A 72089-nucleotide genomic window follows, 5' to 3' on the forward strand; every position below is an offset into this window, starting at 1 on the left:
GAGTCATTTTTCTTTTCTTTTGGTCATTGATAAGTTGTCTATGTTACAGTGGATGATCCCACACCCATATACACATGGGCAGCACTGATTGGACTTAATGAGATATAAGTTAATTGGGAGGGTGACTATGGTGGTTTGAAAGAAAATGGCCCAGATAGGCTCACAGGGAGTGGCACTATTAGGAGGAGTGGCCTTGCTGGAGTAGGTGTGGCTTTGTTCGAAGAAGTTTGTCACTGGAGTGGTCTTTGAGGTCTCAGATGTTCAAGCAAGGGCAGTGGCTCACGGTTTCTCCCTGCTGCCTGTGGGTCCAGATGTAGAACTCTCAGCTACCTCTCCAGGGCCATGTCTGCTTCCATGCCACCATGCTTCCTGCCAAGACAAAAATGGATTAAACCTCTGAAACTATAAGCCAGCACCAACTAAATACTTTCCTTTATAAGAGTTGCTGTGGCCATGTTGCTTCTTCATAGCAAGAGAAACCCAAACTAAGACACATTGGGGGAGGATCCATGGAAAGTTGGAAGGAGAAAATGAGACGGAGGTATACAATCAAAATATATAATGCACATGTAGGAGATTTTCAAAGAAATTAGAATTTAATCTCTTAAATGTATAAAAATCTCTCATGCTTTGATTAAGGTGAAAAGGGCTGGTATACTGAGACGATTTCAGACTTGGTGTCTTTCATACTTAGCATCAGGTCAGGTAGGTGATGTGTAGACGGCTCAAGTTTATCATCAATGATCATTTTGGGTCTGTTTCCTCTGTGTTAGCAACATGGACCAGGTAACGAGGGCCCTGCCGCAGCTTAGGGCAGCTTGGAAAACCTAGGGCATGAGACTTTTCTAATTGAAGTAATTCAAACAGTAGCATGGCAGTTGTGGCAAGTGTTACATCAGCCCACTACTCTGAGAGGATGTCACTCAAAACAGACGAACTTGGGAGGTATGCGCATGTGTTTCTTGGACTAGCCTGTGTGACTGAGTCCCTCAGAATATTCCCACCAGGCAGCAGTGACCTGGAAGAGAGTTTGACCTGAACCCCAAAGGTTTTCATAATATTTATGCTTTATATCCTTTTCCCTTTACAGCAGTTAATATTCAAAGGGTTAGTGCGACACTCTCCTGCATCCTTCCTTTCCCTGCACTGTGTGTGTGTGTGTGTGTGTGTGTATGTGAGTGTGTGTGTCTGTGCATATGCATGTGTGAATATGGATAGTGTGTATGTGTGTGGTGTATGTGTGTGTGCGCATGTGTGTGTGAGTGTGTGAGTAGTGTATGTGTGATGTGCATGTATGTGTGTTAGACAGCATATTGCAGGAACCCTCTGAAGTGAGAATTCAAAGGAACCTGTCATGTCTAATTCCTGTTTTCCTCTGTCCCCACAGATCAACTTCACACTGAAAATATAGCAAGCCATTCATTTGGACATATATGTAGTAGGGTACTTGGACACTTCAGCTAGGAGGGACACAAAGATGACAATATCAGATGAAAGTATAACTTCTGTTATTTAAGCCATTTGGAACATTTTACATTATCCAATTATCAAACATGAGGATAAAAATCTCATTAAACAAATAGCAGAATATTTTAAAAAATCTTTTGGTAGTCTTTCAAAAATATCTCTGAGGTAGATATTGAAACATGAAGCAAATAATTATATATTAGTTTGTAGCACATCTCTACTTACTTTATATATAATATTTATATATAATATTACATAAAAACAACCTATTAATTTACAATCCCCTCTGCCTTACATTTCATGCTTTTTTAAATTGCCTTTTCACATCTCCCAGTGTCCTTACTGGCGTCCATCTGAACCACACAGGGTTTGGAGGATGCTCCTTGTGCAATTCTGTTTGAACAGCATAAGTACCTGTTTCTGTACCACTACAGGGATATGACCCACCCCCTCCCCATTTGCGATGGCCTAGAACATTTATTAGTATACAGTTACATCCCAGGGATAATGGTTACAGCTTTCCAAGTTCTCTACTTTGTGTTTCACGGGTTTTATTAGATGACCTCTTCATGCACCCTTAAGCAACTAGTGAATCTGATTCAGGTTAGCATGGTAACCTGAATCACAAATGGTAAGAAAATGCTTCACAGCAGGAAAGAGTCACATATACAACTACTCTTCCTTTTTGTGAGAAGTAACTTTAGGGAAAACACTTTTTATATTCAGTCACACACTCCATAGAAAATTTTGACAGAATCTGATGTAAAAAGAAAAAATGTAATGGATGCACACTGTTCTTGGAGTTTAGCACTTTCTTCATGGAACACGTGCAGATTGTATTTCCAACCATGGTGGCACAAAAACAATCTGTCTCACCTGCTTCTCTTAGGATAGCGTGATGACATGTCTTCCCTGGAAATGGGCAGTGGCTGTTGTTTAGGCGAGTCCCCTAAAGTTCCATCCACTGAAGCTTAATCCTTACCATGTGTTTTTAAGAGAATCAAAACTTAATCTAACTATGCTGTTTAGAAGGGGGACCTTGGGAGATGGCTATCATTAGATAGTATAACAAAGATGGAGTCCCCGGGATTAGACCTTCTGGCTTTGTAGGAAGATAGACATAGACAAGACATACATCTGTGCTTCCTTTCTCTTGTCATCTACCTTCCTGTGTCAGATTGGAATTCTGCCAATGAGAAGTTCACCATCAGATGCAACACCTGACCTTGGATCCGAACTATAAGCCAAAATGTATCCCTTTTCTTTCAGTGCACAAGTCCATAGTGGTTTTGTTATTAGCCACAGAAAACAGGCTCATGCAGTATCGTATTTTTTAGAGTTTTTACTGTTGTGACAAAACACCATGACCAAAAGCAGCTTGGGGAGGAAAAATGTTTATTTCATTTTATGGCTTGTCCGCCATCCAGGGGCATCAGGGCAGGAATTCAAGACAAGAACTTGGAGGCAGGAAGGAATGCAGAGGACATGGAGGAGTGCTGCTTACTATCTTGCTCCCATGCCTTGCTCAGCCTGTCTTCTTATATCACGCCAGGGCCATGTGGCAAGGGGTGGTATTACCCACAATGGGCTGGGCCCTCCCATGTCAATCATTAATTGAGAAAGTTCCCTAGAAGCTTATAGGGGCATTTGCTCAATTGAAGTTTTGTTCTTAGTTTTCTATTCCCAAATGACTCAAGTCTGTGTCAAGATGGCATAAAAATGAGCAACATGAGGAATTTAATATTCCTTTCTTTGAATCAGGTAGGACTGTGATTCCAGAAGAACTTGTAAGGCTGAATCTTAGAGGTGACAGAATTGCCTGGGACACTGTGATCATTTGGCAAGCACACAGTGGAGTCACATTCCGTTGTTATCTGACAGCCCCAGCTGAGGCTGTTCATAGCCAACATCAGCCTCTCGCACAGGGCCTGTGAGCCTGAGGGTGATTCAGTTCCTACTCTTTTGGCTGTTCTGTGTACTGACTGAGCAAAGATAATCTTTCATCACCAAGTCCTGCCTATACTGCAGGTTCATGAGCAAAAGAAACATGTTCTTTAGTCTCTAAGTTTTGAGGTAAATTGTTATGCAATAATCCTGAAAATATCAGGGGTATTCCGCAACCTGCATATACAAATATTAATTTCATAATTTTGAAAACAAGGTCTTTTACTTACTGGTGTTCTCTGGTTTATGTGTAGATATATCTTGATCATTAATTTAAGAAGACTCAGAATCACCCAGTGAACATACTTCTGGTCATGCCTATGAGGGTAATTACATGGATGTTTAACTGAGGTAGGAAGACACACCCTGAACTTGAGCTGCATTTTCTCATGGGCTACGGTGCTAGGCTGAATAAAAAGGAGAGTGTAAGTAGAGCATTAGTGATTCTCTCTCTCTCTCCCTCTCCCTCTCCCTCCCTCTTTCTCTCTCTCTCTCTGCTTCCAATTGTGATATACTATAGCTAGCAGGCATCCCTGCTACCAAGCCTTCCCTGCGATGATGGATTAGATCCTCAAATCATGTGCCAAGACAAACCCTTTCTTCCTTAAATTGTCAGCCATTTTGTGACATTAATAAGTAAAGTAACTAAGGTAAACGTACAATAGAGTTGTATCTTACAAACTCATGGTACATTGGAAAATATGCTGATTCAAAAATGCATTTGACCACACCTAATTGGCTGAACAGAGTAATGCAGTAGATATTGTATTGTCTCTCTTGTAACAGTGAGGCGAGACTTACTGGGAGCTGTGACTCTTGCTACCATCCAGCAACACAAGAGCCCTATATTGAGGGCTAGGGAAAACATTCTGACTTGGTTTCTGTTGAATCTACCTCACTTTCATACTATCATGAAATTGGAAACCAAATCATTGTAGGTCAGAGATGGTCCATACTCCTGTTAGTCACCATCCAAGCAGTTTTAAGATGAAGTTGATGAAATTTGGTGGAATTCTTGTCCTGTCCTATCTTTTCTTTGTTTTTGTTTCCTATAGATGTTTCATATTTATAAGGCATGCTGGACGATCATACTATATGTATTGGTTACCTTTCTGTTGTTGGGATAGGACATTAGGACCACCGTATCGTATAGAAGAAAGAGTTTATTGGGTTTATGGGTTCCAGGGGGATAATAATGGAGCTTGGTTGGGAAGCACGGTTGCACATGCAGGAATGCTGAGACCTCAATGTTCTTCACTGCATGCATGAAGCAGAGAGAGGGAACTAGAAGCAATGAAGGCTTTTTACTCTCAAATCCCGGACCTACCCCCAGAGATGCCTTTCCTCCCTCAAGGCTGAACCACCTAAGCCTCCCCAAACACCACCAACAACTGGGAACCCAGTGCTTGCATGCCTGAGATGATAGCAACCATTTCTCAGTCAGATCACCACACCATAATAACAGAAGTATAAACTAGGGTATTCCTTCTAGAAGGCAATTCATGCCTTCCTCAGAAGGGACAACACATAGCAAGACATGTGTTTCCCATGCCCGATGCATTCCATTAGGGATTTCTATAATGTAAGTAATAGCTATGTATCAAATTACTGGTACATCTGAAATATTGAAGACAATTTTAAGTATCAAAATTGGATAATCAATTACAGAATATTATTTAGTCATAAAAGATGTAGGGTATACAGATTTACTAACACTGATGTAGGTTGAAAATAGGTGGGGAAAAAACTATTTTCAAGTGTGAATCAGAGTCCCATTATACAATAGTAAATACATATGCAAAGGATTCACACAGACAGAGCTTGAGAAGGTACCACCCCAAAGTTCTTAAGGGAGTTAACTACAGTTGATGGGATTATTAAATTTGATATTTTCTTCCTTTTTTTTTTTTTGCTTTCTTCATGAAATCTTTCTGCCTCCCTCCCTTTCTTTTTTCACTCATCATTAGTTTTTATACAGCTCCAAAAGTTACATAGCTTTTTAACTGAAAGGGCAATGAAAATAACTGTAGTTGAAACCGCTTTATAATTGTGCATCAGTGAAATCCTCTAGGCAGACAGGGCCGGGAGGATGGGAACTTATACCTTCCTAGAGGCAGTAAGAGATGATGAGAAATTGTCTCAGCAAGCATGGAAGTTGACAAGTGGGCTAGGTAAATGGGTGGACTTCCCATACAAACGCTACAGGAAAAGTGGGAACCTCTCCTTAAAGAAATCAGGCTAGAGGATCTCCCTTACTTGGGGGTACATGTTTAATCAAATGTCCAGGCACCAGGGGCTTAGTTGTTATGTAAATTAACCACCAGAAAGAAGGAAATGGCTATAAGGTGGAGTTGGGAAAATATGGGAAACTCAAAAAGTAAAGAGGGCTCTCTGTAGACCTGTCTTTCTGGGTCCCTTAACTCATTTGTCCAGTGAAACTTTTCATTCATTCTCCTGCTCAGCCCTGTACACGGTACACGTTAGCAATAAGCAAAGGCAGGCAAAGTCTATTTTCTCCTCTGTCTTGACCATATTCACAATGCACACATGCGACCTGGACCTCACAGCTTCCGAGACAGTGCCTGACTTGGAAGCATCACCAAGCATCACCGCATCTAGGGCATTTCTGCAGCTCTGGATGCCGACTTCGACCATCACTTAGGATCCCATCGAACCAGTTCACTTACTGTGGTTCACCTGTTTTTTGAGCAGCCCCAGCCAGCGAGCAGGACTCAGCTTGGAGCTGAGCTTACTGAAGTGATGAATAGGAAGAGAATATGGTTTTATTCAAGTCACTGATAAAAATGTTCAGCCAGGCAGAGAGACGCATTACACCTCGTGGCACCTCAGAAAACACTTCCCTCCAATTGAACAACTATCCTTTTCATCAGCTCCCTTTGAGTAAGATTGTCCAGTTAGATAATGGACTAGATTTCAGAGTCTTAAAGTGTAAAATTGCAGACCGTTGTCGTCATCGAGCTGCCGATGTGCACTGAACCGCAGGGTCACAACTGATTAACAGGTTGTGACACAGATAGCATGGATTGTGTGTAACCTAAAAAAATATGGTACTCGAGGTGGGCTCTCTTTCTCTGAGGAGAAGGGGAGGGGACAATAAAGAGAGGGACTTGGAGGAGAGGAAGGAGGGGGCTGTGATCAGGATGTAAAGTGAATAAGAAAATAAATTATTGGAAAAAAAGAATAAAAACATGAATAGAAAATATCAGAGGGCTTCTCTGATTATGCCCTAAGTAATTACAGGTGATATTTTAGGAATCTTATTTTAGGAATGTGTGTGTGTGTGTGTGTGTGTGTGTGTGTGTGTGTGTGTGTGTGTATTCTGGGATGCAGGGTACAACATACTTCTGACTGTGGTTGTAATCAAAATATTTGGCTATTACTAATATAGCCTATACTTTTGAAAGAGACATATTTCTTGAATTAAGATAAACTAGGGCCAGCTTTCTACATCTGAGACCTGTTTAATTCATCAGGGCATTGTACTCAGGAGAGCCACATATGGTCCAAAGGTCTATTGTCACTCCAGTAGCTTTCTATTCGAGGAGTCACCTGAGTGACCAGAAAAGATTTACTGACCTGTATGAAAATCCACAGCATTCTGACCCAGAAGCAGCAGTTCTGGTCATAGAAAGCTGCTCCACTAGCAGTTGGCCTGTCACCTAGCACATGTGGGCAGCTTTCTCATGGTGAGGGGTGCAGGGAACCAGTACCCTGAGGGCTCTGCTGGGGACAATCTGGGCTCAGATGTGTGTTGACGATAGCAGCAGTGGCCACCTGGAAGAGGAGGTATTCTATGTGGATGCAAAGCTAAGGCCAGCAGTGGGAGGCCAGCTTACCTTCTGTCCTCAGTCTGGCTCAGCAGTGTCTGCACAAAAGATCTCCTCCACCACAGCTCTGAAGCAGGAACTTCCAGTGCTCATGCCACAAGCTTCGCATGAGTAAGTTATCACGAGACAAAGAGGTGGTAGGCACCGCATGATGAAGTATTAGCTTTTAGAATCTGTAGTAGTTTTGTTTTCAATCACCAAACTCAAGGCCTTCTACATAGTCCGTAAGCCCCTGTTCTCTAAGCTACATCTGTAGCCCTCAGTTTTCTGAGTCAGGGTCTCAGGCAGCCAGGCCCGGCCTCAAGCTCACAGTCCTCCTAACTGTGCCTCCTCATTGCTTGAATCATGGGGCTGCACTATCACACCCAGCAGAATCTCGACTTTTGCGATTTGCTGTAATGTTTCTAATATATACAGGGTTGGAAATATGACAGGGATGCTGCAATAGTGAATGGAAAACAGGCATCTCCCAATATTTTCATAGGTGTTTCAAATGGAATGATTATTAATGAAGAACATAATTCTAACTTTCACTTTTCCACATAACTGGAGCCATGAGGGCAGGTTGCATGGATACATGTTTGGACTCATACAAACGCTCCAATGTCACATTGATTTTCTTGTATGGCCTGTATACTATTATATGAAATATCAAAGAAATATTAAGAGTTTATTGTGTAAATATACATAGTAGCTAAACTCAGATTTACACAAAATTTATTTGAATGAAAAGTTAAATCTTTTAGAAAAACTGTCCCAAATATCTTTAGTTCTAGATATAATAGGAAATTATATTTTGAAATTATCAAAAATGTATCCTAATGCAATCATAGACTGTAAAATACTCTTAAGTGTAGAAAAGTTGTATTAACAGATTTCTCTTAAAATTTAAAATTATTTTCAACCCGGAATGTATCATAACTAATATTATTTTGAATATATTTAAAAATGAAGTTGTTAAAAGTATAAATTTAGTGGCTAAATGAATTTGCAAGAAATTGAGGCAGAATATATCTTGTTAGCAATCAGATATTAACTTGTTTTTTTGTGTTAATTGCATAAAATTGTAGGACCAACCTTGTTTCCTCATTGTAAGTATGTTATTCCCCATTCACCACTATTAATCCTGTTTATGTTTTGTAAGTAATAAGGTATCCCTGAAATAGTGCTCTTCTCTTGCTCTTTGAATATAGATGCTACATGTTTATCTTGTACTGAGCTTTGCAAATGATATCGCTAGTCTTGGCTATGATAAGAATTGCTCATCTTACCAAACAACATGAGGGTTAGGAAGGTTAGAGGGCCACCTTCAGTGGGCTTACATTCCAGCATTCCAAGTTAAATTATAGTAGAATCTAAGGAGCATACACTATAGAGATTAATCCTTTGATTTATGACCCCACAAGGTGGTCTCAGAGCTCTAGGGGAAATTCAAATATTTCTAACGTAACTTCTCACTTCCTTAGGAGGCTGTGACTTGGGTATCATTTCAATTATTACCATTCACAATTTGTCATCACATAGCTGCTTGTGTCTGAGGGAACAAGGCCTCACGGAGCCTTCTTCCATTATTGGTAGAATGAAGGTGAATTGTAAAATATATCCAGAGTTGGCTTACTCTATGTGACCAGACAGGAGTGACAGATATGTGGTCCTGCTTATATCCGTGTCCTCCATCTGGCTCACCATCACCCACCTCCATCCAGTTGTCTCAGTTTGGGCCTTAAATGGAGGAAGAGCATGAGCCTCTGCAGCCTTGGTCACCACTGTAGACAAAACAAAGAGGAGTCCATGGTGATACAGGAAGCCAGAAAGGTTCAGAGGTCAAGCTCTTTTATAAAGACCCAGTCTCACAGGAACTAATTCACTTCAGGAGCCCAAGTGTTAACTCCTTTTGAGGGCAGCATCCCTACTGACTTAGTTCCATGTGCAAGTGCCACCTCTTAAAGGACCCACCACTTCTTAGCATCACCATTCTGGGGACCAAGCTTTCAAACATGGATGCTTGTGGGGCACAGACAAACCCTACAGACTCACCATGCAAATACACAGATACGAGCTTTGAAAATGACTGGAAATGATTCAGATTGTGGTTAACTTTTTCTGAACCTGAGCTATTATCAGTTCCTTACAGTCTGTTACCATTCTATGTTACAATACAGATGTTGCTCCTGTTTCTCTCTTCTACTTTGACTTCTCTTTCCCCCAATGTATGCACATCCCTGTTACTTCAACAGACACACTGACAAACTCCTTTTAGCCACAAGTCTCTAGTTATATATCAGTTGGGAACTTTTTTTGTGCTGTAGGGAGGTATATGTGCCTGGAGATATACCTGCCTGCAAAAACACATGAAGACCAGAGGAAGACATTGAATGTCTTATATCACTCTCTGACTTATTCTTTTGAGGTAGGGTCTCTCCTCAACCTGGGAGTGTTTTTTTCAGCCAGGTTGGTGGCCAGCAAGCCCTAGGGGCCTTCTTGTCTTTCCCCCACACAGTACTAGAGTTATAAGCATACAAGAGACTATATCCAGTTTTTTATGTATATGCTGTCTTTTGAAACATGGACCCATCACTCTAGCCCTTCATTTGGGAACTCCTTCCTAATTTTCAACAAATTTCAATTATGCATCCTTTGCTCTCTCAACCCCTGACAACCACTGACTTTTTAAATCATCTCCATGGTTTTGCTGTGCCCAGAATGTCACAGAACAGGACTCACACAGTCTGTAGACTTTGCAGATTGGCTCATTTCACTTAGAAATATGCAGTAAGATAGCTCTATGGCTCTTATTTTCATGGATGGATGAAATACATCTATGCAGTGCTGAAAACTCTCCGTTGTCTCCGGGTAAAGCACAGGTTATCCATTCACCTATTATCAAAGAGCATCTTGGTTCCTCCAGGTTTTGACAAAGACAAGTAAAACTGCTATAACTACTCCCGTGTATAGTTTTTGTGTGGCTATGAATTACCAAGAAGTATAACCTTTATATCATCTGGGAAAGGTAAGGGTTTAAAGATACTGTCAAACTACCTTCTGAAGTGACTACCATTGTGAGTTCCTTTCAACAGATATTCTTGCTTCTCCACATCTAGATAATGCCTAGTGCTGTCTGTGGTTTAGTTCCTGAAAATTCTCATAAATATGTTTTGATTTTCCCCCATAATAATTCCTGGTGAACATTCATATTTTCATAGATGACCAATTTTGCAACAGAACGGCTTATTTAGCTGCACAGAAATAGAACGAACATATCATAAATACTCTATAAGTCTACAAGTCAATGTTTAACAGATCACACGCCAGTTCTTTAATAAATAATGGAAGGCAGCACAGGCTGAGAGCTCAGGGACTGTTTCCAAAGTATCTCATTAAATATAAGTATGAATAGACACTTGTGTAGCAACACAAGGATGGACTCACTCCATGACAAAGTAGAGTCTGGTGTCACTTAGGCACTGTGGTCTTCTCTCCAGTATATTTTAAGGAATGTTTCATTTAAGATGTTTCTATCACCTGTGAGTGATACTAGAGACTAAATTCAGCCATAGAAAGTACTTACAGACCCTGTGTATTTGATCCCAGGAGCCAGTTACCAATAGAAGTTATAGCCTAAAAGCTATCTTCAAATCCCACCATCTGAAACTCAGGGTGACATATGAATATTTGCATAAGATTTTCCTCTTCTACACCAAGCTCTTATCTTTGGGTTACCTAAAAATGTCTCCCTTCTATCAATAATTCTCTCTAAGATGTTCCTAAAACGTAACAGCATCAGTACACTCTGATGTCATAAAAATAATCATCACAGTGTATCTTGGAATTCTTGTCATCCTACGTTTTGGCTGGAATTGGGGCATACCTATCATCATTTTCTTCCCATCAGAACACAGAAAAACAGAAAGTTTCCATAATGATGTAAAAGATTATTTAATGTGCTCCAAGAAGAGTCCCCCCCAATTATGCTTATTTGTATAAAACTGATTATTTTATTCTCTTGCTTAAATCTTCCAATTTTTAAATCTTATCCTGAAAGCTCCCATCCATTTTACCCTTTCCTTCTTTCTCAGTGGTGGCCATTCACAGTCTTTCTAGTTTCTTACACATCTTCAGCATGGCCAAACCTCAGGGTCTTTGTATCATCTGTCCTTTTCCTGTATGGGTTAGCTCCTTCAGTTGATTTAGGTTTGAGTTCAAGTAAGTCCCCATTACCAGTAAGGTCTCTTGTGGCTTCCCACTGAAGTAGTGGACACCTCATTTCCCTCTCAGTCACTCTAGCGGAATCCCTGCTGGTTAAAAAACACCATATATCACTGTCTGAATGGATCTTTGTGTACCTAATTGTTTATTAGTTATTCTCCATTGTATACACAGGTGGAAATGGTGATCTGTATGAATGGAAGTCATGGGTCATTTCCGTAAAAGTCAGAACATGGTCTCTTTCCTTCACATTTCCAGAACCTAGAATCCAGCTAAGAACAGAGGAAGAACAGATGACTCAATTAATTGTCTTCCATCTTTGTGGTCCTCTATGTTTTCACCATAACAGGGGGAAATGTAGCTTCTATGGGCCTCTGGTTTACTTTAGCAAAGGGACATCTCACCCATACTTCCAAGGGAGCTGCTATACTTTAAGGCATTCCTATTATCTATGGGTACTAAAAATACCTAGAGACTGACAATATAAAAAGCTCGCTGTAAAAGTTCTTCAATGCACTGGGAAGTCTCATTGATTGGATTTGGAAACTCTTCCTGGAAACCTTACATAGGACCCTGATTCAGAACACTCATCAACTCAATAAGCAGGTTGTGCTATTGGCCATCAATGTAGGAGAGATCAAGAAATATATCTAAGAAGGAGTATGTCTCCAAAGGGGAGTTAGCTATTCATATTAGGATGGAGTATCAGAAGGAAGGAGGTGATATTAATGATCAAAACCAACTTATTTGTGACTTATATTACATGTAAAAAGCATAATCTGTTCCACTTGGTGGAGAAAGTCTGCATAGACTCAATTCAAACCCCAGTATCTCAATTAGGATGGTCTACAGGAGCCCAGTTCTCTGTATCACAAAACCCCCAGATGAGGTGCTTACAGTAGAATAAACTCAATGGAGAGACTGGACCCAAGCAGTTCTACTACTGACTCTTTACTTCTAGACTGAACCCAATACATGCTGCACTGGTAATGTTTCAGAAGTTCCATTGCTTTTCTGTTTATCACCATGTTGTTTAGCAGGATTTGGGCTTAAGCCTGATAAAGTTTTCAAAGCACCACAAAGATTTTACTGTTATCCATTGGTACTACCTTGATTATATGAAACCCGATTTGAGCCTCTCCTAATTTATGTTACTTTTAGTTCAGCTCATAAAAGTTTATGCATCTATCAGTGTGCCTGGGTTTGCTATAAATCACTTTAGAGTTATTGTCCCATGAAGCCAAATATGAAGAAATAAATGACACAATTAATACTTAGTTGCAGTGAATTACTAAAACAGATACAAATTCTTTGCTTCCTCATATGCATGGCCTTTGCCATGGTGCATCTCAGCTCTTCTCAGTAAGAGCTGTAGTCCACCTAGTACTCCTCCATGTCTGGGTGGGCCTTGTGACCTCCTGTGGGCAGAAAGCAACTATGCTAGTTCTGAGTCCAGGCCTCAAAGGCTTGTTTGTCTTCCTTCCTTCCTTCCTTCCTTCCTTCCTTCCTTCCTTCCTTCCTTCCTTCCTTCCTTCCTTCCTTCCTCCCTCCCTCCCTCCCTCCCTCCCTCCCTCCTTCCCTCCCTCCCTCTCCCTCTCCCTTCCTCCTTCCCTCCTTCCTTCATCCCTTCCTCCCTCCTTCTTTTCTTCTTTCCTCCCTCCCTCCCTCCTTACCTCCCTCCCTCCTTCCTCCCTTTTCTGTCTCTCTGACTCTGTTTCCCTCGCGCCTCACTTTTGTACTCTTAAAACTACCATGTGATTAAGACCATTCAGCTGATTGGTGGACAAGAGACACATGAGCAACCATAGCAATGTTGTACTACTTGTTACTCACTGCAGGTTCACGAGGGAGCCCAACTAAAGCCAGAAGAACCACTCAGCGGAGCCCAGCCTAAATTAGCAAAAGAAATAATTTCCTTGTTCTCCCTCCAAACCCTCCCATATACCCTTCCGTTCTCTTTCAAATTCATGGCCTCCTTTTACATGAGCTGTTATTTTATATGTGTGTGTGTGTGTGTGTGTGTGTGTGTGTGTGTGTATGCATTCCTAAATGCAACCTGTTCAGTCTGTATGTTACATGTTATATGTATATGTGTTTTCAGGATGAGTTTTGATGGTACCAGAAGGTACCACATACACTTCCAAATGAGGGAGGCACCTAATGTCCTACCTAACCATGATGGACCACAACAGCCATCAGGTTCTAACCCTGTGGCTGAGATTGGCAGTGTAGTTACTTCACAATGTGGCCCAGGTTGTCCTTAACCTCACAGTAATCCTCCTGCCTCAGCCTCCCAAATGTGAGGGTTACAGACATGAGCTATTATGCTTGCCTTCACATTTTTATTTAAAATGTGACCCAGGACCAAATAAAGGAAGACCCTAAGATCAAAGAAAGGAAGTGAAGTTACACAGCTGAGGCAGATTCTGAGGGAGAGGGTAGCCCCTGTCCTGAGTCCAGCGAGCTAGGTAACCTTTGAAGAATCCAGCCTGCCCTTGGTTGTCTTAACATCCCAGAAGGCCACACTCAGCCGATCCCTTCTCACATGGCCTTTGGGAACACACACTGCTCACTTCCAGATTTATTTGACGACGTCTTGAGAATATCTTTGAAGGTACACAGAAGAACATTCTGTTTTCCTCACCACAAAACTCAAGCAGTCGTGAGCAGTATATCATTTATTCCGCTGGCCTTTTGTCAACTAAGCATCCCTCCCAAATGGCCTGATATGAACCTTTCCTTCCCAGGGTTAAACTGTAATAATTTCACAGCATGAGGTCTTGGGGGTATCAGTGCCTTTTCATGTTGGCTCTGCTACCCTACAGGTTCCTCCCCAGAGGAAGGGACAGCTCACGCATTTCATTCCAGTGGTGAGCTGAAGACTAACTTACATAAAGATATACACACGAGGAGAAAGAAGGGGAAGCTGATTACCAGCCATGTGTGTGCTTGGGAGAAACACAAATTCCCAACTACAAACCAGTCATTTAAAAAAAGGACTTTACTCCATTCTACAGAGAATAATTATTCTGGTTTTTTGTTTGTTTGTTTGTTTGTTTTTTGTGGTTTGCTTTGCTTCTTGTTCTTAGTGAGAATTTTATTCCATTTGTAAATGCCTTACTTCCTGGAGAACGCTGTGTGGAAGTATATACATATGGGGAAATGTTCTTTGGGACAGTAGAACAGGGATAGACATATCCAAAAAAGTAAAGGGAGTTTAAGTAGTTGGTAGCAAATAGATACACACATGCACTCATGCACGCACATACAAATGGTTATTCTCAAATTGAATTTGAGAGCTTTAGACTCATTGATTCATATTAAATTTGATTATTATTAGTTTTCAAAGGAATACTTATACCTCAATTGCTACAGTGATAATCCCAACTCAATCTATTAGTGAATAGCTTTGTAGAACTGGTTCTCTCCATCTTGGTCCTTGCTTTCTGATGTTGAGTATAAGTGCATATTTAAAACATAACTTACTGTCCTAGTTTGATTTCTGTCACTATGATAAGACATCCTGACAAAAAGCAACTGAAGGAAGAAAGTGCTTGCTTGTCTTATAATTACCAATTACAGTCCATCTTTTCAGGGAAGTCAAGGCAGGAAGCCATATTACATCCACAGTCAAGAACAGAGAGAGAATAAGCAGATCCCATTTTTTTGTTGTTCACTAGCTTCCTCCCCTCTTAAATTTGTTCTGAGGCTCCTGACTAGGGAATGATGCTGCCCATCATAGACGTGGTATTTCCACATTTCCAACAGATATGGCAATATCTAGGAGTTTTTCATTAAGAATCTCCTTCCATGTGATTCTAGGTTGTGTCAAGCTGACAAACCAGCCAGTGTGCCTTCTGATGTTTTAGTGATGTTCAGAGAAGAGTCTGCATACCCAGCAGGAAGACTGGCTGAGTTGAACGAGGTTCAGGTTGGTTGAAGTCAACTGAAGGGCTCCAGAAACTGGGAAGGGGACAATAGGAACTGAAAATTCAGGTGAAAAAATGATACTAAAATGTGAACATGTACACTGAAAATGACTCTGCATTTTGTAAACTCGCTGCCTAGTCCCATTTTAAAGAAAAACTTTATAAATTTTCAGTGTTGAAAAATATTTTCTCATTTTACTTAAACCAGTACATACATGCACTTGTGATATATCTATAAATTTCAAAGAAATGCAAACGTTATAAAAATTAAATGGGAAACATCTTTGTCAACTACCCATCAGACAGGAGATTAGTATCTAGAATAGATTAAGAGGTGCAAAAGTTAAGTATCAATCCTTCAGGTCATCTAATCAAGAAACAGGCCAACAAACTGAATAGTTATCTAAAGAAGAAATACAAATGCTGATAAATTTAGCATCTTTAGCCATTAGGAAAATATAAATTAAAATTGCCTTGAGATCCCTTATTGCTTTGATATTTCTTCTTACCCCAGTCAGAAGGTTATAGTCAAGAAAATAAATGACAGCAAATGCTGGTGGGGAAGTAGAGAAGTGAACTCACTGGGTGTGAGTATAAGCTTATGCAGTCACTATGGTAATCATTACATGTGTTAGGTTATACCTGAGAACACTAAGTAAGCATATTACAGAGATGCTTACAGGTTTTTGTTTAAAGTTACAGCATTCACCATATCCAGGAAATGAAACCATACTAGATACCATCAACAGATTCATGGATAAAGAAAACTTCTGAAACAGAGTCTCATTGTATGGCCCTGGCTAGCCTGGAACCCACTATGTAGATTGGGCTGGCCTTGAACTCCCAGAGATATGTCTGCCTCTGCATCCTAAGTGGTAGAATAAATGGTATGTACCACCGTGTTTGACTATAATGGGCTTTTATTTTGCAGACATAAAGAAAAAATGAAATCACTAGGCAAATGAGTAGAATTGGAAATCATTATATTAAGTGAAATATCCCAGAGTCAGGAAGAAAATACTGCATGCTTTTTCTTTTTCTATTTTCTTTTCTTTTTCTCTTTCTTTCTTTCTTTCTTTCTTTCTTTCTTTCTTTCTTTCTTTCTTTCTTTCTTTCTTTCTTTCTTTCTTTCTTTCTTTCTTTCTTTCTTTCTTTCTTTCTTTCTTTCTCTCTTTTTTTGAGACAAGGCTTCTCTGTGGAGTCCTGGCTGTCCTGGAACTCACTCTGTAGACCAGGCTGGCCTCGAACTCAGAAATCCGCCTGCCTCTGCCTCCCAAGTGCTGGGACTAAAGGCGTGCGCCACCACTGCCCAGCTACATGCTTTTTCTTATGTGTAGAGTCTAGATTTTAAATTGTGCATGGAAGTGGGTGTCATGAAACTGTAACAGGAATTATGGGAGGGGAAGAAGAGATCTTCAGAGACATAGGAAGAAGGATAATGGAGAAAGAACATAGAATAAGGAAGCAAAATATATTAATGGGGAGAAGGAGAGGCACGAGCCAGAGTGGGTAAGGACCTGGGGGAGATCAGTGGCAGTGGAGGGCAACAAATAACAAAGTATAATGACATATACTTATGAAAATGCCACAGCAAAACCTATTACTTTGCACAGCAAGGTGAAAAACAACTAAAGGTAAAAAGTCTTTAGTGTATGGGGCTATAGAAAGTTATTCATGGAACTAAGACCCAATACTTGAGGGCGTCTGCAAACACCAAAGGTTGCACCATGGGACTCTATGGCTGTTACCATGCCAAAGACATATCCAGTTGTATCATAAACACTATGGATATTGTTTGGATAACTGTGAGAAAAAGAAAACACCAGAGAGGTTCAAGAACATTGAAAGAAGGTATAGAAAACACAAAGCTGTGCATTAATACTAAATGCTGCCATAAACAGTCCCTTGCAAGCGAAAAGAGCTACCAAGATGCATGAAAAGACACCAAACAAGGATGGGAAGACTCCAGAGCAATCAGTACCTGCCTGGCTGCTGGATGGAGAAGGGTAGTTCTGAGTAAAAGCGCTTTCCAACATGATTAAGCAAAAACAGGAAGTTGAGGTAGGAAAATAAAATGTTCTTCTCCAAAAGTCTATGCCCAGGAAAAAGCAGAAATATGAGAGATTATTCAGACAGGAGAAGAAAAAGAAAAGGATAGAAGAGTATGCCTGTAGAAGAAAATCACCTTAAAATGAAAAAAGATTCATTGGGCTAACATTTCAGCAGCAACCACACAGTACATCCTGAGCTCAGAGTCACCTTTGCCTGATGACACGTGTCCCTGCTATGCTCAGCTCTGAGTGTCATTGTTAAATGTACAGAAACTGAAGTAAAGGTGAGGGGGCTGGGCACTGTGACATGAGGAAGCAAAGTTGCATGATCAAAGTATGACCAGGTTGTCAACAATCCTAAACATGACAGATCCATAAATGTAATCATGGTGGCTTGACAATGGCTTCCTACACATAATTGTGGATCATCACTGAAGACGACAAACTAGTGAAGAGAGCTACCATGCTTCAATATTACCTCATATCTTTTGTCACCAAGAGAAAAACAAGATATGGGAAAACTTAATAAAATATATTAATTCAAGTTTTTAAGAATAATTTGATAAAATGATTCTGTTTTACCTAAAACTGGATCATTGTATTTAGTGATAGAAAACTGTACTTACATGATTAGAAGAGCTCTGTGCATTTTCTTTTAATAATGTATTATTGAAACTGTCATAGTTTTTTCTTATAATTTTGGTTGCAAGCCCAACCTTTAAACAACTGAACCACCTCTCCAGCCCATAGTTTTGCTTTTCATTTTTCCTTCTACTCCTCCTCCTTTTTCTTTTTTCTTCTTTTTCTTCTTCTTTGATTTATTTATTATATGTAAGTACACTGTAGCTCTCTTCAGACACACCAGAAGATCCCATTGGAAGAGCAGTCAGTGCTCTTAACCGCTGAGCCATCTCTCAAGGCCCCAGTTTTGGTTTTCTAAAAAACGAACCATTTTATTGCTTTTTTTGGGGGGGGGGGGCACTTAAGACTTGCATCAAAATGCAATCCTAGGAAAATAAATTGTTGTATTTTCATAATTCAAAATTATGATTTCTTGCACCTCTTTATGAACTGCCCCAGGTATATGGTATCCAATACCATGCTTGCATGGTGCCCAGTGCCATGGTCAAGGTCTTTTGAGCTAGGGAGGCCTGGGCTGCCACATGCTTTCTTCTACATATCTCCCATTTGAACTATAGATGCTTCTTTCACATTTGTTATGATAGATTTTGTTCTTCAGTAGTGCTAAAAGGATAAAAAAGTATAAAATTAGACAGGTCTGGGTCTAATTTTTCTAATTAGGGTGGGTCTTCAATGACTAGACACTTATTTAATATCTAAAATGGCTTCTAATTCATACATGAAAACAAATTCTGTATCTTAGAGAAGATATCTGTGTTTATGCAACATCTTCCTACTTTTTTTTGCTTAAGTTTATGTGTCCTTCCTAATAATTTCCCTGTCTAAGAATTGTTTGTGAAAATAATGCTAAAGTATTTAGAAGTGCCACACAGAAAACTTACTTTAACAAGAAGACCAGGGGAGATAGGACCAAAATAAAGCATCATGAATAATTGAAGATAAAGGGATTTTTGGCAAAAGAGTCTTTTTGATTTTTATTTCATTTTATGCTTTAGATAATAAAATTAGAATTTTAAATTTACATTTTACCTTGTGTGTTCAGGTATTGTCTGCATGTAAGTCTGTGCACCACGTGCATGTCCGATGCCCAAGGAGGCAGAAAAGGGAGCTGGTTCCCTGGAATGCAGTTATAAGCAGTTGGTGAGCCATCATGTAGATACTGGGAACTGAACCCTGGGTCCCTAGAAGAGCAGCAAATCCTTTTCACCACTGAGTCGTCTCTTCAGTCCCCAATTTAAAATGTTTTAAATGTATTAACTTTTGAAATAATATTTTTTTTAGCTAGCATATCTTCAAATCCCCATTAATAGACTGCTTCCTAACAAAAGAAAATCTGGGGGAATCAGTATCCCTGACCTCAAGCAATACTACAGAGCAATAGTGTTAAAAACTGCATGGTATTGGTACAGTGACAGGCAGGAGGATCAATGGAACAGGACTGAAGATCCAGAAATGAACCCACACACCTATGGTCACTTGATCCTCGACAAAGAGGCTGAAAACATCCAATGGAAAAAAGATAGCCTTTTCAACAAATGGTGCTGGTTCAACTGGAGGACAGCATGCAGAAGAATGAGAATTGATCCATCCTTGTCTCCTTGTACTAAGCTCAAATCCAAATGGATCAAGGACCTCCACATAAAGCCAGACACTCTGAAGCTAACAGAAAAGAAACTGGGGAAGACCCTTGAGGACATCGGTACAGGGAGAAAGTTTCTGAACAGAACACCAATAGCGTATACTCTAAGAGCAAGATTTGACAAATGGGACCTCATAAAATTACAAAGTTTCTGTAAGTCAAAGGACACCATCAAGAGGACAAATCGGCAACCAACAAATTGGGAAAAGATCTTCACCAATCCTACATCAGATAGAGGGCTAATATCCAATATATATAAAGAACTCAAGAAGTTAGACTACAGAAAACCGAACAACCCTATTAAAAAATGGGGTACAGAGTTAAACAAAGAATTCTCACCTGAAGAACTTCGGATGGCGGAGAAGCATCTTAAAAAATGCTCAACTTCATTAGTCATTAGGGAAATGCAAATCAAAACAACCCTGAGATTTCATCTTACACCAGTCAGAATGGCTAAGATTAAAAATTCAGGAGACAGCAGGTGTTGGAGAGGGTGTGGAGAAAGAGGAACACTCCTCCACTGCTGGTGGGGTTGCAAATTGGTACAACCACTCTGGAAATCAGTCTGGCGGTTCCTCAGAAAACTGGGCACCTCACTTCCAGAAGATCCTGCTATACCACTCCTGGGCATATACCCAGAGGATTCCCCACCATGTAATAAGGATACATGCTCTACTATGTTCATAGCAGCCCTATTTATAATTGCCAGATGCTGGAAAGAACCCAGGTATCCCTCAACAGAAGAGTGGATGCAAAAAATGTGGTATATCTACACAATGGAGTACTATTCAGCCATTAGAAACAATGAATTCATGAAATTCTTAGGCAAATGGATGGAGCTAGAGAACATCATACTCAGTGAGGTAACCCAGACTCAAAAGGTGAATCATGGCATGCACTCACTAATAAGTGGATATTAACCTAGAAAACTGGAATACCCAAAACATAATCCACACATCAAATGAGGTACAAGAAGAAAGGAGGAGTGGCCCCTGGTTCTGGAAAGACTCAGTGAAGCAGTATTCGACAAAACCAGAACGGGGAAGTGGGAAGGGGTGGGTGGGAGGACAGGGGAAGAGAAGGGGGCTTACGGGACTTTCAGGGAGTGGGGGGCTAGAAAAGGGGAAATCATTTGAAATGTAAATAAATTATATCGAATAAAAAAAATTAAAAAAAAATAGACTGCTTCCTTGTTCATGTATTGCTGATCAAGCCAAAGGCTATATACATGGTGATACTTCAGTTACTTCGGGGGAAACAAATTGTACTATTTTCTTCAAGATGATGTATTTGTACATAATGAAGAATAAAATTTATAATGTATTATATTTCATTTTACAAGTTACCCTAAACATCTAAAAGCAGACTTTGCTTTCTGTTGTGTGGAGACAGAAATCCTTCAAGAGACAGATGGCCTATGAGGGTGCTCCAAAGTTTTCTCCATGGCTCTTACTTCATTTGCTGTTTCATTTCCAGTGTCTGTGGCTAGATCTCCGACCGGCACCTGTCTGTGCCTCTGTGCTCCTAAGCACACACACCAAGCTTGCAGCTTGCTGTGACTTCAGTGTCCAGCTATGTAGCCTACTTTGCTGTAAAAAGGATCTAGAGACTTGGTCGCCCATGGGGCACTGTTTCCTAGCAGTACGATGAAATTGTTCTGGCAACTGGTGCTCTAGAGACTGCAGTGATTTCAACATCAGAGTTTCTGGTTGAGCAGCTCAAGGTCGCTGACCAAATTAACAGCTCCGAGGATTACAGCAATCTTGAGTGAAACATTCCAGAACAAGTCATACTATTTACAGAAAGAGCTTTCAAAATTTCCCAACACATTCCTTACTTTGCACAGTTGACTTAACATATAATGATATTAGTTACTATTGACATGTATAAATTTGTCTTTGCTTATGTGTGTATATGTGTGTGTGTGTGTGTGTGTGTGTGTGTGTGTGTGTGTGTGTGTGATTCGTACTTTTAGAATAGCTTTTAGTTTGCACATCTGGAACATCCATTCTTTGTTCTATTAGATGCTTCCCCAAATCTGCTTCTATAAAAAATGTTTGACGGTGCTCCTGGCAGTCTTCTATTGTCTATCTCCTTCTATTCTAGAAACCTGACTTTAAATTGGCTCACATAAGAAAGGTCACATTACTGCTATCTGCCCAGCTTTGCAGCTTAGTACAATAAGCTAGGGCCAGGTTTTGGCCATTATGCAGCAAGTATGATTTTAAAGAATCATTCTCCAGAGCACATGGGAACTCATGGGGACACTGACAGCATGCAGGAGGCCTGCTTAAGTTCTGCAGCACTGGGCATATCAGAGCATTAGACAGCAAGCCCCAGGCTCAGGAGTGCCTGGCCAACACAGATGGGAGTCCATGTTTATTTGTGGTTATGCCTGTATGTTTGTTTCATTTGGCTTTTTACATTAAAATAAAAAACATCAAGTTGGCTGAGCAGGGAGGGAGGGTGATCTGGGAGATGTTGGGGGAGAAGAAAAAAAACGGTCAAAATATGTTATATGAAATTCTCAAAGAAGGAATACAAATGTTAAAAATACTATAAAGCAGCTTTTCCTGTACTGGTTCATAGGAAATTTCCTTTTCCTTAAAAGCTTTTAAGTTTTTCTAACCGTAGCTCTTGCTGTTTCTTGCATGCAAACATAAATTACAACTCCAATTGCAATTATCATCAAATAGTATTGATACAGATGATCACACAATGATACAAAAATATACAAAAGAACCAGATGGTGGTGGCACGCAACTTTAATCCCAGCACTCTGGAGGCAGAGACAGGTGTATGACTGTGAATATGAGGCCAGCCTAGTCTAAAATGTGAGTTTCAGGACAGTTAGGCTGTTACACAAAGAAACCCTGTCTTAAAAAAATATCAACCAACCAACCAATCAAACAAACTCTAACAAAACAAACCCAAAAGAGGTATCATATCTACCTATGAACAAAGGGTTACAATAACTACATACTAAGGTTTGATTTCTCATTTAGAAGAGCAGAGAATGGAAGTACATCCACAGCCTACATAACATAACATAACATAACATATGTATGTATATATATATATATATATATATACATACATAACATAGATTAGAGGAAGGTCATTAGCTCAGAAACATTAATTTTTAAGGTTTATTTTTATAATTTTTTATTATGTGTTCGTATACATGTGACTATGTGCACTTGATTGTAGGTGCTCCTGTGAGGGAGGGGCTTTGGGATCCTCCTGGAGCTGGGCAAGGATACCCATCCGATGTATGTTCTAGGAACTGGACTCGCATCCTCTGGAAGAGCAGTAAAACCTCTTAACTACCAAATCATCTCTCTGGCCCCTCAAACGCACTCTTGGAAATCGAATAGACAGCATTCTTTGAACAGCTTGGAGATTGACAGTGTGGTAACCCATACCCATAGCCTCTTGGGAATTAGAGGTTGAAAAAGAAGACAAGAAAGGGACTTGGAGAGAGTCTGTGGGCCAGGCTCATGGACACGGCGCTCCCTTCGCAGGGAGCAGACTCAGCTAACCTAGCTCCTCCTTGACCTCTGACCTCCTGTACAGTCCCATATGGAGGAAAGCCCTGGACAACTGCACTTGTTGTTTCTTTAATGCCCCTACTTCGAAAATAACCCCCAGCTGCTCCAGAAAGGCTGTGAGCCTGACCCCACACTCTGAGTTCTGAGAGGGAAGAGCAACCCACTCACAAAAACATCTGAGGCCCCAGGGTTTTCTTCCTTCTCTGGGCACAGCAGCTGCAATGCGAAAGCAAGCAGATTAACATAATACTTGGTAGGCATTCAGGAATGGCAGCAGAGGAGGTAGCCATTCCTGGGTCCTGGGATCCATGAGGGAGGGTGTGAAAATGGCAGGGTCGCTGAGCTAAAAGAGCCAGGGAAAGCCCCGCCTATGGAAAAGGTGGGGCGAAGCTAGAGCAGCCTCCTGTCTCTCCCACCGGGTCTGCACCAGGAAGAGACAGCTGGTATGGCCGGCGGCCCAATGATAAGAAACGAAGTCCAAACAAAAGACACCGGAACTGGAGGCTAGCAGTGTCTAATACACGTGGCAAAAGTCTCATAGTCACTGGGGTGACCTGTGTGGGAAGCAGTAGGGACTAAGCAGTGATCTACAAAAAATAGACAAAAGTACAGATGCTGAGAGTTTTGGACTGTTCTAGTGTAAAGAAAGAATTGCTTTTTTTTTTTTTTTTTTAAAAAAAAACAAACCATCTGATTCAAGTCTCTTATTGTCTGAAAGGCTTGGATGTGTTCTTCTTTAGAGGGATGATACCGGGTGTTACAGAACTTGTAACATATGTGAAAACCCTCCTTCCGTGTTATGAAGGCAATGCTTCCCTACCCACATAAACAGTCCTTTATATTCAACCATCTACCCGTGCATTGCCCATGTAGAAGCGAGCAGAGAATCTGAGCTTGGCTGTCAAAGATTAACGGGAAACAAGAAGGGCCGGACGCGAAGCCACCCACACAGCAAGATGTCAGCAGTTTCTGACTCAGGGTGGCTGGGTCAGCTTGATAAGCCCTCCAAGGCAGCAGACTCTCCCTGATGGACAGGGCTGCAGGTGGCAAAGGTGGGAATGTGTCCATGCCTTAGCCACCCCTACTCCATGTCTAGACCAACTTGTTTGAGTATCTGGGGACCTGCTCCCACTCTTCCTCTCCCCCTCTTTGCTTTGCTTGGCTCCCAGTGTTTCATGACAGTCACTTGAAAATATTCTCTCCGACAAAGGCATCGCAGGAACCTGACATAGAAGTACAGGATAGAATCCCAGCCCTCAGGAGGCTGAGGCCGAAGGATCATTGTAAGTCTGAGGCTAGCCTGGGATACATGACAACATCTGTCTTATTCCTCCCTCCAAATAAAAGCATGGAAGGCATCCTCCAGCCGAGGCCATAAATAACAGATGTTTTTCCATGATCTTCATGATCTGTGCTTATTTTTCCAAACTAAACTCTCAAATTTTCTGAAATTAAATTAATAAATAGAAGATCTATCATCTATTTATCTATCTATCTATCTATCTATCTATCTATCTATCTATCTATCTATCTATCTATCTATCATAGGCACCGTGTGTCGCCCCTGAGATAGCTTCACAGCTACTCCAAAGCTCTGACTCTTTTTGGGAAGGACACATGCCTATGTGTCTACACATGCCTTTGTGACATGCACATGTTATTGTCCAACGAGATACCATCCCAGTTTAGTTTGTTGATTTTCCTAAATGATTGCACAAATATGGTTATATTGTTCAGGAGAGGGAGAAATCAAATATAACCATGACTAGCTGCTGGTATGGGTTGAAGTGTGCCCCTCCCAACTTCACATATTGAATCCCTGACTCTCAACAGCTCAGAGTGAGATCTTATATAAAGATGCTATCTTTTCAAAAACGCACAAGTTAAAATGAGTCTATCAAGGTTGGCCCTGACTCCGACTTACAATGTATCCTTAAAGAAGGGAAATTTGTTGACAGACAAAAGAAATGTTATCTGAAGGCCTATGGAAGTCAACAGGCAACTGAAAGCCAAGGAGTGATTCTGTGGACAGATCATATTGTTTCCCCACAGGCCTCAAAGGAAGCCAGCTCTGTTGACACCTGGATTTCAGGTGGCAAGCCATTTCTGTTGTTATGGTTACCCTCTAGGGTACTGGGGTATTGCAGCCAGGGAAAACTAAGGAGACCTGTTCAAGGGTAAGAGGCCAGTAAGCACAGCAGGGTGAGGAAGGCCTCATGTGACTAAAACAGCACCAAGCAAAGAAGCCAATCACAGTACCAGGCATGTTCTAAGAAAATCAACACACAGAAACGAGACAGATATGCAGATGACCAGGTGGCCCCACTTGATAGGCTAGGAGTCCTCATATCTGTGTGCACAGGACTTGTCCTGAAAAGAGGGGGGGGGGCATTTGTGGAGTTTCACCAGGAGCTCATTGTAACAGTTACTATGTTAAAAAAGATGTCAAACAGAGTGAACTGGAGCCAAGAGATCTGAAGAGGTTCACTCTGTTATGAACTTCCCTTAGACGGAGTTTCCTAGCAGACTGGACTGGTAACAGCCATAGGAATGGATATTGGAGGCTTAAACCCGAGAGCCAGTGATGCTCTGAATGACACAGGAGAAGTAGCAAATGTTCTTTAGACTACTGAGTTGGAGAAATCATCCTGAATTTTCCAGGGAGGCTCCAAATGAAATCTAAATGTGCCTGAAAGGAGAGAGAGAGAGAGAGAGAGAGAGAGAGAGAGAGAGAGAGAGAGAGAGAGAGAGAGAGAGAGAGAGAGAGAGAGAGAGAAGGGGATTGAGAGAGAAGGTGTACAGGAAAGAGAAAGAGGAGGGAGGGAAGAAGAGAGAGAGACAGAGACAGAGAAAGACAGAGACAGACAGAGAGACAAAGAGAGACAGAGAGAATGACGTGACCAGATAAAAGGTGGGGTGACATGCCAAAAACGGATCAGGAGGAACAGGGCAGCTCTCCAAATAAAAAAGGCCAACAGATGGGTCTCCACGATAGCCGCCAGGAGGAGTGGCATCTACAGTTAAGCCCAGTGAGCTCCATTTAATAATTCTGGCCTACAAACTCTAAGACGATACATTTGTGTTCATTCAGGCCACCACGTTGGTATAAATTTATAAGTGCAACCACAAAAAACTACCACTCTGGGGTCCTATCCTAGAATGAGTGGGCCTGTTTTATGGTAGGACCCAGACCTCTGTAACAACTCCCAGGTGTGCCACAAAGATGTTGTGGGAATCCTGAGTAGAGATAACGCTGAATCTGGAACCATGAATGAGATTCTGAAAGGAGTTTTGAAATGAAGAAATAGGACTGAGGAAAAACAGAACCCAGACACACTCTACAATCGTCAGGCATGATGTAAGCAGGGGAGGTGGGGTGGAGTCCAGCGGTAGAGCCATCCTAGTATGCAAAGGGTCCAGGGTTCAATCTTCAGAAACACACGCACACACATATACACTCACACACATACACACACACACATATACACATACACACTGCACATACATGTATACACACACATGTATACCCACAAAATGCACACACATATGCACATACACACATATATATACACATACACTCACACACACATGTACACACATACATATTCACACAGATATACACACACCTACACACACACCCCACATACATATATACATACACACTCACATGCTCATACATATGTATGCACATTCATACACACATACACATGTATACAGATACACACATACACACAAGCACACACACATATATGTAGACAGAAAAACATACACACATGCACACACACATGCATTCATACATATACACATATACAACCCCCCACATACACACACACACACACATACACACACACATACACACACACACACACACACACACACACACACACGAATAAGTAGATAAGGAAACAGCAAAAATAGAGACAGAAAAAGGGGGATCAGTTTTTCAACATAAAAGCCCATATGTAGAGGTAGCAGAGAAGACACCCAAGTCTCTCCTGTGCTGAAGGAGAGGGAGAGAGAGTGATGACTAAGAAATGGCAAAGCTCAGAGGCCCCGGTGACCTTTGAGAAAGTAATTTCTATGGCATCAGAGAGACGAGGGACAGACGTCACATGACCGATCTGGGTGATAGAGTGGGTGGGTGTGGAAGCAACAGCAAAGGCTTTGGGGGCTCTAGCCATGAAACATGAGCAAGATCAAGATAATAACAAGGTGGATTCTGGGATCAGACCCAGCCTACCCCCACAACTGCTCCAGTGTCTGTTGGACCTTGAACAGTCTAACCTTGCATAGACTCAACTATGACGTTTATATGATGGACAGAGTGATGCCCACACACAGGTTGGGGAGGGGTTATGGAATTAACTAGGCATCATGTTGATTCCAGAGCCGGGCACATGGGAAGTGCTGACCACTGATATAAGGATGGAAGGATGGATATAGAGATGGGGAAGTGCTTTGGAATCCCACTTTTCAATAAAACAAGTTTCAGGGCAAAAACTAGGACTCAGGTATTTTTCACATCAAAATAGAAGCAATTCTCATTAAGCATACATTCCAAATACCTTATGGCCACATTTATACTAAAATCATCAGCTGTTGGCTATCTATTGTTCCTGGGGCAAGCCATCATGCATTTAGTGGGTTGTAACAATGTTACCTCCCAGGTCTGCTGTTTAGAACTGTGACAGGGATCTTAGTGGGGTGATCCCAGTGTTGCTGGGGCTACACTCAATTTTGGAGGCTATGGGAGAAAACTCCTTTTCTTTTCTTTTCTTTTCTTTTCTTTTCTCTTCTCTTCTCTTCTCTTCTCTTCTCTTCTCTTCTTTTCTTTTCTTTCTTTTTTTCTTTTCTTTTCTTTTACAGAGTCTAAGGCCACCTATACCCTTGCCTCATGGACTCTTCCTCTACCTCCTAGCTCAGCCACCTTTCCTTCTGACAACAGTTGGCAAAAGTTCCTCATTCCTAAGGACTTGGTTGTACACATAGCGCTGGCTCCCTGTATACTACAGAATACCCTCTCTCAATGTAGACCCTTTATCACATAAGAGTTCCATTTGCCAAGTAAGGTAATATATTTGCAGGCTTCAAATATTAGGACATGAACATCTTTTCTGGACCATTCCTCTATCTGTAATATTTTAATTTATCTGTAGCTCATATTTAACACTAAGTACTCTCTTGTTTGTTTCCTGAGACTAGTGAGTCTACCTATAAACTTTTCTTTGGCTAGTACTAAATTCCATTGATCCTAGGACCTTGACTGTATTTCTCACTTCTTCCTTATCATCTCTTTCCACTCTGTGATTCCACATCGGCTTCTATGCTGTATCCCATGCATTTTTGTTCCAAATTTTAGGGAAAAGGTTCCCAGCTGTTTATAAAAATGAATGAATGAATGACACAGACATATACATGTAACAAAATACTACTTCATTATCTGTCAGCATCTCATTCAGACTTCATGTACAGTGCTACAAAAACCCAGAAGCCACACAGTGCAGTTCAGTTAGGAAAGAATTTAATATAAGGAACTGGGCCCATCTAAAACTTGCAGGAGAGGTCAGGGAAGGGAGGTGAGGGGACCACAAGATTTCACATTTGCTGTTTGCTCTCGGATTTCTGAAAAGGCTGAGAGACCTCAGGAAGCTGCTGCTGCTGCTGCCTACATCTGCTTCTTACACTGGTGCACATGATTCACAGCGAGACATCTGGAAGTCAGTGCAAAACCTGCTAACTGCTGGAACCCACCCTTCTGCCCTTCCGAGCAGATGAGCAGCACTTCAGCTCGTCCAGAGGTGGACCCTCCGATCTCACAGGCAACCACATTTGCGTGTCAGCCGTCTGCACGACCTCTGCCGATGAGAATGTTAGGAAACACAGTTTCTGGGCTTCTAGGTCCAATGAAAAGAGAGATGAACATCCCAGACAAGCTGGCACACCGAGCCAAAGAAACAACTTCAAGAGCTAGAAAGAAGAAAGCTGCCGGCGCAGGAAGCAAAACAACCACAGTGCTTGTGTTGTAAAGTTCCCAGATCCCTACGTGTACAGTATGCATTGGGGATTTGTTTTTAATGATAACACTTTAACAACTGACTGTCCCAGCATCCTCTGGTCTCAGGGTTTCACCAACTATGTACTTCTGTTCATCAGAGTCTTGTTTTCCTGTCTAAGGCAGCAATGTGTAGAAAAGAAGAATTTTGATAAGTGATGGCTGTTTCCGGGGCTGGTTCCTGAACTGTAAGATATTATCTATTATCTGTTCCTGTCAAGTGAACGGCCTACAGTAATGTTCAAAGGAACAACTCACTATTTACCATAAATATGGGTTTGTTCGTCCAGGCAGGGTACAACTCGGCCCTTCTACACCTCACCGAGTCTCTCATTCAGTTGCACTGCTGGCAGAACAAGGCCAACTTGTGTCTGGCTTTGCTCTCCTACCACACAGCTTCTTTCTGTGTAGGCAAATGACTCTCCTAGACATCACAATCTCAAGCAACTAGGCCTCTTTGGACTATGCTTTAGATTCACATCTTATTGTGTTCATTTGTCCCTGCCAATGTCAATCAAATATCATTAAAATTTAGTGTCTTAACAATTTTTTCATACACGTAAAGGCAAACCTAATGATATCACACATTATTCAATCACCTGCCGATATCTGTCTCATCATTGCTTACTGAGTTTTCCCATTAACTCCATAGCCACCTCCCTTCCACCTTTCTACACATTGATAACAAGACCTTGTCTCCTTTGAGTCCTTTGAATCTTCCTGCTGTTGACAGTGTATAACAAACACACAACAGTACTCAGTCTTGGTCCACACATCACAGTGGAGCTCTGGGAAAGATTTATATTAAACATGCTCAAGGCTGAGCATTGTGAGACCCTTGGACCCACCACTGAATAAACAGAGCAGTTATCCTTGTCTCTGCATGCTGACAGCTACCGCTTTCTGCTCCTGGATGTGTCTAGATGCAGAAAGCTAATCGGACACTTCCACTCTTCTGAAAACGTCAGGGAATGAAATACGAATTAGACTGGTGTTTTATCATGAAGTGAAAGTTTGAAAGAAGTTAAAACTTAGAGGTGGTAGGGATGTGCCTTGACTGAAGAACAGGGGGCCGTTCATAAGAATTGCAATACTCAGGGTCATCTCTTCCCATTTAACTAAATATGTATTGTCTGTATGAGTTCTGAAGCTGAAATCTACAACTTGCTTTGCAAGTACTTCGTAAGAAATTCTGAGGCATACCATACTTATTACTTTGTTGTTTTTTTTTTTTTAATGATACAAAAGTCAAACTCAAGCCACCCCAGTCAATAAGAGAAAGTAAAGCAAAAAGAAAATGAACTTGACATTACACTTATAAATCTTCTAGCTTGTTCATTTAGCACAACATTAATTTCCTTCCGGTTATTAGAGAATGAATGTGTGTGTGAAAAGCAGAAGGGGGCACTTGAGAAAGTAGGCCAGGACAGAGGGATTATATGGGATCTGCAGTCACCTGCCAGGAAGCTCTTGCCCACACAGGCACCAGAAGCAAAGGTGAAGGGGGGGCCAGTTGCCCTTTCCATCTCAGCGTAGCTGCTGTGAGTGCAGCCCTGGGCCTGGGCTGCCCAGGGTTGCCTGTGGCCTCTGATAGCTTAGGCTGAAGCCAGGGAGAAGCTGATAATGAAGGCAGTAGCCTTGGGAAGGCTGTAGGTTGCCCAGGGCCTCCCTTCTGGGCAAGTCTTATGCCAGATGTGAAGACATCCCTCAGGGCTGCCAAGGACAGCCTCTCCTTTTCTCTAGCTTGTCAAATTCGACACCATTTCTGTCTGGCCTCCCTCGGGTTTCAAAAGAGAGAGTAAAGTGTTGGCCTCAGTGACAAGAGTCCCACAGAACTTTCTCAGCCAGGGTTTTGAAATAAGTACCAGAGGCAGTAGGCAGGAGAATACCAAGAAGCCTAGAATCTTGCTGTGTGGGTGGGGACCTGGAGGGAACCTGGGCTCCAACTGGATGCGATTTGTTCCTTTTCTTTTCAGGCTGCTGTTCATATGTATTTTTAAGACTGAGACAATTTCTCCCCAATTGTACAAGGCTCCAAATGTGAAGCCACTCATTTCTGCTCCCTTACACCCTGAAGCTGCCTGTCGGTGGGCTCTTTATCTACTTTCCCTTTCGCCTACTAAGCATCCCCTAAAGGCAAGGCCTGTTCTGTGCCTATTCTGGGGCAGTAGCTTGAAGGGTTCTAGCACATGGATACTGACTCATGCTGGGACTTGGAAGGAGAAGTCTGGACCCCATTAAGTAGAGGCAAACCCACCTATCGGTTCTTGGCAGAGGTAACTATTCTTGAGATTTTCTGAAGTTCACTAAGCCATGACCTGCTTCCACACAGAACCTCAGCTTCAGGTCTCTAAGTACAAAGGCCAACGAGCAGGGTCTTCCATGCTTGGTGTAGTCCAGTCCTGTGTCTTGCATGGTCTAATGGCCAGGGCTGAGGCCAACAGAGGCCAGTGAAACCAACAGAAGGAAAAAGTTCCAGACTTGTTTTTTCCTACCTTGGAAGATCTTTTCTGGCACTGAAATATACATATGCTAAGTAAGAACTGACCTAAAGGGACCCACAAGTCTCTCCTGCCTCTTGGAATACATAAAATAGCTCTGTTCCCCCTTTCTGAAGGTACACAGCACTGCTTCCTAACTTGTATCCTATAATCCTGCACCCCACCCCATCCCTGATCCCACCGGACTTGTTTTTCCTTTATATCTGCTAGCTAGTATTTTGGCCAGCTGTGGGAGTAAGGCTTGCAGATCTTTGTGCACTGGCTGCAGATCCTCTTAGCTGGAAGGGTCAGGAATAAAAACACAGAGAACCTACCCGACTTTACAGGAACCAAGGAAATGTCATTCTTTGTGCCACTTGCACTCTGTGTAGGTAAGCTAGGCACTATTGTCCCCATTTAACATTGCACAGTGGTAGTGCAAACTCTCCAGGCCACAAATAGGCAGAATGGACACTGTAAGCCACATCTCCTGTTTCCTAGTGTTCTGCTCCTACCAATGATCAAAGTTTGGAGGAAATGACTGCCCCTGCGTCCCCCCTTCATTCTAGCATCAAAAGAGCAGAAGAGTGGGTGTTAGGAGGGAGTCACCTTTCAAATCCATTTGACTCATGCTTTACAATGATCAAAAATCCCTTCCAATTCCAAGGTTTGCCCAGAAGCCCATATATTCAAATCTTATGTGTAAGCATTTCTCTTATCATGTGTAACCATTCAACACTGCATGAACAGGACCATCTATCTCTGGGGTCAGCTGTGCACTGTCAGCAGTAAAGCCATCAGTGATCATTCTGCAGAGTGGTACTGCTCTCCAACATCTGGCTAGCCACTGCCCTTGGCCTTCAGAAGCTGTGGGCATGTTGAAGCTCTTGCTGTTGACAGTACTGTTTCATGTTGGATGTGAAACAGAGAGAAACTACAAAACTTTAACTTACTGGAACATGAGTTTGGAAACTAGCAAGATACCATCAGTTAAGGTTCATTACTGCATGACTAGAAACATGTTCCACTCTGACACAGCACAACTGACTGGTGATTCTATGGCGAGAAACCCATCTTGACTTATTCCAAAATTCAGTTACTGTATTGCTGATCCAGTTTATTTGGAATTCGTGTTCTGGTTTTCTCCATACTTTTGCTGAGGGCGTGGGGAAATCCATGAATGCCCAACAGATAATGAAGTAGGCTAGATCTGTAAAATAGGCAGATGATGGTTATTTGTTTAAAAACAAGTTGGACTGGAAAGGTCCAGATTTCTCTTCAAGTATTCTAAATCATGTCCTCTAGAGCTCTTCTTACTCTGAACACATATCTTTATTCTTCAAGAACTTCTGACCTAACATGAACATTGAACTATGACAGCAGTATTCTACAGTTCTAGGTTGTGGATGGATTGATTGGGGAGGGTTACAGAAAATGTCACACTGAGAATCACATCTGAATGGTGGGAGAGAGTGTGGGCAAAGCAGGGCCTAAAGCTTGGAGATGCAGAAGGCAGAAGAGCAGAAGACAAAGCAGGCCACTTGTATGGTGGCCTACCCTTCCTGCAACGGCCACTATGACACGCTCACCCATTATGCCCCTTAGCTAAAAGTTGTGTGGTGGTTTTGAGTTTTGTGTTTCTGGTGTTTGAGGCATCTCTCATCTCTGCTTCATTGAGCAGCTCTAGTCCAGCATTTCCAACCTCAAAATGTTCAACAGACACCTTAAAAACCAATTCTCTCTCCCCAACCTCTCTCTGTGATGTTCCCATTCTTTATGGTGTTCACCCATGTAAATCTCTTCCCCTTGATATCATACAACAGTCTCTCTATTTTGTTTAAAAGCTGTTAAAGGAATGGCTGGCGGAGGTTGCTTATCACTGCCTACTAAAGTAGTAGGTTTCAAGTCAGATTTCAAAAGGTTTTCTACCTATGCTTCAGTTTCACCTAAGAAAGAGGGTCCCTGGATCGGGAAGGATTGCAATTCAGAGGCACCAGTACAGAACTCTGAAAGTCTCCAGCACATACCGAGTGGTAATTTTAAATGCAGACACCTTTTTTTTTCTATGGGTCAGGTTGTTGGAAGCTGGAAGAGAGTGAACTGTGTGTTCCCCGACAGCTAGAGGAGGAGGTGGCAGGAACTTGGTAGCCCACTGTGGTGAGTCACAGAAGTTCTTGGGGGTGTCTTCCAGTTTCCCTCAGTTTGTCACGACTATGCAATCATGCTCTGTCTATGGAAGCAAGGACTTCCAACCTCTATATCGACACCAGTCTCCCTGGTTCCACACTGGTCTACCATTTATATGGAGAACTTAAGATTCTTGCATTAATTCACATAGTTACAGTCATGTATCGGACAAAATGCAGCCTATTCTTTCCATTTTTTTTTAATTTAAAAAAATGTGATGAAACACGTACGACATCAACTTTTTCCTCTTGCAAAACCGAAATTCTGTACCCATGAAACAACAGCCCAGTCTCCCTCCCTCCAGTGTCTGGCAACCACTATTCCAACACTCTGTCTCTAGACTCTGACTATTCCTGACATGTTATACAAGTAGAACAGAATGGTGTCCTTGGGGCTCCCACAAGGCACCACCTGTCAGCACTTTTTACAGACTCAGTAATATTCCACCAGATGCATGTGGTACATTTAAAACTGCTTACCTGCCCACGGACCCTTGGGAAACTACTGTGGATACCTCTGTTGTGAGCATGAGACCAAACATGTGTACACTTCTCTGTTGTAGGTTTGGGATAGACAGAGCCAGAGTAGAATAAGACACATGGTAATGCTCTCAGTAATGCTGAAGGGGTCCGCAGACTACTGTTTCCCAACAGGGCTCTGGTCACTGTCGCGAGGCCACTATTCTAAGACTTGCATCTAGAAACAGTGAGTTCAGTCAGCTTTAATTCACAGAGCTGCTGTGCACCAGCCCCACTTTCTCAGCCGAAGGGAGTCAGAAGTTCAATCAGCTGTGACAAACTGAAGGGTCCTTAGCAGCGTCTGTGACTCATCACAGTAGGCTTTGAGGTCCTGCCACTTCCTCCCATTGTCAGGAGGAAGGAGGAGACCAAATGGCTCCCGGGTGTCCTGGGATACTAGGTGTGCTTGAGACTTGAGGAGGATTGCCTTGCCCACCCCCACCCCAATGTTTTCCACTCGGTTCCCATTAAGGCTGGGCAGATACAGGCTTCTCTGATCCCCCTCTGGGACTTGCCTCCACACAGGTCCTAGAACTGCTATCTGTTTCCAGTCTTCTTTCCTGGGATCTGAGAATCCCCTAAACAAAGGTTTTTGCAGGTATATTTACACTCATGTCTTCTTGCCCATGCCAAGTAGGGATAATCTGGATGTTAATTCATGCCTCCATCAGGAACTCTGCCTCTGCTGATCAGCGGGTCATTGTGCTTCCTGAATTTGGGAAGACCACAGGATTATCCAACCTGCAGTGGGCACCAGAACTTTCCAGAGTGCCTAGCTAACTGGGCATAAACCAAGACCTACATCTACAATGTGAGCTCAACATTAGGTTTTCAAAGAAAAGGGATGAAGAAACTAGGCTCTCCCTACCCCTTTCACATTTCTACACAAAGGGGGAAAAGATCTCTCCCTGCCCATGGCCATAAAGCTCAGAATGCAGATCTCTTGAATGTGTTGTCACCCTTCTGCTCTGCTGAAGGATTGAGAGCTCAGGCCTTCACCTCTCTGACCTCAGTTTCTATCTCGATTAAGGGGAAAAGGAGCAAATAACCTTGACTGGCAATGAGAAACACTCCTAAACAAACAAAACCCTACTAATCTGCTAATCGCCTAGCATACAGAGGAAGTAACTGCAAAATTCAGACTTTGTTCAATGCTTGGGTTTGTGGGAACAAGTCCAGCTCATGTCCCCTCTGCATCTTCACTGAGCTGGTGGCATCTGGTCCATCATCTCCCCCACAGCTACCTGTGTTCTGAATTGCCCCCCCCCCCCTTTCTCCTCCTACACGGACCTCCCCAGCTGCCTCTGCCTGGAGAGTTCGCTTAGCACATGTGTTTGCAATGGCCTTTCTTGCTTTCCACGTCTCTGCCTCCTCCTCTAAATTGAATCCAGAACAATTTCTTTTGTGCCACCCACAGAGGCAAGGCACACTACTAGGCACATGTCCCAGACACATGGTCGGTGCTAGTTGAAGGAGGTGGACTCAACAAACCTGCTTTCTTGGAAGCATACACTCTTCCGAGCTACCGGCTCGTGATCATCCAAGTGGCATCTCTGGACCAAGTAGTGTGTGGTTAGCAGCTCCTGGAGCCCTGGCCTGTGATTACGGGAAGCAGGCATGCTCTGCGTGCACAGGCATTCCAATAATAGCTTCAGAAGGAGAGAATGGGTAAATGCCCTGACTCATGTCCCCAGTGCATGCACGGCAGTCTCAGAGACAGAGGGGTGTAGGCTGTGGGCTGTGGGTGGGGCAACTTCTCTCTGCAGGAGGGGTGGGGATTACCTGGGAAGACCAGGAAATGGGCAGAGTACACGTCGGAGCCCTGGAGCTTGAGGTGCACAGGGTCAACTGCACTGACTCACCCAGGAAGGTGAGAGGGCAATGACCAAATATGAGGCAAGTTGTCTGTCAGGGAAACCCTCAGAGGGACAGGAAGTGTGATCAGCCAGTAAAAAGCTCAGAAAAGAAAAGTCAGCCTTGACAGTATGCTTTTGTTCTCTGTTCTCACTCTTTTCTTTTCCTTCTCTTTTCTTTCTTTCTTTCTTTTCTTTTTTTTCAAGATGAGCATTTGTTGAGCATAGCATGGTGGAACTGAGTCTCTCCGACCGGCTGCTAGGAGGGTGTGTTTCTATCAGAGCCTGTAGATGGGGAGGAGGACGTGAAGGATTTGGTTTTTCCCAGCATTGGTTTCTTTCCCAGCCTCATTGCTGTACTGACAGGCATTGACTGAGCCTCAGCTTCAAGTTTTGTAGAAAGCTCCCAGTCAAAGGGGTGCTAACTGAGCAGGCGCTCTACTCCTGAAAGACATCAGCAGAAACACCATGCTGAGTCATCCCAGAGAAAGAGGCATCTTCTGACATTGTCTACTGGAGGGGAGATAACTTCTTCTAATAGCATAAAGATACTCTGAGTGCCAGATACAGCTCTGTTTACTGACATTCCAGACTTAAGAATGGGCGCCGGGCGGTGGTGGCACACGCCTTTAATCCAAGCACTTGGGAGGCAGAGGCAGGCAGATTTCTGAGTTCGAGGCCAGCCTAGTCCACAGAGTGAGTTCCAGGACAGCCAGGGCTACACAGAGAAACCCTGTCTCGAAAACAAAAAACAAAACAAAACAAAACAAAACAAAACAAAAGAATTTGGTAGGCACTGTTCCATTCAATGATTATAATAAACTAAGAGAAAGGCTGATTAATTCCCATTTTCCAGAGGAGTCAATGGAAGCACACAGGGTAATCTCATACACCACTGTGAGTCTCAGATAGGAAATTTGTGCATAGACCATACTGCCTCCCAGCACTGTCTTTTTGTGGACCTGGTTGATTACGTAAATCATAGGAGGCTGAGAATGCCCTGTGTTCTCAGAGGAGGCTTAAAGGTTGACAAAGAATGACGACTTGTTGGGGAATTCTTCAGAAGATGTACCAACCATCATGGCCAAGCTGCCTCAGGACTGACTTCCAGGCAAGATAAAAATCTAAGTGTCCCTTGGCTGGGAAGCAAGTCTGCATTGAAGGTTCCCAAACAATGTAAGAGAAGCATTTGTGTGGATGAACGCTCGCTACCTCTCCTGTTCCCTCAGTGTCCCCCAGGGAGTGTTGTTCTCCTGCACGTACAGGATGACGTCGGAAATCTTCAGGGAATAAGCTACAGGCTGTCTGTCATCCAAGTGAGCCTGGAGCAGCTCACAGAGGGACTGAAGGCTGCAGCCCTGATCCTCTCCAGCATCAGAACCCAGGCTTGGCATGCTTACAGGTTCCCCAGGTAATTCCAGCAACCGGAAGTTCTGAGAACCGTTCTTTGTGTACCTCTGTCCTGGTCCTTCCATGTCACAGGCTGTGTAGGTCACCATCTCGGCCGCATCAACTGACAAGACTGACCTTGAAAACCCCTTTGTTGAGTGAATGCTAACCTCCCTGGAGTCTTACTGACTTGCCGCGTGTTTTCAAAATAGCTTCATCTCTCAAAAGGACCTAGAAGCTTGGCGGTGGCCCCAGAGAGGGGCCCTGGCAGAGGGAGGGAGGACCTGGGATGGGATGAAATGTCTGGAAGAAAAACATAAAAAAGGGAATGCAAAACTTCCAGTGACCTGACCCATATTTTGGGGCTCAAAATTTCTGTAAAACTAAATGTTTTTATGTATAAAGACAATGATTTGATAAGTGAGCATGAATAGGGAATTATAGTTTGTGGAGACAGCTTACATCTTTAAATTTAGGCGTGAAAGATTATTCAGGCCAGACTTTGAAGTGCTTCCTTGAATTTCCAACTTGGTCCCCCTCCACCACGCAAAAGTAGGCAGCACGATGGGCTCAGTTGTTATCTGCAGCACATTACAAAGGCATGCGGCCTAGAAATGTCTTTGCAATCTGGCAGACACGTCTTCCTCCTTCAGTGGCTTCCTTCCGAAGTACTTCAGTCTCTTTGTCATCTGCCATCTTGGGAGGGATTGCATGCAAACTTGGCATGCAGCTATGGGAAAGATAGCAGGTAAGACAGATGCGAAATGGTAAGAGGCACCCATGAAGGTATGGCTGTAGGTTCACAGGCTAAAGGGCAGCTTTGTTTGTTCTCATTGTGGTTTGAAAGTAAGCTTATGTGTTTGAACACTTAATTCCCCATGTTTGTGCTGTTTCTGGAAGGTGGTGGAAGTTTTAGAAGATGACCCCTTGTTAGAGGAAGTGGGTCACTGAGTGGGTAGGTGAGCTTGAGGTTTTATGTCCTGGACCCATTCATTTCCTGTTCCTTTTCTAAATTCTGCTTTACCAAGCTGTGAGGAGGAGAGGAGTCCTAGCCCCATACTCTTGTCTCCACGAAGCTGCCAGCTGTGATACCTTGTCCTCCACAGCGGACAATATTCCCTTAAACTCTGAGCCCTGGAAAACTTTTTTTCCAAAGTTGCTTTTGTCTGGTTATTTTGTCACCATTTGAGAAAAGTAATTAATTCACCCTCCTTCATCTTTACAGGTAGCTGCCAACTCTCACTGTACAGACCACCAAGAACTATGAGCATTCTTCCCCAATCTTGCCCCATTTATTAAAGTTAGGTCTTTCTCATTACAAGTCAACAATTGACTACATCATATATTCTGGCTTCCTCCTGTCTCAACGGGATGGAAGTCTATATGTAAAAGATGCACATTGTGTTCTAACACTGCAGATTTCTATCCCTTTATCAACACCCTTGGACTCTTTTCCAATTTCTACTGCTTTGAACAATTCCCAGAACTGCCCAGAGAAGAAGTGCAACTGGTCGGGATTCACTTCTCCCAAGAAGTTAGCTCCGGGACAGAGCAGAAGAAACCACAGCTAACAGCTCTCTTCTGGCAAGACAAGATCTAGGCCTTGACTCTCTTGCAACTCACTGCATTTCATACCTGGGCTTGGTTGGGCCAGAATGGGAGAAAATAAGGGTCGTTAGGTTCTCTCTGCTTTCTCTCTTGCTGTGACAGACACTCCCTCCATCGTAGGGCATGTTAGAAACAAGAGTAGAGAGTGAAACTAAGTAGCCTCTTTGGGCCATAAGTCACTCAAACGTAGATCAAATCACCTGATGACAGACTCTGGCTCTTACACTGTACAGGTCTATCACATGTTATCCCTGTTAACCTGGCCCACATTAACATGAATATATGTGTAATAAGGAGTTACCATGTAGCAATCTAACCTACTCAAATTTGACTGACTCTATAAGGTTTTTTTTCCCTTTTATTTGGTTAAAAATACCATACAATTACTTTTTCCATGCAGATATACATTGTATATTTATACAAACACAATACCAAATCTTACATAACTAATTTATGGGTGATTTAAGGGTTCTTCTAGCTTAGCTTTCACCATACCAAACAGTAGAACCTAAACCCACAAAAGTTGAGATGGTCTGTACTTTATTACTGTGTTTCTTGGGAGACAATAGACTATAGAGAAAAGAATGTGGTTCTCAGAATGATTGGGTGGGTTTGTATCCTACAGTGGAATCTCAAGATGGTCACACATTAATTGTGTGATCTTAGATAATTATTTAAAATTGTCTAGCATCTTTATTAATGAATAGGAAGAATATATGAAGACTCCCTTAAATGGTATATGTCATGTACTAGAGCACTTGAGACAGTTTATCTCTTGGAATATGATGTATAGGTAAATATACATTTACCTATCTGACATTATTTTATATACTCTAATCAAGTATTTCAGCTGCCATTAATGTACAACAGAGAAATTACCTAATGTGTCTCTGCAGGCCATGAATCAGGCTTTCCTAAGGGAGGCTACAAATTCACAGAGAACTGTAGCCATGTAAACTTGGGGAAGTCTATGCTCTTTCTCTCTCAAATATCATATTAGCATGTTAAAATGCAAGATATCATAAGCAGTTCATAGAAAGCTGAGAAGAATCTCCCTTCTGAAGAGCCCATTAGGGGAGTCACACCATAATCACCATGGCAGTGATAGTGGGACTCCAAAGGAAAGGAACAGGCCTTCAGGTCTAAAGAAGAGCTTCATTAGGAGAGACAGATGTCATTGATAGCATGACACAGGCCCTTCAGGAAGAGACAGACCATTCAGTACTGAAGGACAAAGGGAGTACATTGCTAGTATAGGTTTTATCCATATCACAGGGTCAAGTGTATATGCCAAGTCACAAAACAGAAAATTACTAGATAAAAGTAAAGTTATAATTCAAGATTATCCTGGGCCTAGGTATGGGGGGGGGGTATTGAGATTATAGCTATAAAGGGAAGGAAGACTGTAAGCTAATAGCAGGCTTACTTATCAACTCTATCCAGGGATCAACAGAGGACATAACCTGATCCTTGGTGAAGAAAGTGGCAGTTTGAAGCATCTGTGAGCTAACGCAAGTGTCCAAGAAACTTTATTAAAAACAAACAAAACCAAATCAAAACCAAAGCCAAACAACAACAAAACCCACTTGCTTTTAATTTAGTTTAATTCCGTTTTCTAACACATTACATTTCCTAATGCATATGTTAGAACTAACAAATATTCCTAGAGTCATATTTGCAGAGCCCAAAATACACTCCCAGAAACCTTTCTAAGGTCCACAACTTAAAAAAAACCTAGGTTACTAATGGGCACGGGTAATTCTATCTTCCAGGAGTCCTACCTAGGTAAATAGGCTCCTGTATAGCAGTTGGGTAGGTAGGTCAGTCTGGATGACACTAACTTCAGAATTGCTTGGGGATCCTTTGTAAAAATGCATATTCTTCAGCTGTATTCCCAATTGGTTGAGCAAAAGAAAAAAGTCAGAACTGTGCATTTTAAATGGGCATCACAAGCACCAAACTAAAGTTTATGTGCACCGGCTAGCTGTTGGGGATTAAGGTCAAGTGAGTAGAGAAAGCAGCCTTTTCCCTCTCCCCTCTCCAATGCAGCCCCTGGAGATGATTTAGGTCATGAACCGGAGACTCCGGAATGAGAAAGGAATCTTTGCTACTCCTTCCCCTAGGTCACTTCAGGAGACTACCATTTGTTGTCATTTATATGAGTTCCTTTAATGAACAGACTGTTTTCCTTTGGCCAGCTTGCTGAGACCCTGACCTCCCCAGAATGAGCATCTGGACTATGGCAGATGCTGCTAAAAGGTGTCACTTAAGAAAACTATACTTCCAACCCCCTGCCATGCCTACATAAAAGTACTCAGTGTGTGGTGCCTCTGAAGGAAAAAGAAGCCGCCTAGGGTAGCCAGTCCCCAGGACTGGAGGTCTGAAAAGGATGGGGTTAGTCTTTCACTGTGAGAAGGGCATCTTGGAGATGGATGATGTGCTCAAGAGACTCCTGGTGTTCTTGTTATTAGTACTAAGTCTGCTTGAGGGCATAAGGGGGGCAGAGTCCTTGCTCTAATCTTTTGGAATTTAAATGCTGTCTTCTGGGCTGCCCAGATAAGCTCACCCTCTGGTTCTATAACATAGAAATCTCTAAGGTCATGACCCCTCCAAATGCTACTGTGCCTCCCTGGAAGGAGCCTGGGAGCCTATCTTAAGCTAGAACTGTTTGTCTCCCGAGGAGACTGGTGCTGTTTGCGTGTTATTTCTAGCACGGTGATTTATAAAACATGGTAGGGAGTGGGGGGATTTCAACCATGCCTTTGGAAGTCTCTGTGACTAGCTATCTGCATGTGCTGAATAATAAAATAGTTGTCTTTATTTCCACCTTGGCTGGAGAGATCTTTGTCTGCTGCCTGAAACCTCCAGCTGTCCTATAGAAGGAAGGAATGGAAGTCAGACATTCCATGCTGGCAGAACTGTGACCGTTGGGAAGAGAGTGAATGCTCTTAATTTGCTATGTCCCTTGCAAGCTGGGTGTCCAGGAGATGGAGAGGAAGGATGAAGGGCAGGAGCTCGTTGAGCAAGCACAGTTAGTGTGGAGGATGGACTGGGAGACGCCCTTCCGAGGGTTGGGCCTTGTCTTCTCCCATTCATGGAATGAGATAGCTCACCACTTTAGTGAATGGAAATCACACTCCTACTTTTTCTCTGCTTCCCATCCCCCCTCCCTTCATCTGGGAAGAAAAAAGAGGCAAAGTAGGAAGCCTCTACTTGTACAGATCAAGAGGACAAGCATGGAGTTTAAGGAGCAATTCTCTGGATACAGGTTGGATGCAGGACTCATCTTGTATCCTGGAACTAGACATCACCAAACTCAATGGCTGTCCTACCCTAAAATTCCACTTTGTCTTTTTCATCATAATACTGCATGCTCTCTCTGCTCTGGTAACCAGAGAAAAAGGGGTGTGTTTAACAAGTTCAGAGAAGTGACTGGTAGGTCACAGGACGAGACTCCCCTGCAACAGTTATCTGTGTTGTGAACTGGATGTTCAAGGAAAGAGGTAGTGGGGGTGTAGGGGCCCTAACAGCTCTCCTGTCACTTAGCTCCAGTCTCTTCAAATGGTGTCTAGCAGCCTGTCTGGTTGGACCACACGGTTTCCTTTTCTTCTCCTTTCTTTTCTTTTTTCTTTTCTTTTCTTTTTTCTTTTCTTTCCTTTTCTTCTCCTCTCTTCTCTTTTCTTTTTGGTTCTGTTCTGTTCTGTTCTGTTCTTCTCTTCTCTTCTCTTCTCTTCTCTTTTCTTCTCTTCTTCCTTCCTTCCTTCCTTTCATTCATTCATTCATTCATTCATTCTTTCTTTCTTCCTTTCTTCAAGGAAGTTACTTAGTGGAAGAGCAATGTGATTTTAAGATGGCGTCCTTATAATCTTAATCACATACCACACATAACTGGCTCTGCAAGAGTCACCATCTGATGAAATTTCTCTCAGTTCCACTTCACTGTACACAATGGTAGCGATTGCTCTTTTCTACTGGATGAGTGTCCAGTTTTCCAAGTAAACACTCCCAGGACTCTTTAAGGAGCAGGATGAAAGACTCACAGTAGTATCCCACAGTATCTCTGTGACACCGCCCAGCCCACTTTCCATTGGGCAGACCAAACACCTGCCAAGCAGAGCTCAGGCAACATGTCTGACAACCATGGTGTTCTAGCTCCTGCATCTGGATAGATCTTGCTGGAGTTTCTCTATATGCCCAGGCTCTTTTTGACATAGTGACACATTTTACCTCTTTCTGTCAGAAAGTAGCTGTTTCTCAGGGGCTATGAATCTTTTTTTTTCATCCATAACAATGCAGGCAATCCCCAAATACCACACACTCTGTACTTGTTCAAAGTCCTTGAACCAGCTTTGAGAAAACTTAACAAAGCCGTTACCCCCCAGGTTCACATGTGGTGTGAGGCTGTAGAGCCTGAAATATCACTTGACAAACCACTTCAAAGTCACCACAGGGACAGGAGCACAAAAACCTCTTCCCTCTAACTACCATGTATCTTTCCTTACAGCTGAGCAATACGCCTCAATGCACAGGCAGAATTCCAGTGTTTCTGAGTTAGGACAAAGCCGATATCGTGTCACGGAGAGGTTGATCCTTCTCATTAGTCAACTGAATGTTACCACATGTAATAAATCAAGGAGCGCTGCATGCCTCCTTACAGAAGGAATTTGCCTTCCTTCTCTACCACAACAAGCCAGTAGTAATTTATACACTGCCTGGAGACCAGCAGCACAAATCCTGATAAGTAACCACTCAACCCAAGCCAACTCCCCCTATTATCCTTCATAGAATTTGGAAGTCCACTCATTAGAGCCAATCATCTTGACTCATGCTGTCATCAAATTTGTCTATTTTCCCCCCCAAGTAACATCTCTCCCATTGGACTGAATGATGCTAGTGGGCACATTTATTCCTTTAAGATGTTGTAGAGTATATGCAAAGTAAATGACTTAAATGTGCAAAAGGTCTGAATTCCTTTTCACTATGGTAGAGATAACTTAGGTGTTACAAGTTTTCAGATTGGCTCTTTATTGTAATTGGTTTCATAGTGCTTTTAGCTGAACCAAGACGTTCTAGTGGGCTTCTCAGAAGTCAGGCCACCATGAGGGATGGCGTTATTAGTGAGGACAGTGGCAATAGGTGGCATATTACTGGCTCAAGTAAGAAAGTAATAACAGATGTTTTGATGCTGTTAGGAAAAATACATTGTAAAGAAGGAAACACGATTCCAAAATAAGCACAAATGAATAGACACTATTCTCAAATATCACCAGTGAACAGGGTATAAAACTAAATGTTTGACTATTTTAAAAAAAATTTAATGCTAAGAACATTAGTGGATCTACCAAATGGTGCCAGCGTAGAACATGTGATTTGGATATTTGGGAGAACTGAGCAAGGATATTAAGAAAAGACAGTCTGTACTTTGAAAGAGCTTGATGTAGTTTTGTATTAAGGAAGTGTCCACAAAATGAACTAGAGGAAGATCCCCCAAGGTTCTGGAGGACCCATCAAAGGAACTGTAGAACTAGGAGAGCCAAGCTGCTCCAGACATTTGCCAAAGGAGGAACCAAGGAAAGACTGTAATGTTAGATAGCTAGAGTGTCACCAGCAAACTTTTGTAAGGTGTCCCCAGCACCAAGCATGCGTTTGACACTTAATAAATGCTCAGAAAATGCTAATTGGCTTCGTAAATGATTCGATCATCATCGAGGTGGCTCAGGCGAGGGAACAGGCTGTTTATCCTTGAGCAAATGACTTCTCTCCCTCATCTTCGATGTCCTTATCTTTGATATGCTTTAACTTGTCGTCAATAATGCACCTAGCTCTTGGGGTTGCTTTAAGAATTAAGCACTACATGCAAATCACTGGGTGAGTATCCAGTCCTAAGCATGTTCAGCAAATGTTTATTGTTGGTGTCTTGATTTAATCTTTTTGCTTTCTCATCTACAAACAGATGGTTTTAAAGGTTCCTGGTTGCTTTAAACTTGCTGACTCCTACCTATCCCTAGAAGAAAAGTTCTTTGTTCTCTGGATTTCTCAACTTGGCAACTTTAACCACCCTCTATTAACCTTTTTTTTTTTTAACCCCAGTTAAAAAATTCTACAGGAACAAGTAATGACTCATCGTCTTATAATAATATGAATGCATTTAAGGCATGGCCGGAATGACTTTCTGAACTTGCGTTTCATCTACCAAGTTGTTCATTTTTCTTAAAGGATTCTGGGAAGTGGGATGGTTTGGAACGATAAAACTTGTTTCCATATGTAGTCCCCAAAGAGAGTTGTTGGATTTGAGGTTTGTTTGTTTTTCCTTTTGAGGCTCTAAGAAGAGGGCAAATATATAAGCCCACAAAACAGAAAACTAAGAATAAAATAGTTGTATTAATGTAAGCCCAAAAATTTGATAGACATCTGCATTTGATAGACATCTTTGTGCCTTGCTGGCCATACTGTAGATCATTTCGATCTCAATGCACATGAGAGAAATCAGATTTGTTGCCCAATAGCTGTGGATTAAATGTGTGAGACCCTACCTCTGAATCAAATTGTGATCTGTGCAGATCACACTGTGCAGATGCTTTCATGTCTAATTTAGTCATAAGGAAGTAGAGACTTCATGGCATAAGATTAAAACCCTGAAAGTCACCTTGTTCTCCACATCCCAAGCCAATGCCTGGTAGCCACAAAGCAACACAGACTTCATGATGAGACACACACGACTCTGCTTTTGTTACCTTTCATGTCCTGTAAGTGTGAGCAATGCTCTGTTCTTGTTTCCCATAAATACATCCTTATTGATAATGTCAATAAAGTGTATTTCATCATCTACTTGGAAAGGATCTGTTCCTGTCCCGGCAGTATTTTGCCTTCTAGATGGAGCGGAACAATGCACCATAGTGTCCAAGGGCTTCTCATTTGTCACCGGGACCTTTCCTATTTGGATTGCACTTCCTTCTTCCCAGACTTCAGCAAATAAAATATCTTGGTCCAAGCAATTGTTTCTGTAATGGAAGCAGTTGCAGTGGTAAGTACCTTCTACCCACATTCCTGTGTTTTCATTTTCAGTGCTTAATTTTAGGTTGACTCATAGTGTCAAAAACCATTTCAATGTTAGCTGAAGCTAGAGGGAGATAGGCATCAAAAATGTCAATGTGTTTTAACACCAATAGACCAAGACTCTATGGCTTCACTGACTTCAGAACTCAGACTTTTAGCAACTCAGGGAGTGGCTGAGCCTGTAAGGACTTATTTCCATTTCCCAGATGAAGAACATTTTGCATTACTTGTCCAGATATTTTTCTTTAAAGGCTGTGTTAAAGGTGAATACTACAAGGGTCTTGAGTACACCTGTTAGGGTTTCCATTGCTGTGAAGAGACACCACGACTAAGGCAACTCTTATAAATGACAACATTTAACTGAGGCTGGCTTACATGTCCAGATGTTCAGTCCATTATCATCATGGTAGGAAGCAAGACAGCATGCAGGTAGGCATGGCACTGGAGGAGCTCAGTTCTACATCTTGTTCCAAAGTCAAAGAGAAGACTGACTCTTCTGTAGCTAGGAGGAGGGTCTCAAAGTCCACCCCCCACAATGACGCACTTCCCCCAACAAGGCCATACTTCTTAATAGTACCACTCCCTGGGCCAAGCATATTCAAACCATCACAACACCCATAAATGCTATTACTCTCCTATTAAACACTTAGAAGGGCCTTCATCTCACCCCCCATACATCTGAACAAGGGAAAACCAGATTTGGAGTTTTTTCCCAAAATGTGATTATAACAATGTATTATTTTCTACACATAGTGTGGACAGGTTCTTTTATACATAACTGTACAATGGTGAAGGTTGTAAAAACAACACATGCCCTCTAGGCTTCTAAATGAGAAACACTACTTCATCAAGTCCTATCCCTGCTTGACAAGCAAAGGTATGGAAAGGAAAAAGAAGAAAAGAAAACCATATGAATGTGCTCAGGGCTGCTGCTCTAGCAGGAAATTCTGAATTAGAGTTCCTACCAGTGGCCCATTCCCTGACCTTATAGTCACAGAGCCTCTGTATGAGGATCTCCAACTAGATATGTGTCGGCCACATTCACAGACTAATGGTTGACAAAGATTGGGTCTCACTCATTTTTGCCATTTTCCCTTGACCCAGTCATTCCACCTGCAGGGCAGCCTCCTTTCTTATTTCTGTAAGCCTGTGTATTGTCACTTTAAAGCAAGGACAGTCACCTATTAGTCCTCAACCTCCAGATTGACATATGGACTAAGTATTAGCTGTACATGGGCAACTTGAAGAGACACGCCGAATGCCTGAGTGTGAGCAGATAGTTCCAGGTTTTGCTATGAAGACTGTAAGATGAGCTTCTTTGTAATAGGAATTTCCAGATCCCACCTCTGCAGATTCTTTTTCCTGGGTTTGGGAGAACACCTCAGTTGGCTTTGCTACAGAGGCTCATACTTCCCCAGCAACTGCCAAGTAATTGAAAGAATGAATGGATCGCAATATATTGAGTAATGTCATTAGTTAAGCAGTGTTTCCTAAATTCGTATTATTATGACAATCACTGACACTCGTGTCAAGGATGCCAGTTTCTAAGCCTTCTTAAGATTTCATACTAGCCACCACCAGAAGAATTATCTGGGAATCTCACTATTATACTGGCTCTCTGGACAAGGCTACTGATGGGATTTTGGGGGAATACCACAACAAATGGTGGTGGTTTCTGTAGTCCTCATAATAATTCACTTTCTGACCTCTAAAGCAGAAATTTGGGGAGAATACATTGAAGTAAGTACCCAAATTCCTGTTGCCTCAAGGAAACTTTTCCTTCACTGTACCACCATTTTGGAGAACATTGGGTTTCTTGGTCATTACTCAGAAGACACTTCCTGTAAACAGCCTAACAGTGGGAGTGCCAATGTCTTTTACTGTGCTCAGGTGGGCTCTCAGAAGATTTAATGATAGATACTGTGTGAGCATCAATTAAAGTAGATAAACAGTATGATATAAGCAACCAGTAACTTAGTGTTTAAATAGCAGCCTTGGAATATTTTAAATGATGGCCTTTTAGTCACATAAGCTTAATGGGGTTTGGGAATATTGACATATTTCCAAGATTTCCTTCTGTTCCTTCACTCCCATCCTCACAATAAAGCCTTGAGGTTGATAACTATCTTTGAAGTAATGCTTGGTAATTTTGATGGAGTTTGGCTATTATGTCTTTCTCTATTTAACTTGTTGCATGCACTGTGGCCTGACATCGAATTTCTTAACAGGCCAGAAGTAGTTTTCAAATGTGCAAGCCTTTTGCGCCTGGGGAAAAAGGGTGAACTTTTGCCTTTGTAATAAGATATGCTCCAATTACCAACTTTAGCAATTTAATATAGTTGAATAATAACTAAACGAGACACTTTGTCACTCAGTCATTATTCAAGCTTCTGTTGGGGATGAAATGAGGGGTTGCCCTAAGTCAGCTTACTCCAGGCAGAAGCTCAGCCTTAAAAACCCAACTCTGGGAAATATCTAAAAAAAAAAATTTTTTTAAAAAAATTTTTACAAAAGATTTAAAATTCTGCAAAGTACAGCTCAAACCTCAAACCAAGTTTTATAAAATAGGATTATAAAGTGCCATAAAAGCTCATTTGATTTTTTTTTGAAATGGCAGAGTATTTTGTGTTGTTATTTTTGTATTTTGAAAACGTGGTGGTGGCATAGAGCAATCGCCTAGATATTTGATCTAATGAGTGCTTTGCAGAGAAAGATGATCCAGACGAGCTCGTTTTCCTGTTGGCTAGAGATGTGTACACATCGCCCCTCAGGCTGCTTTGCAGTAGCCTCATAGAAACAACTCAGGGTCCATTACAAGGTTTACATACTTGTATCTTGCTTTGATGCATACAAGACTTATCCATGGAGAATTATTTATGTGTGAACCTTGGACAAGTCAAGACTTTTTATTTGCTTTTTCTACTCAGGTTTTGTTGCCTATTTTTGCTTTTTCGGATGTACTGCAGGCCAAGTTTTTCATATATGTGGGACTTAGACTCCTTGGAAAATTAATATGTTCTATTTATGTACATGTATATATATCATGTGTCCCACAGCACTGGTTCTCAAACTTCCTAATGCTATGTGACCCTCTAATACAGTTCTTTGTCTTACTATGACACCCCCCAACCATAGACTTATTTTGTTGCTACTTTACAACTATAATTTTGATACTGTTATGGATGTAATACAAATATCTGTGTTTTCTGATGGCCTTTGGTGACGCCTGTGAAAGTGTGGTCCCAACCTACAAGTTAAGAACCACTGCTCTAGAGTATCATGATAGAAAAAACATGATCATACAGGAAGGCTGCTCTATCCCTGTAGTGTGAAACGTGTTTGGGAAGGATCTGAATTTGGGTTGCAGACTAGTGAGGGACACCTCAGTATAGCAGAAGGTATCTCTCAGGAAAGACATAGCATCTTTCAAGGATACCCATGTCCTGATTCCCACCATCCCACGCCCTTATTTTATTCCCCGTGTGGACATTACTACTAATGAGGCCATGGATGCTTTCTGACCTCATACTTTCAGAGTCTTAAAAGGACCACATCTACTTCTGAACCAAAAGGATTCCTGATGCCAAGAGGAGTCAAGAGTTACAAATTAGCTCTTGAAAGAGTTCTACAGAGTACAGGAGGTCCTGAGACACCCCACATATAGAGGCCTCATCACTTCTCTCCAGTTCTAGATTTTACCATTTTTAGGGTTTCATTTTTAAGCCACAGACTAGGCTAAAAAAACCAAACTGCAGTACCATATAATCTCTAAGTCTGAGATTCTTAGCTTTAAAGCATTTTTTACAATTGCCGATGTTCTCTGATAGTGAATGTCCCTTGTAGACAGAGGTTTTTATTAATTTTTTTATCTCTTCTAGAGCAGGCAAATACAAGTGCTTATAAATGGGTAAGTTCATGGTATAAAATATCTAACCCTTAGGTTGTAGTGGCCACCCAATAACATGTTCCCCAAAAGTCACCCACAAATCTTTTCCTCACCAAAACAGATTAAAGTGCTTAAAGCATCAATTTAATAAAATGATTACAAATTGTTTACAGGCATTGTCCTGGGTTCCATTTCTGTTGTTGTGGTAGAATTCTTATGGGCACAAGCGTTTTATTAAGCTTACAGTTCCAAGTTACAGTCTACCCCAATAGGGCAGTCACAGTGACAGTATCTAAGAGCAGCTAATTATATCCACAGCCAAAACAGGAAAATAATGCATGCACATTCATTGACTTGCACGTTGCTTTTGCTCAGCTCAGATTTCTTCACTCTTATACAGTTCCAGGCCTTCCTGCCTAGGGACTGGTTATGCTTACATGGACCTGAGTCGTCCCGTATCAGTTAATGTAATTAAGACAATCTCCCATAGACAACCCTACAGGCCAACCCAATGCCTCATTGGGTTGGTTTTCTTTCATTTTGTTCCAGGTGATGAAGGTCGTGCCAACTTGAAAAGCTAACAATCATAGGCACACAATGTATGCTGAGCATAAATGGTCTTGCCCTGGATCTACCTCACAACTCTTTCAACACTTCCTCCTCCACTTAATTTTTCTTTTGTTCCCCTAGACAATTTCAATTCCATTCTTACTTAATTTATGCATATATAATTTTATGGGATTACAGAAAATCCAGGCATCACAAAGAGAAGAAAACTTATAATATTTGTCTTCCTGAAATTGGTTTAATTCACTTAATATGATTATTTCTTAAGTAACACCTATCCTGATTTCTGTAGAGATTTGACTAGTTTAAATTCCCACCAGCAGTGAACAAGGGTTCCCTTCTGCTGTATATTTTCTTAGAGGGGAGTGTGTTTTCTTTATGGCTGAGCACTGGTTTTCTTCTACCAAAACTCTGACTATATGTTCTGGGGCAGAGAGCTTTCTCTCTGCCCTGGAGAGAAACTCTGAAAGAAATTGCCTTAGAGTTCAGCTCAGAGAACAACATTGCTATACCAAGCAGCCCAGATTGAAAGAATGTTCAGCAGTGTTTCAGTAGTACCAATGCTCTCTTCTCCCTCTGACCTGGAGCACTCAATGTTTAAGAATATAGATGTGGATGGACTGCCCCAGGGCAGAAGTGCCCAGGGAGAGTCTAAAATATACAGGGACCCTCTGACAGACCCCTAGCCACTGTAGAATGGTCTGGAATGAGTTTATTACTGTCTTCACCTATATCCAACTTAACACTTTCCTTATCTTCCTCATCTTTATTTTGAGCCCAACTTGAAGGCTACATTCTGCCTCTAAAATCAGCACCAAACCAAGTTTCTCATTCTAAATTACCCAATCCTGTCATTCCTAGGGCCATCTTCAGCATTTTGGTCCCTATTTATATACCTCAGTTTTATGACCCAGCCAATGATAATTCAGGATAGATACATGCCTGCTACTGCAACCCAGATTAAGGCTTTCTGTGAAGAGCTAACACTACCATAGGCCCTTCTTCTGGCTCTGGGCCTGCTTCATCAATTGCACAACTGGGCACCATGAGAAACACATGACTGCCATCAACATAGACAAAGAAAGAAAATATGAGCCATCCATTTGGCAATAATGTTGGCATCTTCCTCCCTTCACGCTGCCAAGGCCTGACCAGAAAGATCTTGGCCTGCTTACTGCTTGGTGTAGTCAGTCTAGACACAGGGTGGCTCAGGTCATGGTATGTAGAACAGCTGTGGTGAATTCTATGCATACAAGTAAAGGCAGAGAAAGGTTCCTGCTTCCTGTGGAGACATAAACTAGAGTGAAGTTTAATCTCATGGAATTAACCCCTCACGGAATTAAACAGAAAGGTTTTATATTTTTTTAAACTTATAATTAGTTTGCCTCAGAATAGGTATTATATTCTGGTTTTCTCTATAGTTTCATTCACATAAGAAAAACAGCTTGTTTTCTGTTCACATAAAGCATGTAAACCTTTTTGAATAGGGAAAGCAGACAAATAGGAAAATAAATGTTAAGTAAATAAAGAAGGATGTATGTTATGTTGGAGAGTAGACCATGTCCTTGGTCACTACAGAATGTCAGTTCAGTAGCCCAAATAATTTTGAAAGTAGCTTAATGAAGCCGGGAAAGAAACCCAGATCACACATATCTACTTATCTCATTTGCCCTCTCCCCAAAATTTAGCCTTCAAGTTGAATGTTATTTCTCTTATTCTGTAGACGAGGAAACCTAGGCTGCCGGAAGGTTGTTCAAGGTCACAATGAGTAAGTGACTGAGACAGAGATTGACCAGAGTCTGCCAGACACCAAAGCTCAATATTGTCAGATTGTCACTAGTTTGAGCAACTGTCTTCTCCCTGAGGTGTAGGGACATTTAACAACGTTCCAAGATGAGGTCATCAGGGAGAGCTTGGTCAAATTACCATTGAAGAAGTCCTCTCATCCATTTCCCAGAAATCCGAGTTGAAAGGTGAGTTTTGTAATTGCTTCCCTTTTAATAGATGATTTATTTTAGGAGCCTCGTCTGGCAATGCAACAAGCAGGGGTGGACTTTGTTTGAAGAGTTTCTGATCTGGGATGCATTTTCACTTGAATACACTTTGCGTCTCCAAGAAAATTGCTTAAATATACATATGGTCACGCATGTAGGAAGACAAGGTACATGCTCAGGGATACATAGCAGGGCATGAGCTATGTGTGAAATGTTTCTAGTCTTCTGAGAAGTGTTATTCACTTTCATAAGCTTTGGTTCTTCAAGGAAATTTCTAAAGATGGCTAGTCAGACGTCCATAAATGCGCATGTGCTCATGTACGTAGATACTGGAACACAAGGTATGCGAGGGCCTGTGAGTGCATGCATATATGGGGCACAAGCACACATGTATGGGAACAAACAGGGAATGGGTACACACATGTGGTATGCACATGTGTAGAATTATATATTCAAGAACACATGACATGAGTACACATGCATATAGGAACACATGGGAGTATATACATATGTTAACAGGAAAAAATAGGTGTGTGCATGTGTGCATACCGGAACAGAGAGCTATATCACAGAATGCTATTTGGCTATTAAACAGAGCAGGGACTACTAAGAAGAAAGATCTTTCCAACTTGGGGCTGATGATTGGAGGTTCAGAAACTAATTCACACAGAATAGATTAGGAAGAGGGAGGGCAGAGTTTACTTAGGGCACAGTCAGAGAACTGTAACTCATTCACCAGCCAGAAACAAAGAGGTCCATTTCCAGACTGAGGTGTGTAGGTGGTAATGGAAGGGTAGAGGGTTTTGTTGGGCCTTTTCAAGCAATAGACGAGTCGCTTTTCCCTCCATGGCAGTTAAAGGTACCAGGAATAAGAGGAGGGCTGGCAGTAGTTGTATTTTCTGGGGATCTACTTAGATAAATATGTTTCATGAGAGGCTGGAAACTGGTCCAGTCAGTATAGTACCTCTCACATGAGAGATGAAGACATGAATTTGGATTTGTGATATCCATATCATATAATATAAGTTAGATATAAGTTAGACTTGCTTATGCATGCCTATGACCTTAGCATTAGGGACATGGAGATAGGTGGATTCCTAGGCAGTCAGTGAGTTCTGGATTCAGTGAGACACCCTGTCACAGAAATAAGATAGAGAATGATAATGAAAGACCTTCAGTGCCAACCTATGACCTCTGCAGGGACATGTGCAGCTGCACTCACACATGCACATGCACACATATATACACTAAACACATGTGAAATATTTATGACATTTCATTGTGCCTGTAGCTCAAATATTTTTATTTTAAAAGTATATATCAAGTCTCAGCAGATTCTCTTATTTTCTGTTTGAATTTTAGAAGTTTTATCAAAAAGGAGGACCAAAGGGGGAAGGGAGGAGCAGCAAGAGGAGGAGGAGGAGGAGGAGGAGGAGGAGAATGCATCAGTGGGTGTGGATAGACTTATCACTACAAAGAGAGAGAGCTATGAAGTTCTGAGATAAGGCATCTTCTCCAAAGGGAGAGAAAACAGAGATTAAAAATGTGAGAAGATTGGGTAATTTGGTGAGAACAGAGAGAAGTCAGTGAAGAAAATTCTAGAATTTGGTATGAAAATGTTTGAGTGAGAAAAAAAAGTTCCAGCTGTGATTGTTTGCAGGGTGACACTGCGGACTTGCAGGTGAACTCAGTGTTCTGAGTGTCTCACACTACTGGTGATCTTCTATTGGGATGGATGGATCATAAGGACAGTGACAAATTTCAAGGCACTTCCTATATCTCTGCAAAGACTTTTGTTTATTAATACATATTTTATATATTTACATATATTCTATTATATTGTGTACATATAATTATTGAAAATTATATTTATTATGTGTTACATATATTATACATACACAGGCAATATCTATTCTTATTACATGTTTCCCTTCCCCTAGTTCTTTTCTAAATGTCTGCACACATCTTAAGACAAACCAAGCTTAACGTGTCAGGTCACGTACTTCTGTTTCTGTCCATACATCATGGGTAAGAAAGATGGCTACTTTAGTTTTTCAGACAACTTAATGGCAGCCTCAGTATGAACATTAATTAAAGACTAGCCTGCCTATAACTGTATATTATTTGTTTTTTCATTGCTAGATTTTCAGCTGCTGTGGAAATGAAAAGATGTCTGTGTTCCAGGTCTTCTGAATTTTGAGCTGTGTGCCGTTGGAATGTTCCCATTCAACAGGGGCTTGGCATGTGCTCCTCCCCTCTAAGCACACTATTCCTCCGTTACCTAATTACCCTTCAAAGAGACTTCTACAAGTCCCGTCAGACCATGAACATTGGCCTCCACCTGACAGTGGTGATAGAAGGTGGTGAAGAGAGAAACTCATGGTGAATATCGGTTTTATGTTTTGTTCTAATCTGATTTTTCCCACCTTTGATTTTATAAAGGGATTTTTTAGGTCAGTCTTGATACTTTTTTTTTTGATAAAATTGAGATTTATTCAGAAAAACACACAGATACAATTCTAGGCATACAAATGCATTTAGAATACAATTGAAAAATAATTGTAGATTTTTTGAATATACTGAAGATTTTCATCTAACCTGTGTGTGAGAAAATTGAGGATTATATACAATAATTGATAATATTGAAGATTTTTTAGCAAAAAATTCAGCTAAAATTATAGGCACATAAATACATTTAGGAGATAATTAAAAGTGAAGTGGAAACATTTTCTGATAAAACTGAAGATTTTCATATAACATGTTTCATAAAATTTATAATTACATAAGATAATAGATAATATAAATTCTTTTGGAAGAAACTCAGATACAATGGTTGGCATATGAAAGCATGTAGAAGATAATTGAAAAAGGAAGTGGATTTTTTAAGTTTCTTTTTGCCAGTTTGATCCTGCCATATTAGTATTATAACACTTACTTATGAAGAGAATTCTTTCAAAATCTTCTCAAACATAAAAGTTTTTCCATATCAAGGGATCTATGTTTGGGCATGGATAATTTAAGGTCTCTAAAAGGATATCAGTTCTAAGATGTGACTGCATGGCCACAAGAGGCATGCCCCTCAAAGGGACAGAAGATTCAACTCTCAGAACCTAACATTTTCCCTAAAGAGCAAAAAACCAGTGTGCTGGCTAGTTTAATGTCTACTCGACACAAGCAAGAGTTATCTAAGAAGAGGGAGCCACATTGAGAATGTGTATCAATAAGATGGGGCTGTAAGCAAGCGTATGAGCACTTCCTTAATTAGTGACTGATTGTGGGAGAGCTCGTCCCATCATGGGTGGTTCCACCCTCGGGCAGGTGGTCCTGGAGTGTATAAAGAAACAGGCTGAGCAAGCCATGAGGAGCAAACCAGTGAGCAACACTCCTCCATGTTCTCTCTTTCAGCTCCTGCCTCCAGGTTTCTGCCTTGAGTTCCTTTGATAATGGAACTGTGACAAGAAACTGTGCTGAATTAAATCCTTTCTCATCCATGTTACTTTCTGTCATGGTTTTAGCCAGCAATAGAAACTCTAAACACAAAGAAAAACAGAGACTGTCATTACTATAGGAAATAAGAATGAGTTTTGTGAGAAGTTATCTTAGACTACCACAAAACTTATGTGCTCAGCCCTGAATACATACATATAAGTTATATTATACAGGCCAAGCAGGTTATATTTAGGAAGACACACACACAAACACACACACTCACACACACACACACACACACACACACACATGCACACACGCATGCATGTGAGTGCACACACGCAGACACACACATACACTCACATGCACACATACCCACACATATACACATGCATGTGAGTTCAACAATAAATCTTGAGAAAAGAGGGCATAAATTTGCAAAAGAATAAGGAGGGATATTTGGGAGGATTTGGGGAAGGAAAGAAGGAAATTGTGTAATTATATTATAATCTCAAAAATGAAATAAAGAAGAAAAACCTGATATGCCCATGACACTGGGCAGACAACACTGAAATGAGATATCCCAGCACTAGCAAGGCAGCAAGCAGGAACTCATATAGACCATCACTGACTGGGGTCTGTCATCTAGACTCACATGAATACTTCCTGGCATGATGCCATCTGCGAATGGGAAGCTCAGGATGCCCACGTTTATGTTCCACTAGCTGCAAATTCTTCAGCCCCCCAGCCTGACAGTTCACTGCTTCTCAGCAAAGAGCCCATAATCTGTATCCCTGCCCCCTGCATGTGAAAGAATGGACTCTCTCGATGGATTTCAGCCAAGCTCTTGGGGGACATAATGCAATAGGCAGGGCACTGCTGTCCTTAGGAAGGAAGGGACCCACAATAAGAGTACCAAGACAAAATACACAAAAAAGAATATTCTATAGTGTGCCCACTAGTTTGAATCTTATAAGGAAGGTAGAAGCAGAGGTTCCCACCAAATTCACTTGGCTGGACCGTGAGCAGATATCCGGGAATCTGTCTGGTAAGATATTTATTTTTGTTGGCAGTCAGAGATGTTGCGATCTCAGCTGTAGTTTCTGGAAGAACAGAGGCTCCCAGACATCCCAGACTTGTCACCAAATCCCAGAGGGAAAAATGTCCTTTTTTTTTTTAAATTTAGTGGTTAGGGGTCCAAAAATTATCTTATAATAGACAGATAACAAGGATGAGAGATGGGGTTACTTAGGAACACATGCAGAAGTACTCAGTGCTGCATCCTCTCATTCAGTATTTCAGGTCAGCTTTATGTGCCAAGCACAGCAAGGTGGCAAGGTTCGAGAGGGTTCTACTGGGTTTTCGTGCAATTGGCTTCCCTGGCCTCTAGCTGAATTCCAAAAGACTCCTGGGTATGAAGTCCGATGGCAGCTGCAGTTCCTAGCATTCTTGTTAGATAAGTAAAGTCAAGCTACAAGCTCTGTACATGATCCAAATGACAAAATTTTACTTTCAAATAATCTTTATTGTTACTGCGAGAGTCTACACATATATCCCCATGAAACCAGAGACATGTACCATTCCAGGAACTTTTATGAAGAAAAACCCACCAAAGCACTCCAGGCCTAAGTTCTGAGACAGTGTTTAAGAGATATGCCTGAGAGCTTCAGGAAGGGTCGGTGACAGTCCTGGCGATAGAGAAATTGCTGAATAACATACACTGCAGGGGTTATCAATAAGGTCCCTGCACAAATTGACATCATCCTGGGCCTTGCTCCAACAGTATGAGCCATCTCTCTGTGTCACAGTTTGAGCTATCTCTCTGTGCCACAGTGAAAGCTGGTGCCAGTTAAATCTCTCATATCCAAAGCCTGTTACTTGTCTTCTAAACACCGTTGCATAATATTTCGAGTTAAGTAATACCAGGGCTGCTTATTCCCCAACTTTGTCCTCCACTTATTACAAACAGGAAGAAGTAGATTGTTTATATTTTTGGATCACAATTTGATCCTGTAACTGCAAGGAGCCTTTATTGTCAGTGGAAATATTTAGAAGAAAATGTGAGGTTCAAAGTGCCAATTTCAATTGACAATTTCTCACCCTCTCTATTTATTTACAGAAATTGTGCTATTTTTCGACAAAGGAAAAAGTGCCTTCTCTCTACGAAAGTCACCTTTACAACTCAGGGAGCTCTGGCATTATTAGTGTAGTCATAAACACCAACAAAAATATCCTAAGCCCATATTTCAAACAATCAATTTACAACATACAGTACAGAATTAAATTTTCATTGGCGGGGGTAACATACAAAATTGGCAGAGTGAGATTTCTTATGATGGGCATTATGGGTTTGGGCCTTGTTAGCCAGCATGGATAATTGTGATCAAGAGCAAGAGAAGATAATGAATCAATGAGAAAAGGCCAGAGGCTGTGAGAAGATTTTACTCCACTCATTAAGCCATTTTATTTGTGGATCAAATGCTGGCTTCCATAACATCATCAAGATCATCCACCTACACTCATCGTTCTGGGTGGAGGAGGCTCTGCACATTGTAGATGATCTGCGGCATCCCTGACTTCCGCCATGACCATCAGAGATGTCTCCAGACATTGTTAAGTGTCCCCCGGAAGGCAGAATCAGTGCCTTGCAGGAAATGAGGAACACTGCTTTGGTGGAATCTGAAAAGAGCCTCAGGAATTTGAGCGAGACCTTGGGGATATTTTTACAGTTTTGAAGATGGGTACTGCAATGCCCATCCTTTAGTGCAGAAGCATAGGGGTGTGCTAGGGTTGGGTGAGGATTGTAATGATAGAATGTTTGTTGTAGGGTTGCTGGAGACAGTGAGGTGAAGATTTTGAGATGAGCAGGATAGAAAATGCTTAAATTGATAGAAAATTTTCCCATGATGCCTTCAGTTGAGAAATCAATGGATCTTAGTGGAAGTTTCTAGAATGAACACAAAACAACTATTACCTTACTGAGCAAGGGTTTTCTGAACAAGAAAGTTGTTCTAATGAAAATGCTCAAAGAGTAAAGCCGTGTGCTTCTGAGGATAGTAACATTTTAGATCTCAGAGGCTTTTTAAAGTTCCTTTGCTTTATTCCTTTAGGCATGTTATTACTACATTTGGAGAATCCAGTATGAGTAAAAAGAATGAGTTAGGGAACCTCTATTCCAGTGGTCCAGCCGGGCTTTACCATACTGGCAACTTGATGATTGGTTTGTGCAAGCATGCAGTTTCCCCCACACTCTAGTTTCTCCAGCAACATATTGAAGTTGATAATGTCTTCCTTTTCAGACCTGCTGCAGTGGAATGAAGTAATGCATGTCTAACATCCTCACAGCACACATGTTATACAAGTATAAATCAGTCATTCAAAACTAACAGAGCATGTCACAGCAGTGAGGTACCTATAGTTGGGTCATCAACCCTTTGGAACACGCTACCCCAGTTCTCATTCCTATCAACAGCAAGAAAATGTTGGATTTTTCTGGGAACACATCTTAGAATGTTTTCTCTGCACCCTGGAAATATTAAGAAGGGAGAGAAGCCTTTGTCTCACAATTCTTTCTCTCATGTTCCTGAGCATGCTGTTTAATCTCTAAAATTTGAGGGGTGATGTGGGCTGGAGATTACCAATAACACTGCTACACGGGTAAAGGAATTATAAAAAGTACTGTGGTACTAACTTGGAGAGGATTGAAACCTGAAGACCATGTACTAGAAAGTGCATTCAGTCTGTTTGCAGACTCTCTTCAGAATAATGCTTTGTCTTAGTAGCACGGCCTTGAATCTGTTTCACAGTGGTTTTCTGCTTTCTTTCTTCTAAATCTCAAAACAGACCATCTTCTCTTACTGCATGCATTTTTTTCAATCCTCACCCTATGGGGTAGATGCTATGATAAGGAGTCCGATGCTCAAAGTCTAAATAATTTGCTAAATAGACCTGACTTATTCATAAACAGAAGCAAGATTTAAAATTAACTTGTCTCCTGGATTCCGAAGTTGGTGATTTCCCTACTACAACATGTTGCCCTGGACTCGTTTATTCCTCAAAACAACAACAAACAGAAAAACTAAAAGATAAAACATCAAATCTATAAAATCATGGTTCATATAGACTGGGTCCATGTGCAACAGTTTTGATACATGGGTAAGGCATACATAATCGTATGTGGTGTTTGAAATGAGAAATGTCCCCAGAATCTCATATACTTGACTATTTCGTTTCTGGTTAGTGGTGCTGCTTGAGGAAGTTGTGGAGCCCACCTGGAGGAAATACGTCGTTGGGGGTGGGCTTCCAGACGTCATAGCTTGGCCCGACTTCCAGCTCTCTCTGTGGTTCATGTTTGCGGTTGAAGGTGTGATCTCTCAGTTCCCACTCCTTCTACCTGCTGCCATTATGGACTCTCCCTTTGATCCATGAGCCAAAATAAACTCTTCTTCCCATAAGCCATTGTTGGTCATGGTGCTTTATCACAGCAACAGAAATGAACTCATGCATCTAAGGTGTTTCTCTAGCCTGACCTTAGGGTGACACGTAATCAGGCAGCCTTTCCGGAAACCACACTGCCAGTCCAGTTTGCCTAATCCTAACAAAATAAATGAACCAGCCCCACCAATCGGTTCACAATAGACTGCTTTTGATGGGATTAGGAGAAAGAGAAAGACATAGTATCCCTTCTGCTAATGCAGTTTTATAGCTGTGCAAATAAATGTATTTGGTAATGTTTAGATAACAAGGGTTATTGAGAAAATGGTAAAGGCTCAGCAAATTTTGCTGCAAAATGCTACAGATGGGAGTGACTCAATAATGAAATGTCTCTTAGAGAAGCATCTCAAACAGTAGGCTCTCTGGGATCATCTACTTATGGTGTCGATGTTGCAGTCTTCAGGGCTGGTGATTTCATAAATGGTCAACTAGATGGAAATGGGTTTGTGGCCTCTGGGTTTTGGGTTCCTCTTTCTCTTCTTTTTAAAAACAACAAAGCAGGCTTACTTTTTCTTAGCTCCATGTGGTACTTGTTTGTGACTGAGCAACCCCCCTGCACCATCCTCCATATCCCTGAGCCTGAGTTTCTATCTCCTAAGGAGGAAGAGTTGGCTATATGATTCTTAAGGTCACTTCCTTCCCTTGATTTAAATGGATTCACAGAGGTTAACAACTGACTAGTGCCCTCTACAGGGACTTACTCAGCAGTGTGGGAACCCAGGAAAAATGCTAGCAAATACATATGTTTGCTATATAGAAACGTATATACAGTGTCTATAGACATGTATGTGTTCTAACCATATACGATATATAATTAATTAATGGAACATAGCTGTGAATCAATTAAGTCTTAGATTTCATCCAGACTTCATTGTTCACATAAGGAATGCGGGAACCACCTTGGCTATGAGCTTGACTTAGTCCTGAGGGAAGAGGTTTCCAGGACCTGAATACAGCCCCTTGATATTCAGTTCAGTAGATGTCTGATAATGACCTTTTCCTGGCTTTCTCAGTTGTCATCAAAATACCCTTCCCTCCGCTTCTCAGACAACTAGAACTCAGCGTTTTTGTTTTTTTTTTAAGTTTTCTGTATACTTCCTGCCCTTAAGAGTTGATGAACTGTGGATTTTTCCATTAGAGTGGGGAATGTCAGCTTCAGTGTTGCCTGTAATTGTGTGAGCCCCTCATTGTAAGGGTGGCTTCTCTGCAAGTGATCAGGAGGCCCTTTCATGACATTGCCAGTAAAAACTGTAGGCACATTCAGTAATGGATTGATTCCCTTTCGCTTCGAACATTGCTGAAATGTTTAATCCTGCATGCTGAGACCCGCCCAGAAGTTAGGACATGCTATTCATTCCTAAGGTGTAGGACATAGGAGGGAAAAACGTCCTGAAAGGCTTTCAGAGTAAATCTGGGTCTGTGTAAGCCTTCTTTAACATATGACGAATTAATCGGTATTTTGAGTTTTATTACTACAAAAGTTGCGTGTGCTTAGTGGAAAGTTATAAATTCAGATGAAAAAAGTTTTAAAAAAAATGATAGCCCTACATTCTCACCCCTTATATATGACCACTCTTAACACCTGTATATACTACATGTTTCTATCAAAATGAGATCATGTTGTACATGCTGGTTGTAAACTGCTTTTTAAAATAATCTCTATCTTTCCTTGCCAATAAATTTTTATCTTATCTAACACTTAGTCTATATTCAAATTTGCCCTGCTTTGTCTGCAGAATGTCTTTTGACAATTGGTTTGTTCCAACTAAACTCAAATGCAGGGCCCTGCATAACTTTTAGTTATCCTGTCCTGGAAAGCTCATTAATTTAACAATTTTTCATAAACTTAAAAAAAAAAGCAGAGAAAGTTGAAGTTTGCTGTGTGTGCATTTGTGTGTGGTGTGTGTGTGTGTGTGTGTGTGTATTCAGATTTTATTCTTTACATAAAGCAGATTTTAAAAAACCAAAACTGCCTAACTTTCTGCTTTATCTTTACCTACAATCACTATGCCTTATTGGTATAACAGATGGTCAGCTTTTAAATGCACAGCCTTTAGTCTAAAATGAAATTTGTAAACCTGTTCGAAATCTTGGAAAACATCTCTTAACCACTGAGCCATCTTCTCTCTCTCCAGCCCACATCTCTGTTTTTCTTTAAGTTTACCCAGACCTAAACCTAGCAAAGTCAGCCAAAATTTGTATCAGACATACAACAAGAAGAATGCGATCACGAACTCAGGCCTGGCCTGCCCTCGTGGTGCTTGAGGTATAGCAGGGAAGGTAGCCCCTAAGTTAATTGTTAACACAAAGCCCCAAATTAAATGATGATGCAGGCTGGTGCTGAGGGGGCAGAGGATAGAAGTTGTCTAAGCACAGGGAGAGACTTGGGGAAGCAGGGATGGTCTGGTGCAAAGGAAGGCTTCTCTAAAGGAATATCTATTGGGAGGGGAGGGTAAAGCCTCCTTTTGGCATCAGAAATGGAATTTGCTAACTTATTGGAGTTAGTTGTGAGTCGTTTCTATTATGACCAGAGTAGAGAAAACATGGGAAAAATGGAATGTGGTGAGCCAGGAGTGAAGGTCCAGGCCAGCTCATCCAGGGCCTTGGCCATGGGAATACTTCATTGACTGTATGGGCAAGAAGGGGCAATGGAGGCCTACAAGCAGTAGCAAGCATGACCTGATTGATGTTTTTACTAAGGACAGGCTCACTTCTGGATAAAGAACACACTGTGGAGACAGGTGTGGAGACAAGGTACCTGATAGAGTGCCACCTTTGCTGCTCAGTTGAGATTGAATGCCTTGGCCTTGATTGGCGGATAGAATAGACTAAAGAGCAGCAACTTAGAGATACATTTAGCTTTCTAGGAAGTGGAACCAGAAAGATGTGGGGACTGATGTGATTGAGAAGTGGGGGGGGGGGGGAGGAAAGACATACAATGATATATCTATTTGGACTGTTTCCCGGAGCTGTACAAGTAATTACACTCCAGGTTCAAGCTAGCGTAGGACCTAGTGAAAATGTGTTGTCTCAAGTACCCGAAAGCCCTTGGGTGGATCAGATGCTCTATCAAAGCTCACTGCAGGAGTTCAGATCATGTCTTTAACAATATCTTTATTTCCTATTCCTATGTGTCGGCTTTACCCTTTCCTTGAAGCCCCTTCTCATGCTGACAAAATAGCTACTGGTACCTCTAGCTTTGCATCCTTCCGGGACACTCCTCTAGCAGAAGGGAACTTCTCACTATTCTCAGGAAATGCCCTAGAATGGAACCTCATTAGCTGGTCTTGAGCAATATGTTTGTGCCTGGAGCTCAAGAGTAGAATCAATTCTACATCAAGTAGAATTGAGCACACAGAGTAGAGGAGCAAGTTTACCACTCTAACTGTGAGGGGATGATAGACAAGAATTACAGCATTTACTATTATGTGACTCCCATCCTTTTTTATAGACAGAACTACATGAATGGGGAAGAAAAGAGGGTTGAGGGAAAGATTACAGGTTCAGGTTTGCACATGCTTTTTTGTGGGATCTGTTAGATTTTACCTGGGGATGTTAAGTGAGCTCAGAAGTATGAGAATCCAAGGCTTAGTAGAAAGTTCTTGGCTGTAGTTCAAGGTTTGAAAGTTACCAGTGTGCATGGCATGGGTGAGATCATCTGAGGAATATGTCAGATGGGAAGAGGAAATGTAATAGCTGGGTCAGGAAAGAGAAGAGAGTTGCAGGAGAGTGTAAAGGAAGGGCAGACCAGCATGTGAGAAAGAAACCCAGTCAGTATCCCACCAGTGAAGTGGAGACGTTTTGCTGAAGGTCAACATGCGATAGCTAATGGCATGACAGACCTCTGAGTGATCCCGTCATTCGAGGAAGTATGATTGAAAGCTGCATCTTGGCGGTTGCTGGTGGCACTGGTCAGAAGGCCGGGAAATGTGCTAGATTTAGCAAGGAAGAGCAAGGGGAAGCAGTGAGAGCTGGTAAGGCCAGAGTGAGGTGGAGTTAGAATGAAGACAAAAAATAGAGATTTGTTCCAAGGGGGCTCCAAGGAAGAATTTTAATTTAGTTAGGTTGTTTTGATAAGTAAATGTGAAGTTATAAAGAAAGCTGGAATTATCAAAGTTAAAAGATAGAGGTGGATGGGATTCAAAGACCAGATAGATGGAGAAATCTTAGAATGAGAAGAACCAACTCTTTCACTACAGCTGGAATGGGCAAGGAAAAAGACAGATGTGGAAAAGCATGTGGCTCTGCTGCCAGACATGGACGCCATTTCCGTAGCATGGTTTCTATCAATTCTCAGAAGCAGGAGGTGGTATCAACTCCTAATGTAAGCAAAGAGTTGCAGAATTAGAGTGGAGAGATCTCAAACAGATACAGAAACTCAAAGTGGAGTAGAATCTGGCTGTGTTCTCTTCATCTGACCTGCCAATGATGTCTTGCCACAGGATCCAGCAAGGGGGCTGCTGTATCTAAGAAGATGGATAGCTTATCCTCCCAGATGAAAGAATGCAGGACAGAGGAGCTGGTGGTAGAATAAATCTACTGTGACATCACAGATGGAAATGAAAAAAACGTAATGGAGAACATGGCTATAGTTAGCCTGGCAAAATTGGAATGGGTTCTGATTTTTATAGAGAATGACTGAAAGGTGAACCAAGGGATTGCCATTGATGATGGAGGGAGGGAAGAGAGGAAGGATGAGGAGGTTGACAATAGAAAGCTCCCAGGCAGTGAGGAAATGGTTGTAGAAAGCACAGAGGAATGACTACAAATGATAGAGTTGGCTTAAATGAAAGGGGAAGCTAGGGCTACAGGAGAGCCATGACAGAGCGGCCTTGGGTGGCCTGGTTCTAAAGGCTCTGAAGCTTTGAGTGGTAGGTACGCTGAAGGAGTCACCCTACCTCTTCCCTGATGGTCTGGCCTTTTAAACTTTTCATTGCTATTCATACTTCCTTTTCCTTTTTTAATTAAATTCACTCTGGAAATAAAGTATTTTTCCTTGTATGGCTTCCTGTCTTAATAAATGACACCAGTGTCCATTGAGTCCCAAACTGGAACGGCTCTTAATGCCCATACCACATATTGCAGCCATTGATAGATCCAGTTCACTCAGCCTTTGAAAGAAATGTGAACGGCTCAGCCTTCACTGATCTCCACATGCCATTGTCTATTGCAGACATTGTTAAGGACCTTGAGTTTACCTAGCAACCATCATCTCTTCCTCAAACATGCTCTCCTCACATCTTGCTTTGTCTGCCTACTGTCCATTCTCCCACTAGTCCATCTCCTAAAAATGTGTGTCGGATGTCACTGAAAATAAAACCTGCTCTTCTCCCCACCACTCCAGCATGCCCTGCAGTCCTTGTTTGGATCTCCGGAACTTAAGGAGCTTGATTCTTTCTTAGGTTCTTTGCCACATCTGTCTTCTTGACTTGGAATGTTCTTCCTAGCAGGGCTCTTTCTTGTTATTCAAATTTCAGAATTAATGCCACCTCCCTAGAAAGAACTTCCCTGACTGCCTGCCCAGCCAAAAGTAGGGTGAACAATGCCATCTGTCTTACAGAAACACACATTCCATACCCTGTCCTTTCTTGTCTACATCTCTTTTCCTTTCCTACCCTTAAAAAAGTTCTTTTTAACCCATTTCTTAAGTTAGATGATAGTATATATAGACATCACTTAGAATTCCCTGAGTACTACCACAAAACTAAATTCATGAAGCCAACACCAGCCTCTTCCCTTTTTTTTGTTTCTCTCTGCCTTCCTCCTATTTCCCTTTCTTCCCTCTCTCTTTCTGTCCCTTTCTCTTTTCTGCTTTGCATAATTAATGCCATGGACCTTCATGACATCATTGCTATATTTTTAAACAAAGTGGCAGTCCTGGTCTTTAAAAAAGGGAGTACTCAGTTTGAAGGTTTGAAGTCCAAAGACTTAGGTAATCCAAGTAAAATTCTGTTGCTCTCTCTCTCTCCCTCTCTCCCTCTCTCCCTCTCTTATTCAGAGTATTAATAACAACTGAACCTAGGTCACTGTTGAGTGAGACAGTGTGTCAGTTATCTATAAACTACAACAATAGGATATAAAAGATTTGCCCAACACTTAGTGTTAAAATACCCATTCAACATTTCTTTCTCATATGGGTCAGCTGAGCTATTTTGTTGATCTGGACTGGGCTCACTCACATATCACTAACTGGCTGACCACACAGCTTGGGTAGCCGGCCTAGGATGGCCTTCAACTGTGGTGACTAAGCTCGGTTCCATATGACCTTCTGCCTCCCAGCAGGCTAGTCTGGGCTTGTGCTGCTGTTGGTGGCAGAGTTCCAAAAGAGAAATCAGAAACCCATCTGTGTGTGTTGAGTTTCTGCTTGCCTCAAGTTTGCTACCATTCCATAGTCCAAGCAAGTCCATGGCCAAGCTTCCTGTCAAGGGCTATGACATGTCTAGGGCAAAGTACAGCAAACCCATGGCCTGTAGCTCACTGAATCCACACACTAGAATGGAAGCATAATAATGGGGTGTCTCCTTCCCTGAAAAGTTTCCTCCACTGATCTGAGAAGTCTTTGGTTTATTTCCGAGCTCAGCATAAGTGTTTAGTATATGTCTAGTAGACTTAAGACTCTGGGTATTAGTGTGTTGAAGACACAGCAGTGAACATAAAAGGGCATCATGTTGTAGTCGTAGAAGACAACATGTGGGTAAGTAGATACTCAGACACAGACACAATTCCATATCCCGACAGCTGCTCCAGAAGCATTGCTTCAAACCTCTATCTGGGATTCTGGGAAGAATGACACATTGAGAGGAAGTGAACCTTGCTGTTGGCAGTGTACAGTGGTGCGGACCTCAAGAAATGGCTGTGGAGATTTGTCACACATCTAAAAGTAGAGTACCTGCTGTAGCACACGCTCTCGGATACATACCTGACAGACCGACAGTCAGCCACAGCACAGAGATACTGGATTGTGAGTGTTTATGGCTGTGCCCTCTACAGAAGCCACAATATGGAACAAGCCCAAGTTCCATCAACAGATGAGTGGGTAAAGAAAAGGTAGTGCGGAAGAGAGCTGGCGGCCGGCGGCAGCAGCGGCAGCAGTGGCTGCTCCAGCTGAAGGGCCATCAGCAGTGGAACCAAGGCGTCACAGGGACCAGTTAGGCCCTGCGCCCACGACCACTGACCTTCGCTGACCAGCCGGACAGCAAGCAGCTGCAGTTGTGCGGCGCCTTTCCTGCACGGAGGCCACTTCAGAACTCGGCCTCCCACCAGTCAGGAGAGGAGGATCCATCTTGGTTCCGTACTCCAGGAATCGGACAGACTGAGGTACACAAACATAATCCGAGGCCAACACCGCGGTGGTCTGAGCCCGACGGGCGTTGGCCTGCACCCAGGCCCTGGGCGGGTCGGGGGGCCATCGGGGTGCCAACCCAACCAGGAGGTTTTTTGCCCAGGCCTGCGAGCGCGCCACCGCCATTTTGCCTGCAGGACGACAGAGAGCTCAGGCGGGCAGACCTGTAACAGGCATAGCCTAAGGCTAACAAAGCGGGGGTCCAGGCCCCAAAAGGCACAGGACTGACCCCAAGAACTGGGCGGCTTGGTGGGCCATCTGTGAGTCAACCCGCCCAGGTGATTGTTAGCAAAGCAGACTCTCCCGGCGCTTTCAGGGAGCGCGGGCGCACACGCCCGCCATCCTAGTCACCTGGCAAACCCAATTAACAGTCAAAGCCGTAGGGGAACTTTGCTCGGACCTTGGCCTCCCAGGCTTTTGCCTGGACTCAGGGACTGGGCAGCCAGGCTAACCTTGTGTGCGATAGCCCGGTTGGCAGATCGGCTGCCCAGCGGAGTGAGCGGAACTCAGGGGAGGTCACAGTAGCATACACCATCGGCACTCCCTGGGAGTGCACACGGGCTCCATCTGCTCCACAGACACAATCTGGGGCAAGGCCTCAGGCAGAAGGCCTTAGCTCTACTCTCTCCGCTTCCGGATCCAGATCAGTCTGGGCGGCAGCATTACATCTCCAAGTCCTGCAAGTGGCTAGCTGGGCTTCCGGGCGGCCAGCTGGGAGAAGTCAGTGTGCTCCAGTGAATCCAGCGGGCCCCAGCGGGAGCCTTCCGGTGCCTGCTTTGGGATCTGAACAGCCTGGGCAGCAGCACACTGTCTACAAGCAGTGCAGGAGGTAAGCTGTGCACCAGAGGCCAACTGGGAAGGGGCAGCTTGCACTGGTGAGTCCAGCACTGACAAGATAAACTAACACCAGTGAGATCTAGATGGCAAAAGGCAAACGCAGGAACGTCACTAACAGAAATCAAGGCAATATGGCAACATCTGAACCCAACTCTCCTTTACCAACATGTCCTGGATACCCCATCACACCAGTAAAACAAGATTTGGATTTAAAATCACTGGTCATGATGCTGGTACAGGAACACATGAAGGTCATACGTAAAGAAATTCAGGAGACAATGGATCAAAAGGTAGAAGCCCTTGCAAGGGAAACACAAAAATCATTGAAAGAAATCCAGGAGAATACAAAAGCCAACAAGGAGGAAATGCAAAAAACACTTAAAGAAATACAGGAGAACTTTGCTCAACAGGCTGAGGTCATGAAAGACGAAACACAAAAATCTCTTAAAGAAATACAGGAGAACTTTGGTCAACAGGCTGAGCTCATGAATGAGAAAACACAAAAATCTCTTAAAGAATTACAGGAAAACACAAACATGCAAGTGAAGGAGCTAAGCAAAACCATCCAGGATCTAAAATCAGAAGTAGAAACAACTAAGAAAACTCAAAGGGAGACAACTTTGGAGATAGAAAGCCTTGGGAAGAAATCAGGGGACAGAGATACAAATATCAACAACAGAATACAAGAGATAGAAGAAAGAATCTCAGATGCTGAAGATTCCATAGAAACCATGGACTCAACAGTTAAAGAAAATGCAAAATGCAAAAAGCTTGTAACCCAAAATATCCAGGAAATCCAGGACACAATGAGAAGACCAAACCTAAGGATTATAGGCATAGAGGAGAGTGAAGATTTACAACTTAAAGGGCCAGCAAATATCTTCAATAAAATTATGGAAGAAAACTTCCCTAACCTAAAGAGAGAGATGCCCATGAATATACAAGAAGCCTACAGAACTCCAAACAGACTGGACCAGAACAGAAATACTTCCCGTCACATAATAATCAAAACACCAAATGTTCTAAACAAAGAAAGAATACTAAAGGCAGTAAGAGAAAAAGGCCAAGTAACATATAAAGGAAGACCTATCAGAATCACAGCAGACTTTTCACCTGAGACTATGAAGGCTAGAAGGTCCTGGGCAGATCTCATGCAGACTCTAAGAGAACACAAATGCCAACCAAAACTACTATATCCAGCAAAACTCTCAATCACCATAGATGGAGAAACTAAGATATTTCATGACAAAACCAAGTTTACCCAATATCTATCCACAAACCCGGCCCTAAAAAGGATAATAGGAGGACAACACCAATACAAGGAGGGAAACTTCACCCTGGAAAAAGCAAGATAGTAACCTTTCATCAAACCCAAAAGAAGTTAAGCATTCAAATTTAAAAAATAACGTCAAAAATGATAGGAAGTAACAATCACTATTCCTTAATATCTCTTAACATCAATGGACTTAATGCCCCAATAAAAAGACACAGACTAACTGAATGGATACGTAAACAGGACCCTACATTTTGCTGCTTACAGGAAACACACCTCAGGGTCAAAGACAAACACTACCTTAGAGTAAAAGGCTGGAAGACAATTTTACAAGCAAATGGTCTCAGGAAACAAGCTGGAGTAGCCATTTTAATATCAGATAAAATTGACTTTCAACCCAAAGTCATCAAAAGAGACCCTGAGGGACACTTCTTGCTGGTCAAAGGAAAAATACAAAAAGAAGAACTGACAATCCTGAACATCTATGCCCCAAATGTAAGGGCACCCTCTTTCGTAAAAGAAACTTTATTAAAACTAAAAGCACACATTGCACCTAACACAATAATTGTGGGTGACTTCAACACTGCACTTTCCTCAATGGACCGATCAGGAAAACAGAAACTAAACAGGGACACAATGAAACTAATTGAAGCTTTGGACCAATTAGATTTAACAGATATATATAGAACATTCTATCCTAAAACAAAAGAATATACCTTTTTCTCAGCACCTCATGGTACCTTCTCCAAAATCGACCATATAATTGGTCACAAGACAGACCTCAACAAATATAAGAAGATCGAACTAATCCCATGCCTCCTATCTGATCACTATGGAGTAAAAGTGGTCTTCAATAGCAACAGAAACAACAGAAAGCCCACATACACGTGGAAACTGAACAATACTCTACTCAATGATACCTTGGTCAAGGAAGAAATAAAGAAAGAAATTAAAGACTTTTTAGAACACAATGAAAATGAAAACACAACATACCCAAATCTATGGGACACAATGAAAGCAGTGCTAAGAGGAAAACTCATAGCCCTGAGTGCCTCCAAAAAGAAAATGGAGAGAGCATACATTACCAGCTTAATGACACACCTGAAAGCCCTGGAACAAAAAGAAGCTATTTCGCCCAGGAGGAGTAGAAGGCAGGAAATCATCAAACTCAGGGCCGAAATCAATCAAGTAGAAACAAAGAGAACCATACAAAAAATCAACAATACCAGGAGCTGGTTCTTTGAGAAAATCAACAAGATAGATAAACCCTTAGCCAGAATGACCAAAGGGCACAGAGAAAGTATCCAAATTAACAAACTTAGAAATGAAAAGGGAGATATAACAACGGAAACTGAGGAAATCCAAAAAATCATCAGATCCTACTACAAGAGCCTATACTCAACACAACTGGAGAATCTGGAGGAAATGGACAATTTCCTTGACAGATACCAAATACCAAAATTAAATCAGGACCAACTAGACCATCTAAACAGTCCCATAATGCCTAAAGAAATAGAAGGAGTCATAGAAAGTCTTCCAACCAAAAAAAGCACAGGACCAGATGGCTTCAGTGCAGAATTCTACCAGACCTTCAAAGAAGAGTTAACACCAATACTCTTCAAACTATTCCACAAAATAGAAACAGAAGGAACACTACCCAATTCCTTCTACGAAGCCACAATTACGCTGATACCAAAGCCACACAAAGATCCAACAAAGAAAGAGAACTTCAGACCAATTTCCCTTATGAACATCGATGCAAAAATACTCAATAAAATTCTTGCCAACCGAATCCAAGAACACATCAAAACGATCATCCACCATGATCAAGTAGGCTTTATCCCAGG

The sequence above is a fragment of the Apodemus sylvaticus genome, chromosome 16 (assembly GCF_947179515.1).
Source record: "Apodemus sylvaticus chromosome 16, mApoSyl1.1, whole genome shotgun sequence".
NCBI classification, from domain to species: Eukaryota; Metazoa; Chordata; class Mammalia; order Rodentia; family Muridae; genus Apodemus; species Apodemus sylvaticus.